Genomic DNA, 53,760 nt, shown 5'->3' with positions numbered 1-53,760 from the left:
ATCTGCTTTGCTCCCAGCTCATAGACTATTTGTTGAAAAATTTTTGACATAAAATTACTACCTTGATCAGATTGGATTTCTTTTGGCAAACCAAACAAGGTAAAAAATTTTACAAGAGCCTTTGACACCGTCTTGGCCTTAATATTTCTAAGGGGTATTGCCTCTGGAAATCTAGAAGTGGCACACATGATGGTTAACAAATACTGATTTCCAGTCTTAGACTTTGGTAAGGGGCCAACACAGTCCACAATCACCTTCGAAAAGGGTTCACCAAAAGCAGGAATTGGTTTCAAAGGAGCCACAGGGGGTTTTTGATTTGGTTTACCTACCATCTGACATGTGTGGCAGGTTCGACAAAACATCACCACATCTTTTCTCAAACCAGGCCAATAGAATTGTTTCAAGATCTTCCCTACAGTTTTATTCACACCAAAATGACCACCCAAAGGCATACTATGGGCCAGGTTTAAAATCTCATCCCGATAAACTTTTGGAACAACAACCTGATGAATAACTTCCCATTCCTCAGTAACAGGAACATGAGGAGGTCTCCATTTCCTCATTAACACTCCATTTTTGACATAGTATCCAGTTGGCACCTTTTCAATCTCCTCACATGAGAGTGCTTTTTCTTTCAATTCTGTCAACTCAGGGTCCTTTGTCTGTTCCACCATAAAATCCTTCCTCGACAAAGACAAATCTTTAAATTCAGGCTCACTGTAAGGATGTTGATCCTCCAGTGAAGACAGAAAAGTCTCAGATAAGGCATCAAAATTTTCTTCCTGTTTAGGACTGTCACAAGGAACTACATCAGACTGCACCGGACTGTCTTTCTTGGCTAATTCTTTAGCTCTAGCTCGAGTCACCGCACATGATGGGTAAACATCTGAATCATCCTCAGACTCATCAATCCTTGGTTTGGTTGTTAACCGTACCACAGGATCACTTTCTCCATTTGCAAGGTCATTTCCCAATAACAAAGAAACTCCTTCCACTGGCAACCTAGGTCTTATCCCTATCTCGACTGGTCCTTCTACGAACTTTGACTTTAAAATCACCCTGTGTAAAGGGACAGACATGGTCTCACCTGTAACGCCTCGTATTAGATTTACCTCACCAGTGTCACTTTCTTCACCAAAATTTAAAACACTGTCCAGCAAGAGAGATTGACTAGCCCCAGTATCTCTAAGAATTTTCACTGGCACCTGGGGTGACTCATCATTCAGTGAAACAAAACCCTCTGATACATACGAACGGAATTCTTTTCTCACCTCCTCCAACTTTTCCGCTTTTCCCTCTTGCAAGGACTGATCTTTAACAGCATCTCCTAAACCTTTTTGATTTTTAATTGCCTGAAAGCAAGCATTGGGCCCAGCTTCCTTCTTTTTCTTCAAAAGGGCACAATTAGATATCACGTGGCCAGGTTTCCTACAGTAATAACAAGTACGCTCAACAGGTTTCTCCAGCCCTGGCTTCTTTTCATCTTTTCCTTTTTGATTACCTCCCAATTTAATCTCCGGTTTACCTGGATTGTCTTTGTAACTCTTTTGAAAGGTTTTAGGTTGTCCCCATTTGGATTTATGGGTTAAAGCATAATCATCTGCCAACCTAGCAGTTTCTTGTAAAGTTTCCACTGCCTTTTCATTTAAATATGTTGTTAATTCAGCTGGAACACATCTTTTAAAGTCTTCCACTAGTATCAATTCTGTCAATTTATCATAATCCCCATCTACATTTTTAGCCAGGCACCATCGTTCAAAACATATTCTCTTTCCATTGGCAAATTCCATATAAGTCTGATCTGCAGATTTCCTCAAGTCTCTGAATTTTTGTCTATAAGCCTCAGGGACCAATTCATAGGCCTTCAATATAGCTTGTTTTACCTTGGTATAATCAGCTGCATCCTCAACAGACAAAGCAGAATAAGCTTTTTGAGCTTTACCTTTAATCACACTCTGTACCATAAGAGCCCATCCTTTCCTTGGCCAGTTTGAACTCACAGCAACCTTTTCAAAATGTTGGAAATACTGATCAACCTGATCTTCTTCAAAAGGAGGGACTAATCGAACCTCCCTGCTGGCTGAAAAACCATCATCAGAATCAGATTCCGAACTCCTACGCTTCATTTGTAACTCATGCTGCCTCTTTTTCTCCTCGTTATCCAGCTCCATCTGCTTCATTGCTAGATCAGCCTCTATCTTCATCTGAGTTAGCTTTTGTTCGGCCTCTAATTTCTTTTGTTCGGCCTCTAATTTCTTTTGTTCTCGTTCAGCTTCTATCTTTAACTGGGTTTGCTCTCGTTCAGCTTCTATCTTTGCCAGCTGCACCTGTGCCTCAGAAATTGCTATTTCACTGCCAGGAAACTGTTTTAACACTTCCTTCTCAAACACCTTCTTTTCCACATAATGGCCAGCTATCAGTCTCTGAATATCTGCCTTTCTCATAGACTGCTTTACTTCTGTAAGGTTTAGCCTTGTAGCAATCTTTATCAAATCATCCTTTTTCGCCACCTCCAATCCCTTTTGGGTTGGTGACTCCAAAAATGCCTTAATATCCATTGCTGCTGGTTTCCACACACACAAGCCAATTAAAAAGAATTTATCAGACCTTCCTCAAAAATCTTTGGATTGAATCCCGAACAAATCTCGTCAATCTGGGGTACAATCCCAGACGACACTCGTTAACCTTGGGAACTATCCCGGACGAGCCCCCAATTTTGTCACAAACCAGCAACAAAAGAAACACACTGAGCATGATTCAGTGTTAAAAACTATTTTATTAATCACTACTTATGATAATACGTAAAATAAAAGTAAAAATGTTAGTATGTTAGAATTCAAAAATGTTAAACCTCGAACGTTAACCCCAAAACTAAACTCTTCGTGTGTGTGTGTGACAAAGTCCAAAACTCCCAGTTCCTGAATGGTTCTTAAAGTTCAGTTCCGCAAGCCATAAGGTGAAACATGAGCAAGGGCTTCTTCAACAACCACCGTTGTCTGAAGATAAGATGTAGATGTAGAAAAACATAGAGAGAGTACATACGAAATCCAAATGTTCCACGATGGAACCCAAACGACACTTCAGTGTTTACTCGGTAGTGACTTCCTCACCCCGAAAAGCATCCGAACTGTGGTCGTCCACATACAAATACCTGTTTCTTTCTACAGGTCAGCAACAAAGTGAACTCCACCGGATTACTTCCAACTTCCATACATGGATTTCAGTGGCAAACACAGTTATTGTTTCTCATCCATCGATAGAGAAAACAAGCAGGCTGGTGTCTCTCTCCCTTCTCTCTCTCTCTTTCTTCTTCTTCTTCTTCTTCAACGTCATTACGTCCTTTATCTTCTATTGACGTAAGCACGCCCCACACACACATACACACACACTCTCTATCTTAAAGGGACTTTCACTGAGTCCATAACAGTTCATATTCCATAATTATAACATCATCCCCTTTCATACCCCTTCTCACTCTCACCTGCCAGCTTGTGCTTCTCACCCTCCCCCCACTTTTTTATTTTGGATTCTGCCCTCTTCTTTTTTAGTACTGACGAAGAGTCTCAACCCGAAACATCCACTGTTTATTTCCCTCCATAGACACTGCCTGACCTGCTGAGTTCCTCCAGCATTTTGTGTGTGTTGCTCCAGATTCCAGCATTTGTAGAATCTCATGTGTCTAGTAAGCATTTGAGGTGTGTAATTAATTAGCCAAATGCACAATCCAGAATAGTTGCTCACCTTTTACCACATTCAGAGTAATGGTCACACTCAGAACTACACACAATATATTCTTAAAAGGAAATGTACTAAAATAGCTTAAGAATAACAACTATACACTTACTATTCTCTTTCAGATGAAGAACCAGTGTTCCTCTATGTTGAGCAGCATTTGGAAGAAGCACTGAGAAAAGCAAGAATAACCTCTGGTTGGAATACTGCAATATCTCCCACTAAGGGCATTATTTCATCTGACTTTACCTAATAACTGCTTCATTGCCTTCAGCCCTTTTCCTGGTCCAGATGCAGAAATACCAATTGATTTTTAAAGAAAATTACCTGGAAAGATTGAGATGAGGATTCGACTCTCTGCCAAAATAAAAGACAGTTGAGGGGAGGGTGGTGGTATTTCCATTTGCAGGGAAGCACAAAACTAGGGGGCATAAATATGATTAAATATGTAAATAAATGCAGTAGGGAATTAGAAAGACTAACTTGCCCTGGGACTGTGGAACTAAATACTACAACCATTGAATGAAATAATGTTCATACCTCCAAGGGAAAGTAAAATAAACACAAGGGAGAAAAAAACAGAAGGATATACTGACAGGGTTAATGAAGGGTTGGGGGAGGCTTGTACATAACAATAACTTTAGTAGAGACCAGTTGGGCCAAATAGTTAATTAGTCTGCTGTACCTTCTATGTAGTTATTTATAATTGTTGCAGCATTGGAGTAGTTGGTTTTCTCCTGTCTGACAATTTGCATTGTTGTTAGAAGACTCAACTTATTACCAGAGCAATGCAGTAAACAATTCTAGACACTTAAATAAAAGAATTACGAGAGAAACCAATAATTTTCACCCAAGCAGGGTGAGAAAAGCATTTATTTTCATCTTCAGAGAAAGAGAAAACCAATAATTTTCACCAATGTAAGGAAAAAGACTTTTTTTAAACTGATAAAAGGGAAAGAAAAGCAATAGTTTTCAAATAACAGTTTTCACCCAGATAGAGAGGACCAACAATTTATCTACAAATAAAGAGCGAATGGGTCAGCAATTTTCACGTACATAGATGGAAATGAAACAATTTTTAGGAGAAAGGAGTAACAATCTTTAACCAGGAGGGATTGAAAAACATTTTTTCTAAAGAGAAAGAACAGGGCGTCAATTTTCATCAACGTCAAGAAATTATTTTTTGTTAAATCTAGAGAGACGAGAAAGCAACATTTTCCCTTCACAGGAGAGAGATTGAACATTTTTTCTTCTGCAGAAGCAACAGCTTTCATCCAGAGAGGGAAATACAACAACTTATCTACAGAGAAAGTAAAGCAATAATTTTCATGCAGAGAGCGCGAAATCCAACATTTTCTCTGCAGAAAGAGAGTGTGGTGCACCAACAATTTTCAGGTGAAGAGGAGGGATGGCCCACTGCGCCGGAAGGTGGGGCGCTAGGAGGCGGCGCCTGTGGTAGAGGGAGGGGGCGCTGCTCTGATCCTTGGCCTAGGCCTGTTCCAGTGTGTGTCCGGCGCCGGCCTCAGCTCCCAGGTAACCCCGTCTCAGGCCGCCGCTCCTATGCAGTACGTGCCGCCACAGAGTGCGCTCCCCCACCCCACTCAGTTCATCCCCCCTCACTTCGGCTACGTGATCCTGGTGTTCATTTACAGCTGGGTCATGCTGGCTTACCTGGGAGCCAAAGTAGGCATCGCCAGGAAGAAATACAACGTCAAGGTAAGGAGGATTTGACCCCCTTCTTAGTGTGGTGACTGCAGGGTTAGTTCCATCCCCACAGGCAGAGTTTGGTTTTACTTCTTTCTCTGCCCAGGGTTTTCAGCTAACTCTTTTTGTTGCTGTTGTTTATCCATCCGCTCTTTATTCCACCAGATTAAACTGTAAAGATCCTGTGGATTTACCCATAGATTTTAGTTTCTGAAATGAGGTGGAGGCTTCCTCTGTGGGACAGGGCCCATTTCCTCAAAGGGCAGTCTTTTTCACAACCATAAAGGATCATGAAAATATACATGAGGCATCTGGCTGATTATCTCAAAAGCCTTGAAATAAACGTGTGGTGTTTAAACTTCTTTAGCTAAAGTAAACAAAGAGAAATAATCAGGATTTTAGTCATACATTTGGCATTAATTGTATGACTCACAAAATCCTAATTATTCCTGGCTATATCTTAAAGTGCAAAGGCCTTGTACTGAAATCCATTTCAAATAGATGTATTCTGTGGATCTATTTTATTTTTGGTTTGCTTTAATCTGCTCTAGAATCCTAACTGCTATTTTGTGGCCTAATTGCATTTATATTTGCACATTTTTTTCATCAAGTATTTTAATTTATTATCTGATTTAACATATTTGTTTTATACATAAGTTACCTTGAGTTTTGAATATTCGCAGCAATATTGGATGCATCCTATATTCATGTTGAAAATTTAACCAAAGGAGGCAATTTTCATTTTTACTTCAATCTCATATATGCAAACTGTTCTACAGTTTCTTTGCTGTCCTATTATTTTCTCTACTTCACTCTGAAATTAAACCAATTTTGTTACCTTTCTTTTCTCTTCTGCCATTTCAGCAATATTTATAGTTACTTGGGGGTACTGCTTGAATTTTTCAGTTTTATTTTTGGTTCACTTTTGAGGAGTTTTATCCATTCGTATCATTATTTTGCAAAATCAGGTCTTTATGGTTAATATCATTAAGGAAATATAACTACTCCTGATTTCTAAAATAAATTGCAACTAGTTTGAGAATAATAATACCTGTCTCACAACGTCAAGAAATCATTTTTTGTTAAATCTAGAGAGACGAGAAAGCAACATTTTCCCTTAATAATAATACCAGGTAATAATAATACCAGGTAAATAATACCTGTCTCACTGCTCCAGCATAAAATAAAAATAGAAAATGCTGGAAATACTCAGCTGGTCAGGCTGCATCTGTGGGAAGAGGAAAGCTAATATTTCAAGTCAAAGACCCCTTTTCAAGCTTTGTTTCTCTGCTCACATATGTGGCCTAACCTGCTGAGTATTTCTGGCATCTTCTGTTCTTTTTGTTATTTTAGATTTTCAACGTCTGTATATATATTTTCTGATTTTCACAGCTTCAGCAACCTGGGTTCGATCCTGACCTCTGTGCAGACTCACAAGATCACAAGATAAGGGAGCAGAAGCAGGCCATTCGGCCCATCGAGTCTGCTCCAAGGAAAAGGGAAAAAGAAATGGGGTGGGAAAAAAAGAGAGAGAAAAAAAAACTATTCTAATCCCATTTGCCAGCCTTATCCCCATATCCCTTGATACCCTGACTATTTAGATATCTGTCTATCTCCTCCTTGAATACCCCCACTGATCTGGCCTCCACTGCTGTGCGTGGCAAGGAGTTCCACAATTTCACCACCCTCTGGGTAAAGAAACTTCTCCTCATCTCTGTCTTGAAACTGTACCCTCTAATTCTAAGATTGTGCCCTCTGGTCCTGGACACGCCCACCAAGGGAAACAGCCTAGCCACATCTACTCTATCCTTACCTGTCAACATTTTAAATGTCGCTACGAGGTCCCCTCTCATCCTTCTGTACTCCAGCGAGTACAGTCCAAGAGCCGACAAACGCTCATCATACTTAAGCCCTTTCATTCCTGGAATCATTCTCGTAAATCTCCTCTGAACCCTCTCCAACGTCAGCACATCCTTCCTAAGATGCGGGGCCCAAAACTGCGCACAGTATTCCAAATGAGGCCTCACTAGCGCCCCGTAGAGCCTCATCAACACTTCCTTACTTTTATACACTATACCTCTCGAGATGAATGCCAACATAGCATTCGCTTTCTTAACCACCGATCCAACCTGGTGGTTAACTTTTAAGGTATCTTGTATGAGTACCCCCAAGTCCCTTTGTACTACCGCACTATCAATCTTCTCTCCTTCTAGATAATAATCTACCCGCTTATTTCTACTTCCAAAGTGTACAACTGCACATTTCTCAACATTGAATCTCATCTGCCATTTCCTTGCCCATTCTCCTAAACTGTCTAGGTCCCTCTGCATTCTTTCTATTTCCTCTATGCTCCCTACTCCTCCACTTATCTTGGTGTCATCCGCAAACTTAGCCACACAACCATTTATTCCATCATCCAAATCATTGATGTACAAGGTAAAAAGGAGAGGCCCCAACACCGACCCTTGTGGCTCCACAGACAGCCACAGGAGAACCGGGGTTTTAATAGGTATATGAATATAAGGAAAGTATAGATTACAAAGAAATAAATGGGGGAATGGCATTGTTGAGAGCAGGTTGCTGAAGTTGTAAGGTAACAGCACCAACTTCTGCATCAGTGTGCTGATAATTCTAAGTGTACACTACAGTGAATGCAACTGAGCATCAAGAACAGTATGGTAATATCAGTTAAATAGTGACAGCCAGTTCTGCTGGGAAGACTATGAATTTAAAAAACAGAAACAGTAGTTATTATATCCTTGATAAATAAACATATATAGTCAGTTCTGGCAGATAAAAGAGGAGAAATGTGAAGATGGTTGAATTAGAGGATAAATATCCATAAAGAAATTATTCTTTTCCCTCTCTTCAAGCATTGCAATTTCACATTTCGTGAAACAATATGAACTTAAGGAAGAGAGAATTTAAGTATAAATGTCTCTACATTACTCGTGTCTTTTTAGGGAAAATTGTTGTTTCGGTGTACTCGGTACAAAAAGATGGTAACTATTCAGAAAGCTCCATTAAGAGACAAAGAAACAAGACATACAATGAAAAATACATGTATTGAAATTGATTCAGTTATGATTTGAAATATTATGCCAAATGTCTCCATACATGAACTGAAGATAATATAAAGGTAGTAGGTTCCACACCATTTTGATCAGTCCTCAAGCACACACATTTTGGACAGTTTTTAAAGTGTGTAATGTAACATTACCTCGATTTATCTTTTACGTGTAAGCCATAAATTAAAGGGAAGTCAGCTCTTGGAAATGATGCTATGATTTATGGTGACTTGGACTTCCTCTGTGGCAACAACTGGTTCCTTTTCGAGATTTGCTAATTTTTTTAAGGTCCTTGCGGTCCACTGAACTGATTGACAGATTAATCAAAGTTTAATAAAACGCTTTTTAAGACATTGTCATCATTGATCTTTTGGAAACCAATCAAAACACTATATTCCTAATATTTGTTGTCTTTAAGTTTCATAGTTTACAATGAAGACCACAGTGTTAGCAGCTAGCTTCACTATTGTTTTGGCAGTGGATATTGCACAACATCTAATGAATGAGTTACTCCAGTTTTCATAAGAATTTTTGTTTTTTATGATTGTGGGAAAGAATGTTAGTTAAAAGTATTGCCCAGGATGTTGCAGTCAGCAGGGAAGCAATTTAGCCAGTTACCTTGAAGAAAGCCACCTCATTTTCCCTAATATTAACTTCATTGTGCTCTCAATAGACTCTGACACCCTGACCAAAATCTGATGGGACACGATTCCATGTGTGATGTCATAGGGACATAAGAACATTAGAATTAGGAAGAGGAGTAGATCATTGGGCCCTTCAAGCCTGCTCTGTTATTCATCAAAATCATGGTTGATCTTATATCTCTTGCCACTTTCCAGCACTATCCCCATATTCCTTGATCACTTAACACCCCGAAATCTATTAATCTCTGTTTTCAATTAACTCAAAGGCTGAGCTACCTCAGCCATCCTGGTTAGAGAATTCCAAAGGTTTACTGCTCTCTGAATGAAGAAATCTCACCTCATCTCAGTCACAAACAGACTATGCCTTTTTCTCAAACTGTGCTTCCTGGTTCTACTTAGTCAGGGAAACATCCTCTCTGCATCTCACTTGTTAACACTTTTAATAATTGCATAAATTTCAAGATATCTCTCCTTATTTATTTAAACTTTATAAAACACAATCCCAGTCTATTCAATCTCTCCTCATATGACATCCCATGGAACCAGTCTAGTGAATCTTCAGTGTACCCTCTGAGGCAAGTACATCCTTACATCCTGCAGGGCACGTAATGTATTGATTGATTGATTTATTAATTCATTTGATTTAATTAATTTGCTTAATCCTTTAAATATGTAGCTACATTGTTATCATTACCTTACCAAACCCCTTACTCAACAAAATCCACACTCGGTTTGCATGTTATTCTGCATTGTAATACAAAGCATTCACTAAAAACTAGGATCTGTTTATTTGAAATGGAACTTATATGAATTAATTTTCCATTGGCCGATGTTGAAGATGGAATTTTGAAGCTGAAACATTCACAGAAGTTTTGGAACCGGATTATTAACTAGTTTTGTGATAATACCTTCCAATTTCCTTCCAGTATCCAAACATGTACAGTGATAAAGATCTGATATTCAACTGCATCCAACGAGCACATCAAAACACATTGGAGATATATCCTCAATGGCTGATCTTCCAACTGATAGCTGGAGCTGTCTATCCGGTAAGGAAATGGTAATGTAGTTCATGGAAATATTTTGCCTTAAGTAATCTGTGAGTCCTGCTTCATCCTGCTCTCCAGTCACTCAGGTGATTGGTTCCACAGTATTGAAAGCAGAATGATTCTTTCAGCTTTTATCTAAAGGTCTGCAAGGTTTAAATATTCCTAACTAACACAGTCTTGCTTCTGAAAAGAGAAGTGACATTTTAAAAATGCATACCCTTAAAAACTTTACAGTCCAGAATCCTTGGGGAATGGGGGGGGGGGGTGCTTGAGAGTCAAGAGTTAAATATGTTTTCACATAATCAATAATACTAAAGGTTGTAAAATAAAGCAATTGAAATACAGTATTCTGTAGTACTTGCCAATAAGTATTACTCAGTAGGCAAGAGAAAAACATATAAGCGATGCATAACGACAACTTGGATATCCAAGTGTTGCCCTCATATTGAACCAGGTGCTCCCTCAGTGCTGCCCCATGTCGATCCAAGTGTTCCCTCAGTTCTGCTCCCATGTCAACCCAAGTGTTCCCTCAGTTCTGCTCCCATGTCGATCCAGGTGCTCCCTTAGTGCTGCTCCCATTTCATCGCAGATGGTCCCTCAGTGCTGCCCCTATCTCTCCTGGTTGTTCCCTCAGTGCTACTCCCATGTCGACTCGGTTGCTTTCTCAATGCTGTGTCCTTGTAGTCCAGGTTGCTCCCTTGGTGCTGCCCCCATTTGTCTTCGGTACTCCCTCAGTACTGCCCCGATATTGGCCAGAGAACTCACTTGGCAGTACCCCAGTTTTACATTCTGAAGTGCCAGTTAGTGAAGTGCTGGATAACTGAACTTTTATTATCATTAGAATTTCAGGGTGGATTGAGGTAAAATGTAGATTCTTATTACCCGGTTGACATTTCAGGTTGTTGAAAATGCATTTCAGTGTATGAATTCTTGAATACTTAACTCTGTCCATCTCAGTTTCATAGAGAGGATACTCCTGCATTAGTAACATAATTTTCCTTGTTTAAGAGTAAAATAAACATTTTTTTTAATCTTAACTGTCCCCATAGACCATATACTTGTTTAATTGTGCCTTGTTTTATTGTCAGGAAACAGGTAAGGTAAAATTGGGCAGATAGCATGCCAGCTTATAATCTTGCTACTCTTTGGGTAAAGAGGCTTCTCTTGAAATCCCCATTGTGACTGATATTTATGAAAAAATACATACATCTTAATTAATTAGAAACATTGCAAAGTGTCACACTTTAAAATGCAGCAATTCTTGCTAAATACTGAGTAGCCACTTTCAGTACAAGAACAAAAGCTGTTAATTTTAGTTAAGTAAACAGTATTTACTGAGGTTATGCTACTGAATATGCTAAGTCTTTTTTGATGTTTCTCACACTGAACATCGGGATAAAATAGTTTATGTAATATTTCACAGATCACTGCTTCTGTGCTTGGTGTCATTTGGGTAACCAGTCGATTTACTTATGCATGGGGATATTACACAGGGGGTAGGTATTACTTAAATTATGTTTTTGTACAAATATCTTACTAGAAAAAATATCCAACAGATAAATGAATGTGTTTGATAGTACTAAAGTACAATAACATAATTCCACCAGGAAAGAAAAATGTACATTTTGGCTCACAGGACTCAAACATATCAAAGCATTTTGTTGTTAGAATACAATGCAAATTCAGCAAATATTTCCACAATCAACAATGAAAAATTTTGGCTATATCATTTGAGGGAAGAATTTGGATAATACAAAAGGATTGTTATTACCTATAAAAACTAATGGAACATGTTGACTGTATCTCAATATAGTATCTCTCAGAAAGGGTAACACCTTCCAATAGTGCAGCAATAAAAGCCAAAATCCTGGAAGGGAGTTGGAGTTCACCTCTGGATCCACGGCAGGCATTACCAACTAGTGAATACTGTCATGTGTTGTCAGTGTTAACAAGAAATGAAGCAGTAAGAAGTGTTTCTGCATCCAAAATAATTATACTGTAGGTTTAAGACATAATGGTGATGTAGTTTGGTGTCGGTCATAACAATGATGTAAAAGAGGTCTGTAGTTTCAGAAAACCTAACACAAGAAAAACACATTTAATATGAGCTTTATGGCATATAAAACTAATTATATCCATCTCTGTAAAACTACTCATCTCTACCCAGACCTCAAATCATTGCTGCTGGAACACTCATCCAGGCTTTTATTAAAAAAAACTTTTGGTCTTAAGTTGCCCAGAAGAACAATGGTTATCATCCTCCATAAGCTTATCCAAAACACTAATATGTCTTATTCTGAATTAAATACTAAGTAACCATCACCCTTGTTTTTACTGATCTGAGTTGACTCTCTGTGCCCCAACATCTTGAATTTAAAGTTCTTCTGGAAACAGAAATGGACATTCAGTTGATCAAGTCTGTTCTGCCATTCAATCCAGCCATAACTGATCTGAATTTTATTCGCATTCCCTGAATGGGTTTTGCAGCCCCTAGTATCATTGCTTGACAAAGAAGTATCAGTTTTGCACAGAATAGTCTTTGGGAGAGATACTTCCCAATTTTCACTACCCTTTGGGTGAATTAGTGCATTATGGCATCACCTCTGAGTGGCAGAGCAATTCTCCTATGTTCTGGACTCTTGCAGCAAGGGCAGTTGTTTCTCCGTCCACCCTAAAGAAAACATCTAATCATCCCAAATACCAATTAGATCAACCTTTGATCTCCAGATATGAAGTGAATACAAGCCTTGTGTACGCTATTTGTTTTCAAAATGTACTGTAACTCCTTTAGCTCCAGTATCATGCTAGTGAGTCGCTGCTACTACCTGTCCAGGGCCAATATAGTACGAAATGTGGACCACAGAACTTGAGTCTAACCAGAGCTAAGTACAGCTGTGATATAACATCCACCCCTAGTGATTTATGTATTAGGTCATTTTCATTTGTGTAGTTTCTAGCTTCTTGCCATTTAGAAAATACTTCTATTTTTTACAGGTCCAGTCTAGATCATCTTGTACTTTCTCACACTGAACTCCATCTATTATAATCAATCAGCTTAATTCTCTCATCCACGCCACTGGGACACCCAGTATGCTTTACAACTCTCCGTTCTTTTGTGAATAACGTGAATAAATGTAATGAAAAGCTGTTATTCAGTACCTATCCCTGGAGATCATCATTGGTCACACTTTACATCGAGCCAAACCAAGCACATATAGATTATCCATATGCTCTTTTCCCTGCTTATTTATTTCTTGTTTCAGCCACTGGGTTGCTCCAATTTCATAAGCTCTCATTTTCATTGTTTCCCTAAACCAATACCACTACCTCCACCTTCTCATATTACATTTGCACAGTCCCATCTCTGTATCATTGACATGGGTAATTTGATATCAAATTCAAGTTTTATTAATCACTTTGAGAGTATTAAGTATTTCTCTTCAGGAGATACACTTGTCGATTTTCCCTTTTCTAATACCCAAATGTCTATTTATTGGTCTTTTTTTATGTTGTTTACAAATAACTTTACAAATGCTGACTATCTGCCTGTGTATTTTCAGCATTTTACTTTTGTGGCTGTTTATTTTTTTATCTGCCCAGTTATCATTGCTTTTCCTCTCCTTGTCTACTTGCTTAATATTTGTCATTGTAGTTCCTGCTTGTTTTGCAAAACATTCACCAAACCTTTGTTGCCTTTGATTCCTTCCACACTCATTGGTCAGCATGTAGCTTCCAAAGAGTGATCTATAGACTTCACTGGTCCACAAGTCATGAAGATCCTATTTTCACACAAAACAAAAATTATTCAGTATTTATCCTTTAAATATGATACACCATTATAACACTGCAATTTATATTTTAAAAATAATAGCCATCTCCAATAATGAAACCGTATTTAGTATTATAGATGATGGTTCAGCTGTTATCTGCTTTTCTTCACAGTGCCAGAGAAAAGAAAGACTGGGTCCTACGGATACATTGGCCTTCTGGGAGTTATTTTCCTCTCCATAGTCATTGCTTTTAAAACCCTCGTTTCATAGTGATAAACCTTCTCCACTACAATGGGTTGAGGAAAATTTTTAAAAAAACTGGTTGTCCAGTGGTACTTGTCAGCTATTGTACATATCCAGCCATTTTGAGATGAACACCATCTTAGAACTTCCTGCTACTTGTTTATCAACACATTTAAGTATTACCAACCTGTGGTAGAGTTTTCTTCCAGATATGTTAAGCATTACAGTTTGAATAGGTTTGTAGTACAAGCCTATTTTTTCTATTATATTTAATAAAATGGCACACTGGGAAACAAGATTAAATTCCAAATTTAATTTTTATAAATTGTTAAGCAGAAGAAGCAACAGTCATTTGCCTAAACTTGAATTCCTTTTTACTTTAGCTAAAGGCTATGTAATTCCTGTTAAAGTGAATATGTAATATTGAACTAAGTTTAGCATTTTTCATCTTTCAAGATGGTCACTAACTCAAGTTATTTCAAAATTTTAATCCAAGAGCCTCAGTTTATATTATGGTTTAAACATAAATCATCTGGAAGATCACAAGTAAAAAATGATAAAGTGTACAGAACATATGAAAGAAAGCCAGGTTATACTTCAGCTGATTAAAAAAAGTATAGAGCATTGAAAGAGAAAGCTAGAAACACTACGTGTTTGCGTTTTATTTAAGGAAATAAATTTTCAGCACCATTAAAAGTTATCCATTTTAAACTTTATTCAGATCAAATAATGAAATGGCTTGAAATATAATTTTGTCTTAAACTGTGTGTACCTTGTTGTAACCATTTATCAGGATCCAACTATAGTCAATGATTTCCTCAAAAGTGCATTTTTTCATGTACAAATCTTGATGTGGCTGTTTCACATTTAATTTCTAAATAAATGTAAATTTTAAAACCAATGATAGTTTGAGTTTTTAAAAAAAAATTGGTAAAAACAATAACAAAGCTACTTATATAATCTACAAATGGACAGCAACAAGCCATCCAATTCACATTGCAGAATGATGCAGAAATAACAAATGGGTACAACCTTCATAGATTGCAGTGAGACATCAGGTAAAATTCTTCACACCAATTATTCTAAACAACAATAACCAACTCCATGTCCAAGAGTCAAAAAACAAAATGATGCCGATCAGCAGCGATGGTTTTAAATGTGTGCTCCATCTTTAAATCATTTAAAAAATATTTTTTTTTCTTCGGTGGTGCTGCTTTATACTCATGACTTCTTCATTTTAGTTTGTATCTTCATCGTGCAAGCCACAAAAGTCATGACCCAATCTCCTGTTTATAATATGCAACAGCAATGATACAAATTTCCTAAAATAATTGAAAATAGAATCCCTTTCACATTTACTAACCAATGGTGGAAATATTTGTGCAGACAGCAACTCACAAGATCCAGCTTGGCTCCACATGGACAAATAGTCCAACACTTGGCCCCACACCCAAAGCATTTGAGAGGAGAAAATGTACTTTGCTACAGGTGATGATGTTCATTCCTTTATGAATCCTATTTGCAAAAAAACCTTTTGTGCCAAAGAGGAGATTTTTTGCCAGCACAAAAATATTAATCCCCCTTTGCCAATTACTGCCCCCTTTGTAATTCTTGCAGTTTGGGAAACAAGAACAGCAAAATTAAAAGGGCATTTTTCAATTACAGTACTTTTTTCTATTGCAAAAAAGGTTCAATTTATATACCCGCTCAACTCTCCATTTACATGTATGGACTATCAGCACTACACACCAAACTACTGGTTAATCATTAAATACTTGATTAAATGAAAGGGTAAATTCAACTGTCATTAGGCACCAAATCACAAGTGCAATCACTGGGGTTAGGCTTTGATGGAAGATTAAATAATTTTGATCTCCTCAGCCTTTGTCAGGTGGTCAGTTGAAATGAATTGTACATAAAGGGCAAACAGTGAACAATACCTTTCCCAAACAATGTTTGCACCTTGTTAACTATCTCAATGGAGTCGTCATAAGAAAGAACAATTTATTGATGATTTGATAGGGAAGTTCATTATGAATAGTTCAGTTAATATTAATTTGTTTCATTACCGAGAAAGGACTACAGCTTTCATGAGAAGTGCTTAGATATGATATGGAGCATGCAATGTCCACAGATAAATTCAGTACATTTTATTTTTAAGTTTCATTTTGTTCAAAGTGTTATCCTATTTCATTAAATGTATTAAGATCATTTTTAAACCATTTCCACCTTAAGGGACTGGCTACCTGGATGCTCCAAAACAAACTAGACTTAAATCCATACTGAGAGGTCCCAGAGAACTGACTCAATATGCAGACTTGCCAACCAAAAGCCTGGTTTCCAAAGGAATGGTAGCTTGTATTTCCACTAACCCAATGACATTGCTTCAGCAAGGATGGAAGAACAAAAAAATGTGATAGAATGCTTTTTCCTCCTAAATCTATGACCAAGGTCAACATTTTCTATTGAATTTCAAAGTAATTTGAACAACAGTGACCAAGAACACCAACCTTTTGGCCTCCATTACATCAAATAAGCATTAAATATCATTATTTAAATATAGGGCTAGATTTCATTCTGAAACAGAAGTCAGATTTGAACTATGATGCCCTGTAGATTGAGGGGGATTTTATTATTGAACCAAATATGGGCATCTTGTGTATTGGAGACAACAGATAATGGCACTGAAAATATAACATGGTACACAAATTGGAATGTTCTATAAGAAATAATATTAGCTGGAAACACACTCCTCTATATCCCTTAATTTTGATGGCAGGGTTGAATTTTTATGCTGATTCTAAATCACATTATTAGCAGAACAAATGCTATGCCTTCTTTATATACAAATGCTAGAAAATAGAATACAATTAATTTACTAGGGGAATTCTCATGGACAGACATATGGATGTGAATTCACAGCTCCAGTACAACCATATCACTAATTCATTCAGTAAATTTGCTCAGAATTGATTAATGTTGCACAAGATTCCTTCAAAAGTGAAACATTATTTACAAATTATTTTGTATAACCAATTCACCGATTTGAGTATTTGGGAAGCAATTAATTGTTAACTTACAACTCAACTTCCATGTCATTTTTAATGTAGCAATTCACAGAAATGTTATCAATTATACCAGGTTACACTGAGTAATAGGGTGCAAGTCCATGACACTTTGTCTACCTGCACTGCCTCTGTCACTGTTATACTTTATTCTGCGTTCTGTATTATTTTACCTTGTACTACCTTGATGCATTGTGTAATGAATTGATCTGTATGAACGGTATGCAAGACAAGTTTTTCAATGTACCAAGGAACAAGTGACAATAATTAACCAATACAAAGTCTAATGAAGTACAGTGAAGCACATTACAGGAAGCAAAAGAAAACTGGCTTTAGGAGGGAATTTCAAAACTTCAGTTGCCTCATCGAGGGCTATCTCAAAGAGAAATGAAGATGACAGATGCTGGGGAATAATAATGGGAAATCAGTAATGATAAATCTCTGGCTATGATTGAATAAACAATCACTGTTCTAACCAGCTGACCAAGAAGTGCTTGAAGATTGCGAGTTCAACCGCAAAACATAGATTGCCATCGTCAGTCACATCAGATGTCATTAGTGACTGTATTCAGAGCTGTTTTTGTAGCAGAAATTTGACTAAAGACATTAACCAAAGTATCAAGCTGCCAAAGAAAATTAGGTCAACCAAAGGATGTTTATTAAAAACTAAAAAATTATCAATATTCCCAATATTAAAGATAGCAAAACAAAGTATAACCAATTGTCATAACAGTGCACTTTCAAGTAAAGTTTTTCAGTGAGTTGATTCATCTGCTTAAAAGGCAAATTCAAACAAAAACAAGATATGCATGTTAATATTTTGACTAATCACCTTTACACAGTTGGGTCAACCACTTTCAGTGGATTTTGGAATCTTCAATTCTGTGTAACAAACTTCAGACCCCACAAAAGTACAAGAATTTTCAACCATACATCTTTATTTTTCGGCCAAAAAAAGACGTGGCACAGGATGTGGCAAAAAATGGACAATTAGAATCTGTCTTTTAAACTGTCTAATACACCGGAGAAAAAAAACAATTGTACAGCCAGAAAAGTAACACGCAAGCCAGCCGTTTCCTGCTAACTGAGTCAGATTCAGTAAATCTCTGAACTGGACAGTACATGTTAAACGATTATTCAGATTTGCAAATTGGAAATCCGCTCACATTGGCTGCACTTTGGTTGTTTAATAAAGATGGCGATAGGTATGGGACCTGCTCAGACTCATAACAAAAAAGTGTTATAAAACTGATCTTGAACTGGCGGCGCTGCCGTCCGACTGTCTTTGATTCGGTGGTATGAAACGCTGCACTGGGTAACGTCCTGCTTCCAGCCTTTACTTATCTGGTTGACCGTATTAATCCAGGTCTGGAAGGCACCATCATGGGCCGGTGAGGCCCCATCATCGGGCCCGGCATCATGGGCACGGGGCCGCCGATGGGCGGTCTCATTCCCGGGCCCACCAACATCATCCCAGGAGGCGCGGGGCCCATCATCGGCATCATCGGCGGCCCTCCCATCGGCGGCCCGGGTAGGATGGCGGGCCGCGGCGGCGGCACGCCCACGTTGCCAGGAGGCGGCGGGATGGCGGCCCCGGCTGGAGGCGGCCCGGCCGGCGCCGGGAAAGGAGCGGTGGGCGGGATCTTGCCCTGGCGGAAGGCGGCCGTGGTCTTATCGATGAGGCTCTGGGCCTGCTCCTCCATCCATTTCTGATAGTAGTCCTTGACGTTCTCCTTGTGCTTGCGGCCCTCGCAGTGCGTTTTGCGGACGGACGGGGAGTCGTGGGTGAGGTAGGTGTCGCAGTAATCGCAGTAATACTTCGGCATCTTGTCTCCTCGCTGGGCCTCGGCTGTGCGTCTCCAACGGCGCGCCGCGTCACCACTCACGTGATGGCCCAGAGACAGCCATGCGCAGTACCTTAGACCTCAACGATATGGGAGCCCGCGCCGCACACACGCCTCTGGTCACGTGACGATGCCGCAATTAAAACAAAAGTTGCTGGGGATAATATTGCAGATGCTGAAAATACGAGCTACAAACGTTAAACGCTGGAACACGCAGCAGGTCAAGTAACCTCTGCGGAAAGAGAAATGGAGTTAATATTTGAGCGTCTTCGACCCGAAACGTTAACATTTTCTCTCTACAAATGCTGCCTGATTTGCTGTGTTTACAGTATTTCAGAAGTTGCTGGAAATGTGTCTTTTCATTGGAAATATCGCCCTTATAAACACGTATGTTGCTCCTATTCATTGCAACAAACAATCTGCTGGAGGAGACATAAGATGCTGGAATCTGGAGCCATAACCAAGTTGTTGGAAGGGTCTCGACGTCGACTGTCCACTTTCCTCCATAGCTGCAGCCTGACCCACTTTCGTGGTGCTCCAGCGCCTTTGTGTGTCGCTCCAGATTTCAGCATCTGCTGTCTCTTGTGTCTCCATTTTATCGGAGGAACTTAGCGGGTCGAGCAGCAATCGTGCAGGGAAGAAAAAATTATAGATATTACAGATTGTTAATTTACATTGGAACTGTGACTTCTTGCTTGGAGAGACAATGATTCCCTTCGCTATAAAGGGATTGCGTCACCTAAAGGCGGGGGGGGGGCTTTCACTACTGCGCATGCGCACCGCTGCTTGGACGGGTAATGACTTGGCAATTTATACAAAAGGATTACGTCATTGAGCCAACGCCATCGATCACGTGACGATTAGTCGTCTAATGGGCATGCGCACTGCTCTCTCGCTCGGACTGGATTGTCTATTGTTTGTGGCAGGATTTGTGGGTGGTCGAGTAAGTACGGGTTGTGTTTTTGTAAAACTAAAGTTTTATTTAATAGTTTGATTGTTTAGTTCGTTCTCTTCGTTTTCGGAACGCGAATTGCACATCACACCCGTGGATGCGGTTGTAAATTGGGGTTTTATGCCTGGGCCAATGCTGAATTGTTAAAGGTCCCTGGGAATTGTACACAAAGTTTGGGTGTGGGACTGGCATTCAGCTGTTGTAGGGAAAATTGTCTGTTTTATGAGAAAACTGACTTGTAGCTGTAGAAAACTGAGTGGCAGACACCCAGGAGTGTACATTCAAGGCCATCGCTTGGCCTATTCATGCACATTTCAGTAGTTTTTTTCCCCACTATGTTCCTAAACCTTTCTAACCGATATTCATTTGAGTTCTGATACGGGAGGAATTTCCTCAGGGGGGTGCAGCCAGAACCAAGACCATGGGTGGTTTGTCTGCACAGGGAAGGAGGTGAAAGGTCAAGAGAGCAAGAGTTTAAAAGGGATTCTATAGGTAGGAGGGCAGATAAGTGTTTTAGTGGTTGCAGATGTGATTGTGATGTAGTATGTTGCATTTGTTGATTTGTAGATGTTGGGGTTAAGGATATCACTGAGTAACTGTAGAAAATTCAGGAAGATTGAACAGCTGGTAGTTGTACCCCACATTGGAACCAACAATGTACCTAGAAGAGGAAAGCAGGTTCTCTTGGCAGATTTTATGGAGATAGAGGTAAAGAAGCAGGAATTCAGAATGGTAACATCTGGATTATTCCCTGTGTCACATGCCAATGAGAATAGAAATAAAACATTCTGAATAAATATGTGGTCAGAGAAAGTACAAAGTGAAGTGCTTTAGATGCCTGGGTATTGGGACCAATTATCAAGGATGTAGTGTATTTTGACTTACAAAGGGGCTTTAAAAAGGTGCCATATGAGGTTATTAAATGAAATTAAGGTCCACAGTATTGGGGGTAGTAAATTGACAGATTGACGGTTGCTTAATGTGCAGAAGGCAGATTGTTGGAATAAGTGGTTTATTTTCAGGTTAGCAGGCTGTGACTAATAGGATATTGAGGAGAAATGTTATGGCAAAATTGCAAAGATGTGCATAAGCCATAGAATAGAGACAATGGGAGACTTAAGCTGGGATAGCAATAACTTGAAAGTTAGAGGTGGAGGAGTTTCTTAGGTGTGTTTTTAAAAAAAAAAGCCTTGATCAATATGTTTCCAGCCCAAGAGGAACTTGACCTTGCTTGACTTGGGTATGGGAAATAAGCGGAGAAATTATCAGTTGTGGACTGTCTAGAAATCAATGATCAGGAGTTTGAATAGCAATGGAAAAGTATACAGGTTACACCAACATAAAAACACTCAATTGGAAAAGGACAAGTTTCAATGGGATAAGAACAGATCTGGCTTGAATAAACTGGAATCAAAGCTGTAATTGAAAAATGGGATACTTTTTAGTTGGGAGGTATTTCATCTGTAAGTTTAGGTACATGCCCATAAGAAAGGAACTTCATAGTTGAGCAAAATGATAGAGGTCAAAATAGAGAAGTAGGATAACAGCTGAAAGATTGTTAATGCAAGTGAGAAACAGGCTGACTCCAAGATCTTCAGAAGAGAAGCAAAAAAAAATGAGGCGACGAGAAATCCTGAACTTTTAAAACACTCATTTGGCCACAATGTGTGTAATGTGTCCAATTGTGATTGCCACGTTTTAGGAGAGATGTGAAGGTGTAGGAGAAATGCAGTAAAGATGTGCAAACATATTTCCAAGGAAGACTTTGGTTTGCATAGATTGGAGAAGCTGGGATAAAAGTAATAAAATCACAAAGGGTAAAGACAAAAGGAAGAAACTGTTCCCATTGGCAGAGGGCTCAAGAAGAAGGGGACATTGAATAAAGGCAGCTGGTAAAAAACAAAATTGACATGGTTGGGTTGTGGAATGCACTGCCAGGTATAGTACTGAAGACACATTCAACTGTGGTGTTAAAAAGGAAGCTGAAATAACTTGCTGGACTATAGTGGGAGGATGGGGAGTGGGACTTTAAAAATGTGTTCATTTTTTAGGATCTGGATGTGGCTGGCAAACCCAGCATTTAGAGTCCACCCCTATTTGTCCTTAAAGGTAGTGGTATGATATATTTCTAAATCAATATGATGTGTGAGTTGGAAGGGAATCTATCGGTGGAGGCCAAGGGTTTGAGAGGTGCTGTCATAGTAACCTGGGTGTGAAACTGCAGTACTTTTATAGATGGTACATGCTGCTGTGCCTTTGTGCCAGTGGTGGAGAGAATGAATATTTAAAGTGGTTGATAGAGTTTCAGTCAAGTTAGTGGGTTTGTCCTAGATGGTATTGAGCTTCTTGAGAGTTGACAGAGCTGTTCTCATTTGTTCTTTATGAATGGAGCTGACAATGGTCTCAACAGATGAATGGCTTTTTGTGCTATGAACATCCTGTGATTAATTTATCCAAGATCATTCTTTAATGTGAAGGACGAAAGAGTATAGATAGTAATTTAAATGATGAGCATTCTTTGAATGTTTTGCCATGGGTTATTTGGTCAACTTGGAATTGTGAGTATTTTATGTTCAGGAATATTTTAAAGTGGAAAAGATATTGATTTATATTGAGCACTGTAAGTGTTCTTTAAAAATCACTGACATAAATTATGATTCCACCCCCAAACCATGGAGCAATACCTTGTTTAATCATTGTAAACACTAATGCACTAATTCTTTCCCTTTTATTTTTAATATAGTCTGAACTTGTTACTTATATGATTGAGCAGAATTAATTAGAGAATATAATAATTGATGTCTTTGCACGACCACTTCATCCCTGGTCATTGTCTCTCATTGAACAGAATTAATTAGAGAATATAATAATTGATGTCTTTGCACGACCACTTCATCCCTGGTCATTGTCTCTCATTGAACATGGTCGTAGTTGTATCCTATTCATCCTTGAACTGAGCATCTTGTATTCTCCAAGATGAACTTCCCACCTCTGCCTTGGCCTTACTGTCAGAAAAAGTCTTTCATACATTTGTCACTAAAGGATGCCTTTCCAATATCCTGGTTTTATTGATCCGTGAACTTCTGCAATATGTTCACATCCATCCTGCATATGCTTTCCTTGCTTACCAACATCAGGTCCCCATCTTCCAATACTTAAAGTTTGTGAATAGTCATTTGCCTTGCACTATTATTTTCATTTAATCTATCCCGCCTTCTGCTCTCCCCCCCCCCCACCCGCCCCTGCAGCTTAAAGCTTGTTCCCTCTCAACTTTCCCAGCTCTAGACTGAAAATATTAACTTTGTCCCTCCTCAGCTGTTGCCTGATGTGCCAAATATTTGCAATATTTTCTGTTTTTATTTTAGAATTCCAACACTTAAGAACACAAAATTAGATAGTCAGATATAGCTGAGCATAAAAAGATAGATGGGAAAGCAAGCTGTGTAAAGGACCCAGAGTATGTAAGAGGATGTGGGATGGATGAATGGGTAAAAATATGGCCATGAGCTTGCTCTATCATTGAATAAGATCATGAGTGATGGAATCTCATCCTCTAATTTCCTAACTGATACCCATCAACCTTAATTTGCTTGTCCAAATATTTACCTACTTCAGCCTTGTGTTCAATAAAATCACCTTGTCTAAATTCCAATAAATCTAGGCCCAACCTGCTCAATTATTCTTCATGAGGTAACCCTTCATCCTAGGAATCAACCTAGCAAACTTTCTCTGAACTGTCTACAATGCACATAAATTCTTAAATAAGGAAACCAAAATTGTATGCCTACTCCAGGTACAGTCTTGCCAATACTCTGTATAATTTTAGAAAGATCTGCTTACTTTTGCAATCCATATTTCATACATGTGGACAGCTAGAACCCACTCTCCCCCCACCCACTTTGCCCCTAAACAGCAGCATTCTGTACACGAGAGAATAGGAGCAGGAGTAAGCCACCTGACTCCTTGAGAATCTGGTACTCATTTTAACCATCGCTGATTTGGCCCAGCTTCAACTCCTGTGCCAGATCAGCATAGCCCTCAAATTCCCAATCTTTCAACAGTTTGCCTACCTTTTTAAATGCTCCAGTATTGTAGCCTCCATAACCCTCTGGAGTAGAGAGTTCCAGAGGTTCATCTACCTCTGCCAGAAGAAATTCCTATACAGTTTGGCTTTTAAATGTCTGCTTCCCCCTTTATCTTGTAGCTTTGTCCCCTTGTTCAAGGCTCACTTAGTGGAAACATCTTAATATCTACCCTTGGGATCCTGTATATTTCAACATGCTCATCTCTCATTCTTCTAAATCCAAAGTATATGAATCCAACATTTTTAGCCATCCCCATCCCAGGAATTAGCCTAGTGAATTGCTTCTGGATTATCTCCAATGCTATTATATCCTTGCTTAAAATTTCAAGGGGACCAAACTTCTACACAATATTCCAGATGCTTCCACACCAATATCCTGTACAATTGTAACAGTGCTCTATTTCTAAACTCTAATCTCCTTTCAATAAAGGTCAATATGCCATTTACCTTCCTAACTACTTGCTTGGTGTTTAATGCACAAAAACACTTGGATCTCTCTGTACGCCACTAATTTGCACTTTGTGTTTAGATAATAGTTTGCCTTTTGATTCTTCCTACCTTGCATTTTCTAAACTCCCTTTTCCAAGCTTTCACCCAATCATTCAACCTTTAGCCATATTCACTTCGCAGCATGCCCTCCTGCCTTTTTTTGTCTTCAGCAAACTAGGATACCTTGCACTCTGCTTCTTCCTTCAGGTCATTAATATAGATAATAAATAATGGAAGCTCTTCTGGATACCAAAATACACAGGTTCTCTTCTGCTTGTTACATCCTCAAAGAACTCTAGTAAATTTGTCAAATGTCATTTTTTTTCCCTTTCACAAATTGACTTAGTTTGATTGCATTAAAGCTTCTGTTAATGATTATCCATCCTAGAACATAGAACAATTACAGCACAATTCAGGCCCGTCGGCCCACAAAGCTGTGCCGAACATGTCCCTACCCTAGAAATTACTAGGCTTACTCATAGCCCTCTATTTTATTCAGCTCCATATACCTATCTAACAGTCTCTTGAAAGACCCTATCATATCAGCCTCCACCACCGTTTCCAGCAACGTTCACCGTTTCCTGTTTCATTTGATTTCTACTTTTGTTTCAAATCATAAGTTTTTTTCAGCTTAATGCCTTTTGCTTCCTATGGTGGCCTTAGTTAATTAATGACAGGATTGAACTCTTTAACATTAAGGGTTTATATGGTTTTGTATCTCTCAAAGTAATTCAAACAATTTTCTATTTGTTTAATTTATCCTTTAGCAGTTCAGGCCCAGTTACAGGAGTCAGATTGTATCAATTCTTGAAAATTTTCCTTACTTGGAACACAAACTATGTTTTCAAATTTAAATTTACCCCCTCAAACTTGACACATTTATTTTTCAAAAGGTCATAAAATTAATGCCAAAAACTTGCTGTGTATAATGATAATGGCATAGTTTGCATAGGCTAAACATGTTTTGAAATTTTCTTCAGTTGCAGCACTTTGATTCTAATCAATTTTTTTATGCAGAAGGATAAATTTTGGAAGCTATCTACCCAGATAGTTAAAGGGGAAAAGGTTTATATTTATTTGAATAGACGAGAAGCTTCCTATTCTACTTTGAGCAGAGAAGGCTAAGAGAAGATTTGGCATGGGATTAAAATCATGAGGAGTTTAATAAAGTAAATGAGAAGCTGTATCTGGTGGGGAGAGGTCACTGTTGAGAGCACAGATTTAAAAACAAAGCCGGAAGTTATGACAAGGATTTCCATATGGAAAAGGAAGGGAATAGTATGTTTTCGTGATTTATTCATTGATAACTGTTTTTCATCTTTTGAACAATTGTCTAACAAATACAATTTGCCTAGATCACACTTTTTTCGATATTTGCAAGTTAGAAATTTTTTAAAAGCTACTATGCCCTCTTTTCTCACACCCTACAAAACTGAAATTACGGAAAAAATTCTTGGTTTTAATCCTTGTCAGAAGGGCTTGATAGCAATAATTTATGATTTAATTATGAAAATTCATTCAGAACCACTGGACAAAATTAAGAATGAATGGGAAAGTGAATTCCAGACACCTATACCTACAGAGACTTTGAAGAAAATTCTTCATTTAGTTAATACATCTTCAATGTGTGCCAGACATTCTTTGATACAGTTTAAGGTAGTTCACAGGACCCATATGTTAAAAGATAAGCTAGCTCGTTTTTGTCAACATATAAATCCTATATGTGACAGATGTAAATCGAGTGTGGCTTCTTTGACACATGTTTTGGTCCTGTCCTCTTTTGGAAAAATATTGGAAAGATATTTTTAACATTATTTCAAATGTATTGAAGATTGATTTACAACCTCATCCTATCACTGCAATTTTCGGTTTACCAAGGATAGAATCTGGCCATCTATCTGCCTCCGCTAACCGTATGATTGCCTTTGTTACATTAATGGCCAAACGATCCATTTTGCTTAAATGGAAGGATCCAATACCCCCTACTACTTTTCAATGGTGTTCTCAAACTATATCATGTCTAAACTTGGAAAAAAAAAATTAGGAGTGGTACTGTTGATCCTTTGCTTAAATTTGAGGAAGTTTGGAGTCCATTTATTCAATATTTTCACATGATATAGATCCCCTTATAATAACCTTTCAATTTAGAGGAACGGAGTTGACGACATAAGATTGCTCTGTTTCTATTGAGAAATTTTAGTCCAGTTTTTTTTAAAATTTTTTTTCTTTCGCTTAGTTTAGTTTGATATACTGTTTATAATTTTTCTTATTGTTTTGGGGTTTTTTTTCTTTCTTTTATATTTTATAAATCTTTTTCTTTTATATTATATTCATTCACTAACAGATTGTTGGATCTACAGATTTTTTTATACTTTATTGTTCTTTATGATTATCCATGTCATGATTGTTCTCCTGATCTCTTTGTATTACATGTATAAACATTGATATATTAATCTGTATTAATTTGAAAACTAATAAAAAGATTGAAAAAGAAAGAAGTTATGACAAGGAAAACAACCTACCTTAAGGTAATAAAAGTGTGGAATGTAGAATGCTGACTATATTCTGGCAGTTGCCCCCAAGAACAAATTGAGTAAATGCTTGAAGGAACATTAAGTATTCAAAGCATATAAGGAAAGAGCAGAACAATATTGTTTGGCAAAGCCAGTACAGACATTGAGCTGCTACTTACTTCTGATTCTATAATTTGTGAAACAAGATCTGCAATCTAAATTAAAATCATAAATATTACATTTTTGATCTTGCAGGATGTCAGGATTTTTAGATAACATCAGATGTCCAGAATGTGAATGTATTGATTGGAGTGAGAAACGAAATGCCATTGCATCCATAGCTGCTGGTGTGTTGGTACGTATCTCGTGGAAATGTGACTTTTTGTTTTGATAAGATGATTGTAGTAGTATTTTGAAAAAGATTAGATTTATAAAAAATGGTGCAACTGAAGAAATAATGATAATGGCACTATAACAAAGTAGTGTATCTTGGATTTCAGAATTTTCCTGCTTAATCCAAATAGCACTGATTCTGATGAAAGATCATGAACCTGAAATATTAATTGATTCTATCTTCACAGATACTGTGTGAGCTGTTAAGTATTTCTAATATATTCTGTTTTTGCTTGAGGTTTCTACCATATGCAGATTTTTGCTTTTAAACACCTCTTAAAATTATTTTTCTGCACTAAATAGTACCTCTATCAATCAAGTAATGTTATGGGTTCCACAAGAAGAGCACCGTGTAAAGCATGAGCTAGTTGCTGAATTAGTTCAGAGTCCAGCATACTGAACATAAACTATTTATATGTGTTGTGACTGTGAACTGAGTCACTGGAGAGATACTGAAACTGGTTGATATAAGAAGTCTTTATTCATCACAGCAAGCAGGCATTCTCTTGGAGACCCTCTCAGTGGAGTCTCCCAAACTCAAAGTACATCAAGTTTTTATGCTCAAAAACAATAACAGCAGGTGATTCAATACAATTTCAATAGCTACGATGACATTGTTTACTTCAATGTATTGTATCTGACAAAAGGGTTTCATTGATGTACATATTTACAGTGGGAGCATATAGTAACTGACAAGACGCCTATGAAGGTTCAAATACCTTTGGAGCAAAGTAATTCATATGGGTGGTCTAAAAGGTTCTGCGGACGGAGAACCCAGACACCCAAAATTACTGTTGTAGGGCTGACTCTCTCAGTACGCAAATATCCCAGTTATTGATGGAGCAAGTATGCCTGTGACCCTGTTTGTGCTAAGTGACAAAATCAATCTGGTCTGGAAGCTTCCTTAATCTCAGTCATAGTAGTGCAAGATAATTTAGCCAGTGTTGCCTGGTTTGATGTAGGCTAATTAACATACCCCATTGTCTTGCATTTGGCTGATGCATACAAGAACGTCTCATGGTTGCACCACTTTGCAAATCATATCTCTTGAGCAGCCAGTCCCCAGTTGTGGGCCAGTAGCCTGTTCTCTGTAGATGGTACTGTTTGTTTACAAAGCTGCCCTTTTAATTTCAAACTGATTACTGCTTGCAATTTGTATTAAGAACTAAAGACTGGTTCTTTTTTGGATTAATGCTGGCTATATTTGCATAATTCCATAACTCCTGAAGCCCTAACAACATGTAAATAAATGTACCTTTTTATTCCCATCTTTGCTCTCCAAGCAAGCACAGTAATGCAACAGGTACTGCATTTGTCTTGTTACTCCAGCAACCCAAGGTCATTCCTGACTTCTGGTGCTGTCCATGTGGAGTTTGCACATTCTCCTTGTGATTGCATAGGTTTCTCTGGGCGCTCTGGTATCTTCCCACACCCCAAAAATATGCTGGCTGTTAACTACTGTAAACTGCTAGTGTAGATGGATGGTAGGAAAATGGGATAGGGAGGGGTGGTTGTGTCACCTGAGAGAATTGATTACAGAGAAACAAGAGAATGGGATTGTTCTGAGAGCCAGCATGAACTCATTCCCACCCCCCACTCACACCCCCTCTTTAGTTCAAAGCATTAGATTTTTTACAATTGGATTATGGGGTCTTCTAGTCCTTCATTCAAGCTGATAAGACAGTTTGAATTTGGGGTGTTAATAGCCAAGCCTAATCTCATCCTTGCACGCCATTAGATGAAGTATGTATCTGATCGGGAATCTAGGCTGATTATCCCAACCTTGGACTGAGGCAAATTAGTGTTATTACTGCCTTGTCTTTGAGCATTTAGTGTCACGGAGGAGAGACTGAATTAGGGAGCAACTCAGTTGGTAGTGCTTTGTCTTGCTGACTTTGGGGGAATTTTTTTTTGTGCCTTTTTATTCTGATATTTTTACAATTATTTTGTATCCTTGAACTGTCAGACATGTGAATTAGAGAAAATGAATTCTAAATTTACTAACACAATTTTAAAGGATTTGGTGCCTTTTAGTTTTTCACAGGCTGGTGGATTATCATTGATGCTGCTGTGAAGTACCCTGATATGGACAGATTCAACCATTCTTACCATACCTGCGGTGTTATAGCAACACTTGCATTTCTCATGTAAGTAGAGATGAATTTTAGCAATGTGATTTGTATTTGCTTACTGGGCTTTGAATATGTCAATGACTCCCATATCGATATTTGTGTCCCCTGTAACTTAGTTTGAACCCCATCCATGACTGCTCTCCTGCCCTAAACCAGATTTCTTGAAACCTCATTGACCAGTTTTTAGAAATTCTCTGATGTCACTTTCTGTATGATTGTGGGATTTTTTTCTGGTGTAAATAAAAAGAACATGGTTTAGTCTGACTGTCGCGATGATGCTCAGATGTTTTACTTATTGTTATAGCTGGGTTCATCTGATCCAACTGAATGAAGCAGCATTTTCACTGTAAATTTGTAATTCATTAGAGATGTCTTGTTTTTTTTTGAGCACGAGCCAACCCATTATACAAATACACCCTATTTGCCAACCTCATCCTTTTGAAACTATAAATCCTTGTTTCTCGTGCAACTTGGACCTCTGATCAATTTCAAGTCTTTTCTCTAAACTGCCTCTGACTTTTAAACTTTTCTTGAGTCTCAATGAGCTGATCAGAGCATTATGTCGTTTATGAATTATTTCACAAGCCATTACTCACTACTGTGTTTTTTCTTTTATGTTGAAGTTTCCTTTCAGACAGCACAGTTCCTGGGATTGCAGAAACCTTAGCTATCTGCTTTGTTCACACAACATGGATATTGAATTGTTTTCTTATCTGCCTAAGGGAAATAGTAACAAATTGGAAATAAAAACAGAAAATGCCAGAAACATTCAACGGGTCAGGCAGCATGTGTTTTTCTCTCCACATGTGCTCCCTGACCTGCTGTGTGTTTCAGGCACTTACTGCTTTTGTTTCAGATTTTTTTTGTTTTAGTTACAATTACAACAATAAATAAAGAACTTGTTTCAATCCCATTCTGATTTTGTTGAATTGGTGCCTTTTTAGGATAAATGCTGTTTCAAATGGACAAGTCCGTGGAGATGGCTACAGTGAAGGCTGTATGGGTCAGACAGGTATCTCATTTAATTGGATTAATGTGAAGATATTCTGTTAACTGCTTGTTTCCGGTTAACTCTAGTTCTTCTGGACCTTTTGGTCATTTTGTTTTTATTCTGATTGGATGTTATAATTCCCTTCTAAACAAGATTTGCTTTAACGGAATCAATTTTTGTATATAAAAAGACGTATTTTATATAATGACTTTTCTCAATTACACAGCAGCAAAATGGCACAACAAAAACACTAATAGTACCTTCTGTGATTATAACAAAGGTAATCCATCTCTTCTCATCTTCCTTAAACCACTTGCAGCTTTTGACAGAGTTGCCTAAACAATCCACTTTCAGCTCCTCTCCATGCTCATCTCTCTGGCAGGACCACCCTTGCCTGGTTCCATTCTTGACAACCTAGTTATAGCTAGAGAATCACATGCCAGCATTTCTCTTCCTTGCAACATTGCCTCTGTGCCTGCCAAGTATCTCTTTTGACATCCCCACCCCAGTTCTTATCTGCATGCTGCCCTCATCTGAAAACCATGTAAAGATCCACATATGTGTAGATGATATCTAGCACCAGAAGAGGAGAGATCACCAGTAGCAAATATTTGGAAGACCAGAGCCACCGTCTTCCAATGAATGAACTGCTGGCCTTCAGCCAAACCCCGAACCCCTCAAATCCCTTCACGGAATCCCTCCTACAAGCTTTTGGTTGTCTTTGCTCCATTAAATGTGCTATTAAGAGGGTGGATTTGAAATTTGTTGCTATTCCATCATGCAGCAGCCATTATGTACATGGAAAACTCCCAGAAACAGCAATGTGATAATGCCCAAACTATTTCAGTGATGTTAATTGACCCATACCCAGGGATAATCATACTTGGTGATGTGGGATATTTATGATTGAGGCTCTTTTTTGATTTCTCATTTGAAAGATAGCACCTCCAATGGTGGAGCACTCTGTCAATACTCCACAGGAGTAGTGGTGTCAAGAGGGACTGAGCCCAAAAGCTGATTGGGAGGACAATCTCCTAACCAGCTCAAGAACATAATTACATCTATAACCTGCACACCAGTTTTGTTTTTTCCATGATTTACCTTTTGATATAATTAAAACAACATATTCAAATACTATTGATCAAATAATTTCTCTCAACATTACGTAACACTCATTACTTATGACTTCACTAGTAGAGAATCATTAAAATAATATCAATCTTATGTACTACTTGGAACATTACTGAAGATGACATTTTTAAGAAGTTATTATCATTTATTTTAATCAAACATGGATAATTTTGTTGTAAATATTATGCTACCATACCCTCACAAGTAGTAATTTGATTTTCAGGTGCTCGAATCTGGTTGTTCATTGGATTTATGTTGGCATTTGGATCTCTTATTGCATCTATGTGGATTCTTTTTGGAGGTTATGTAGTCCCACGTAAGTTCATGAAAGTAATTCTTATTCTGCTTTATGAAAACTGGTCCCACGCAGACTAAAACTGAAACAGAAGTAATTGGCTATGATTAATTGCTTCCTGTGTCCATGCCTTCTAAAGATTAAAAAAATTAAGAAAAACATATATTGCCAAGAAATGCTTACTGTTTAATTTTTGGATTAAACTTGGATTAGATTTTCGAGGTTGGAGCTTGTATTGGGTTATTTGTTTAATGTGGTCATAGCTGATCTTTTGGCACCACTTTTCTGTATGAATCTATATCCCTTGATTTCCCCTAACACTTTATTAGTTTTGAATATTTCAGTGAACAAACCTCCATAAACTCAAATACATTTATGCAGTTGAAAGAGTTATTCTTGAGTACATGTCATCTTTGCTGATATTTAGCATCTGTTGTGAGAGACAGTCAGGTTTGTTCACTGGTTTGTTTGAGCACATGCAAGGAAGTCACTGAGATACGGAGTTCAGGATAACTGTCCTATCATAACTCATGGTGACCATTGTACCCTAGGCTTAATTGCACATGACCTGCATTATTAAATTCTAAGGACACATATCTAAGATGAACCTTTTCTTGACCAGTTAACTGTTACTTTTGGCTAACCAGAGATAAAATTCCCGCTCAGAATGTTCATCGTAAGAAAACATCCATTTGATCCAGCCGATCAATCAGTGTCACATATCTTCAAAGGTCACTTTTAACAAGCTGCATATTATTAGTAGACACATTTCCTATGGTGACCAGATGTTCCTAAAGCCATCATCTACATTCCTAGAGTTCGATTGCTTTAGAAGTTCCTTATGTTTTAGAAAACATTTAGTGTGGAGCCAGCAGGTCAATTAAGTTCTTATCATTTGTTCTTGAGTACAATTACAAAAGTGGGGTCTGATAGGGCCCTGAGAAACTTCCTGCAGTGATAATCAGTTGGGATCTAGGATAACTTCCAACCACCACAACCATCTTCCTTTGTGTGAGTTATGACTCCAGCCATGGGAGTGTTCTCCCCTCAGTGCCCATTGACTTCAATTTTGCCGGAGATCTTTGATGTTCTACTCTGTCAATTGCTGTCTCTGTCAAAGGCAGTTACTTCTACCTTGCCTGGAATTTGGTCCATGTTTGACTGGAGCTAAATGGTCCTGGCAAAATCCAAAGTGGATATCAGTGAGCAGCTTATTACTGGGTAATTGCAGCTTCATAGCTTTGCCAGTGACATCTACCATCATTTTGATGAGTCATAGCTTGCAAAAGGGAATTTGACAAATATTTAAAGGTTTTAAAAAAAAAACTGCAGTGCCTTTTGAGGGGTAAAGGTGGATGGAATGGGACTGACAATTGCTGTGCAAAGTTGCTATTGACTGAATGGGCCAAATTCCCAACCTCCTAGTACTAATGACTAGAATATAGACAATGCTAGTATTCAATTGAGGAACTATATAAATAGGTGTTCTGTTTTATTTTTGTCTGTTTTTGATACATTCAATTAATTTGCATTTTTATTATACAAAAGAAATTATTTATTTTTCTCTTTTTAGAAAAGGCTGATGTTTACCCTGGTATAGCTGTCTTCTTCCAAAATGCATTTATCTTCTTTGGGTAAGTAGAAGAGGAGACTAGAAGTCTGCATGAGACCTGTTCCCAAAGCTTCTATGAACTATACATTAATCCCAAGTGATTGAAATACAGAATTGCCTTTCAGTTATTACACTGAAATTCTAACTTTTCATGATTTCCTTTTGTTTGCAGGGGTCTAGTCTTCAAGTTTGGGCGCACAGAGGATCTGTGGCAGTAAATATCCAAGAAATGCAGTGTATTTGAACACTTTCATTATCCTGTAGCTGTCTTCCTATATTTGTTTGAATTTCCTTTCTCACTGAGTTTACATACCATAACTCTACAACTTACCCTTAAATTTGTCACATATTTGACTTTGTAATAGAAATATAGCTTGCTTTTAAAGGTGCATTATCAGGATGGATGATATAACTGAAAGATGAAGTTGGAACAGAATTCAAAATTATTGCAGATTGAAGCATAGCATGAACCTTTAAAGATGGATGGGAATTTCCTGGCAAGCTTAGTTGGTAAGTTGCACCACAGTTTCACTGGTTTTCATATTAATCCTCCTGCTGCAATCTTTCATATTTTCCTCAGAAATTGTTCTTCCTAATACTCTCACAGAAGTTGGTAGAGGTGTGACCAAGGATATGTCACAAAGCTGCTTAACAATTGGGAATGCCTTGTGGAACTGCTTTGCAATTTTGAATAGATTGAGTGGAGACCAGGAGCCTGAGTCAGTAAAATGGAGATAAGCAGAAGAAAACAGTGAGCCAAGGTGGGAATAAGTTCTTGATTGGGGAAACCAAGTTATGAATAGTCTTGCCTGGCTAAGAGTCATGCAAGTCATGAAGGAGGCTGTTGTGATTGACATCAGGCCCACTAGCACTGGGATTTCTTGACTTAACCAGGTATCACAAGAAAACCATCATGAAGCTAGGTAGTTTGTACTTCCAATTGTTTCAAATTGGAGAGAGTTTCAACTCTTCAAAAGGTGTGAACTGGTTATGCCACATAATATTTTCCTCCTGATTTTTGGACTGAAAAACCACATTATGACATAAATAGATCATATTTGTTATGATGGAGACTTGCAGGAAATTCCCATCCAATGTATGTTAAATGTAGAAGACTTCTGTATATAAAAGAATAATTTGTACTGCACCTTGCATGATGTTTTAGTGCTTTGCAATTAAGTATTTTTGCAATCCAGTCACCATTGCTGTATGTTTATCTATTAACCAAGGTTCCATAAATAATGAGTGAAGATTTTGCATTTTTCAACTTGAAACTGTGGTGATGTGCTGATCATCTACACCATCTTTGATATTGCAAAGATGTCATAAGTTGTAGAGAGTCCTGATAAAGGCCTCATTGACTTTAGTTCTATCTCGCTCTCCCCCATTTTCCAGTTGCTTAAGTCCATTTATGAATTCAGTATAAAGCAAATAGCAACAGAATTTCATTAAGTAACAGAACAAATGAGTTGAATGGAGATGTAGTTGGTTTTGTATTACAATACTGTACATTATTATTAAGTGACTGTGTCTAAATAGGTATTTGTTGAAGACACCACTGGGGATTGAATAAGCAGTGTTGACATCCTTCAAATTGCAGCCACTTAAGCAAGACTTGCAAATAAACAAAGTTGGCAGTCTTGTCCACTATTAGCCATGATGAAAAAAAATAAAATTCTGGAAGTGGTCAGCAGGTTGAGCAACATCAGTGGGGACAGGAAAAGAGCCACATTCAAGCCCAGGGCCCCTGTCTTTGTTTCCAATTTCCAGCATCTGCACTTTTTTTTAATGCTCCATTTAGCCATGATCCTGATTATTGCGCAGTGAGTAGGTAGTTAGTCACTTTGCTATCCTGTTCCATTTCTCATTTTTAAAAACTAGTGCAAAAGGTTAGCAATGCTGCTTTTTTGTATATTCCTCTTTTGTACATAATTTAGTTTTGCACAGAAATGCAATGCAAACTTAAGTTTAATGCAATTATCAATGACCTTTCTCTTGGCAAGTTATCATGAAGCTGAATTATGTATTTTAATGACTTGCTATTTTGTGTAATTGATATTTAATTTGTGTTGATGTATACATGCTGTGTAACAGTTACTGAGTATTGTTAAAAATCAGTTCGATTAAAGCCAAATTTCAAAGCTCTTGTGACAGTGAATGTGACTTAATACTTGAAATTAATGAGTTTCTGCTTTTCCAGTAACTTGTATAATATGCTCAAGTGGAAGGATAAGCTAAGGGTTGGCATTCCCAGCTCATTGCATTGTGAGTACTTTTAACCACAACTCTGATGCCCACAACGTCATTATCTGCCAATTTCTAAATGCGCTATGAGCTCATTTACCTTATTTCGTATACTGCCGGCATTGAAATATAACTCCTTCAGTTCTGTACTCGCCACTCCTTCTCAAATTTGTTTCCATGTTGCCTGAAGTTAAATTCTTATCCCTTTCTAAACTTTGTCTTATTCTTTATTCTGGAGACCTTGGTAACCTCTCCTGCACTCTCCTTCCCTTTTACTTTATCCTTACTTTTCCAATCTGTTGAACCTACCCTCATATTATTTAGTTTGCATCTGCAGTATTTGTTGCAAGTTAAGTTATGGAATGGGATCTCGCCATGTTAGAAGAGAATGTGAAATGTTTTCGCTTTTGTGACATTTATAACCAAATGTTTTGGATCTTCACAAGGAGAAGCAGGTGGTTGCCACCTTAGTGAAATTATGTTTCGTATATTTGTTAATGGTAAAGTAGTAAATCTCGGTATTAATCAGTATTTTTCTGGTGGTTTTTCCAAAGGGATATTGCCGTTTGCTGCCAATTTTTTTTCTTGCTCTTTGATCTTGCCTGCTAACTATCATTTCCCAAAGCTATCTTACCCCTATTTCTTTCAAAAATGCCCTTGTCTTCACTTCTGCCCTTGATGAGCTGTTCCCCATCATCCCTACTCACTCTTGCAAACTGAGCTACTCTTTCAATATTGTCTTTACAATAATTGCCAAGAATTCTATGACAAACGTCACTTCAGCCACATGTCCCTTTGGGCACTGCAACCCCTCCTCTGTTCCCTCCAGCCCTTTAATTGGTGTTCCGGCCCTATTTGCTTCAAGCACCATTCTTCATTAGTATATTCCTGGTAGATTTAATGCAGCTGGTATGCCTCAAAGACCAGTCCCACAATCTTTAACCAATGTTAAAGATTTCAAGTCAAAATACAAACACTGGTTCAATACACCAATCAAACAACAAACAACTAAGTAATGCATAAGTTATAGTATTCTGACAAAGGACCCATTTGACCTGGCAGGTGTCCAAAATTCAGATTATCTTTTTAAATAACTGAAATTAGTTGCAACCTTTGGAGGAAAAATTTAATGTATAGTCTGTGCTCTTTGTCTGAATTTTAAAATGTTAATAAACTTCAGATGATGGTTGCTAGGTATGGGGACAAGTGAATTGAATCAGCACTCCTATTAATGTCAGTCCCACTTTTGGCAGATAAGTGCCCTGAGAAAATCTAGACAATCCAAATTTATCAGGAAAGGGGGGGGAAAAAAACTAGATTGGGAATGGCTGGCACAGCAATTTACTCCTCTTCTAGTCATGCCTGTCCTTTTGTGTTAATTGAAACAGCATCCATTAATGGATCTTGAAGAGTAACCAGTGCTAATGTGAAATTGTATTCCAATTTAGATTAAAACTGGATCCAATTAGTTGAAAGGTTTGGAGCTGGAACTTCCATGTATCACAATTCGTGAGCTATGAGAGAGAATTTAATCTTGTGTATAAATTATGCAGTTTTGAAAATGTTCCAATTCTGTGTATGATATGTTTGGAGGTTGCCAGCTTGTGTGGTGATGACAAACAGCGTGCAGCAGATGCGTTGATGTCATTTGCACAAAATCAAGATTTGCAACTGAAGCCCATGAATGGTAATGGACATTTGCACCAATGCAGATCTTAGCTGGAGAATTGGGGCCTGCTTTAGCACTTGAGTAATAAGGATCATGTTTGCTTGGTCAATGTGTTAATCTTCGAATAGGTAAGTGCTCTAAGAAATGTGCTTGCTGTTCACTTCCACCCCAGCTCACTCTTCCCCAATGAAGAGTTGCATTTGTTCCAGTATGTAATGATCTGTATATAGATAATAGATTAATTCATTTGATTGCAGAGTTTTCATAGCAGAATCTTAACAAAACAATTAAATTCTATTTTGCCTTTCAACTCTGCTCTTGTAATTCACTTCTCTTTTTGGGCTACAATGAGAATTCCAGTATCATTTTGCATCAATTCCACTCATGACTTGCACAACTTTTGAACTAAAAATAAGTCTGTTTTTTTGGAAGCCCATATATGGTAAATGAGCTGCACAAAATATTTGATGTTTTGTTTGTGGTGGTTTGATTCCTCAAATATTTCTATCCACTTAGGCAATCTATCACAATGAACAATATCGCCCTTGTAACTCTGCAACAACAGTGTTGCTGTTGTCATGTTCTAGTAGGCAATTTCCATGGCACTTTGCTTGACATTTGACAATGCAGTATACATTCACTATTGTCTCTATATAATTTATTTCACCCAGGTCATCTCGGATAGCTCTATCATTGGACACAAGCCAAGGTGTTTATCATGCAAATCCCTTAACAGATTTGTATTGCTCAGGAATCACTAATCCATCTCCCTCTGACACGCTGTGGACTAGCAACTCATACTTTGAAACAAAATGAGTGAATTTCTGCATTGGAATCTGAATTGGTGGCAGTATAGTTTGGCAAAAACAATCTCATTTGATGGCCCTAACAATATTAATGACAGTGATAGGTGACTCACCCAAATACAAGCAAGATACCACTTATTTGGAGTAACCTGCACAGGAATTGGCAGCACTGCTATGATTTGCTGATTGTACCGAATGCCTTTACTGTAAGCAAAATTAGGGCCCACATTTGCATTCGTAGTGAAGCTACTATGGGAACATAGAACAGTACAGTACAGGAACAGGCCCTTTGGCTCACAATGTTGTGCCGAACTAATTAAACTAGTAATTAAATGCCTAACTAAACTAATCCTTTATGCTTACACGATGTCCATATCCCTCCATTCTCTGCACATTCATGTGCCCTATCAAAGAGCCTCTGAAATGCCTCTATCATATTTGTCTCCAGTACCACCCCTGGCAGTGCATTCTAGACACCCACCACTGTTTTTTAAAAAAAAACTTGCCCCGCACATCTCCTTTGAATTTACCCCCTCTCACCTTAAATACCTGCCCTCTAGTAATAGACATTTTGACTCTGGGGGGAGGAAGACACCAGCTGTCTGTCCATGTCTCTCATAATCTTAAACTTATTTCAGGTCTCCCCTCAGCCTCTGCCAGTCCAGAGAAAACAACCCAAGTTTGTTCAACCTCTCCTTGTAGCACATCTAGTAAACCTCTTCTGCACACTCACCATAGCCTCCACATCCTTCCTATAACGGGGTGACCAAAATTGAAATGCAATACTCCAGATGGAACTCATAATCTTTTAATTCAGAATAGCTGCAGGAGAGTTATAATAGACCAATGGTCATACAGGTACTTATGGGACTTTATAACCTCAAGTACTAGAGACACTTCCACCTGAGCACAGTTTGGTTCAGCAGCAGTATGCTGGATGCGAATGCTTTGGTTATCTTCCCTTGTGAATAGCATAACAGTGATATTTTTACAATAGTGGGTAGATGTTTCATATTTGATTATGGAAGGAAATGGAGTACATGCCAAAACATACACATGAGAAGTCTTAGCCTATAGAATACTTGGGTCACGGAGTAGACAAGGACAATCTACATCCTACACTCCCCAAAAACATTCCAGGCATAGATAGGTGGAGGATTTTGTAAATTACTACAGTAAATTCATTTCAAATTTGGCAACCCTGTTGTATCCATCAAATTAAGCATGTTGGGGTGGCACAATTGCACGGCAAGTAAAGCTGCTGTCTCCTCAGGTCCAGTGACCCTGGATTTAATCCTGGCCCCTCATGCTGCCGGTGCGGAGATGGTATATTCCCCCTGACTGGGTGGGCATGGTTTGGGTGCTTCTGTTTCTTCCTACATCCCAAAGACATGAGGGCTGATAGGTTAATTGGCCACTGTAAATTGCCCCTAGTGTGTTGGTGAGTGATAGAATCTGGGGGGAGTTGACAATAAAGTGGGGAGAATAAAAATAACGATTTGGTGTAAATGTTTCTGTGCTGTATGACTCTACCCATTCTGACAGGTGGACAGATTTTCAGATATTAATGGAATTGAGGGATATGGAGTTAGTGCAGGAAAGTGATGCAGAGGTAAAAGATTAACCTTAACCTTATTGAATGGCAGAGCAGAAATGAGAAGCTAAAGCTGCTACTTCTTGCACGTGTTGACATCTATGATTTCTGAATTTTTGCTAACACTGCTTTGGTAGCAGTATCTGTGAAGTTTGGTTGGATGTCCTTGTGCTCTGGAAAATGTGAATTGTAAGCAAATCCACCATTTGCTGATGTTCTTCAGTGTGCAGTGACTGGTGATTCCACCTCCCAACGTTTCCCATGCTGCTGCTTTTGCAGCATGCCTTAGCAGGATGACCAGTCTTAAATGTGTAGCATTCTTCCTTAAACGGGGAACAATTTTGGATCAAGTGCTGTACAAAGTATCTTTGCCAGGGGTTCAATTAGCCTCCAATACTGCCAGCATTACCACTATATTTACCATGATCACCTCTGGTTTCCTGGAAACCATGACCACTTGGGGCTGGGTGCCTTCTTAACTGCAGTATATTCAGTGTTACAGATGTTTGTTCTGGGCAAGACAGTCATGTGTATCTCATCAACCATATTCAAGGACAATGCTGTTGATATGGCAAATCGAATGTCAAGTCGGGAATTGTTGACTATTTACTACAAATAAATTAATTCATCAGCCTTCACTGCAAGCAGTCCCACAATGTTCTCTCCTAGGAATTTCCAAAATGGCAGCATATTGGAGAGCCTTGTGAGTGCCACAATACATTGCCATGTTATCAGTTTTCAAGTTGATTCCCCATCCTAGGATAACTTCTAGCCGATCTCTAATTGCTCAGGATTATAATGTTGTTCCAACTTCCGTCAAAATGTTTTTCGCTGACATTTTGAGGTTTTATGAACCCTAGGTCCTGCTTTAGTTCAGGAGATTGTCCATTTTCTCCCTGATACGAATTACTGGGAAACTTCCATAATGCTGTTTACAATGAAAGAACTCTCCAATCACTTCATGGAATCCATAGTTCTACCCCTAAGAGCGATATCTTTTCAGGGGCTCATATTACACACATAATTGCTGCCAAATTCAATCTGCTCTGAGCAGTAGTTTATCCCTCTAGCCATATGATGGCACCATTTTACTAATTTCCACAGCAGAGCCAGGACAAGCAAGACCCTTGTGCGACTACTCAGGCTGATTCTATAGGCCTTGTGCACAACAAAATTTTGTTAATGGACCACCTGCCACAAAACAGGTGTGTGCTGCCTCTTCAGCACCAGGTTTACTGGGGAAATAGACGGAAAAGAAATAAAAATGGAAGTAGAAACAAAGAAAAAGTAATGAAGGAGGAGAGAGATCAAATTCAATGAAAAGAAACTGGACAGGAAGCTGCTAATGCACTTCACTGTTTTCATGCTTTGCACTTCTGTTGAAGGTGAGCATTACTTCTATTTTTGGAAAAATCACACTCAGGATCCTTAGACACAGCAGCTAGAAGATTTTTGGTTATTCCAAAGAGAGACACTGAATTAGAATATTGTAGAGATTTTGTGTTTAGAATTACTGTGCAAAAATATTTTTGACTGATATTTAACCTAACACAATTCATTTGAGTATTATCAAGTATTACTCACTTCCCCATCCCATAAAATTCCTAACCCCACCCCATCCTCCACCACGATTGAGGAGTGTAAAATAAGGTAACTCACCAGGAGCAGGGAGAGGCAATCACATTGGACTGCCTCCAGGTCTGGCTCAAGAGAACGCAGCTGGATGCTGAGAAGCAAGTATCTTATTGACTGGATGATGCACATCTTATTTCTGACAATGGGAGCAGTAAAAAAGGGAGAAATAGGAAGTTAATCAAACAGTAGAAATCTTTCAAAAGATATTGGTATTCAGATAGAAGAGCCTAAAAGCAATAGAAATTTCAGCCAAAGCAGTGGTGGTGTATATTAATATGAAGATATTCACAAAATAATAAACTCCTTTCACTGACAATATGAAGGTGGACAAAATATTATTTGGTATAATTAACTCAAGGACAGTAGCAGCCAGCTTGATCATGGGCACAACCCTCCCCACCATCGAGGACATCTTCAAGAGGCAGTGCTTCAAAAAGGTGACATCCATCACTAAGGACCCTCACCATCTGGGACATGACCCCTCCTTGTTACTACCATTAGGGAGGAGGTACAGGAACCTGAAGATCCACACACAACGTTTCGGAAACAGCATCTTCCCCTCTGCCATCAGATTTCTGAATGGTCCATGAACCCATAAACACTATCTCTATTTCTTTTTCATGCACTATTTACTCATTTTGTAATTTATAGTAATTACATGTCTTTGCACTACTGTGCCGCTAAACAACAAATTTCATATCATAAGACTGATAATAAATCTGATTCTGAAACTCCAAAAGGAATTGGGGAACACTCATTTGTATGGGTTCTATTTGTACATGTGATGTTTCTCTTTGCCTCCCAATAGAATCTTGCGAATATTTAATCTCTGTAGCTACAATATTTTTTTTACTACATTCGGCTTCCATTCTCAGACTTGAGAATCTAAACCAAACTCCAAATGAAAAACTGCATTATCACAGGTGCTGTCACTTGGATAAGCTGAGAAGTTTACTTGACTGTTCATTTCCCTCCATAGATGCTGCCTGACCTGCTAAGTTCCTCCAGCATTTTGTGTGTGTTGTTCCAGATTTCCAGCATTTGCAGAATCTATTGTATCTCTGTTTACTCTTTTTCTCCTCTTGTAGCAGATGTGCACAATTTCAGACAGAACAGAAAGCCACTTACTCATGTTCATGGCAATGCTATTCCCTCAACCTAAATTAATGTTAGCAGACAGGCTGATCAGTTGATTGCTGTGTGCAGGGACATTGTGAAAAATGGTTAACACATTTTCTATGTTAAAAGCAATGATACGAGACTTTTCTGAGAAACCTGATAAAACATTATGTAATTCATTTGAAATTCTTATTTTCCCCCATGAAAATTAATCCTGTGAACAATGTAATTGCTTTCAGTTTTGTATATCTGCAGCATGGTATCATTGAGCTGGGTTTCAAAAATGGGGTCTTTTTAAACAATTACAAACAAAATGAAGGACTTGATTATTTGAGACCAATTGGTTGCTTTTTTATATATTGGAAGACTAATTTGTGAATTGTCAACTTCGTACATATTTTTGAAATAACAAATTTATTCTAACAAGTGTTTCTCTGTGCCACATGCTTTTTGGGAAAGAAGTTAATGCTGAGAAACAAAAGCCTGATGTTGAGATTCATCTGCAGATGATCCAAAACCACAAGACTTTCATTTGAACCTTTCACAAACTTTGTCCTTCTAAAATATGAAGAAATGCCAAGTTTACTATCAAGGAAAAGATTTATTTTAAATATACTTAAAATCTAATTGTTTATCTTGGAATGTGGAAAGTATTGTCAAGGCTGTATTTATTGCCCTATCCCCAGTTGCCCTAGCAGAGGCCCATTGATAAAGTAGTTGGTGGGCAGGAACACCTGCCGTGATATCGAGGTGCTGTGATGGCAACCACATCAATTCAGTCACGGATGACTCCAGCTATTTGAGTGGATTTGATTTGCATTGATTTAACTTTTGTTCAGGTCTCTTGCTGCATTATTTAATCAAATGCAGCTTTGGTTGTAGAGGACAGCCTTATACACCTCATGTCATTTTGGCAATGTCTAGATCAAGGTTATACTGAAACAGACATTGAAAAACAGGAGCAGGAGTAGGTCATTGAGCCTCTCACCATTCAATATGACTATGGCCGATGCTGTAGCTCATTACCATTCATCCCACAATCCGTGATTTCTCTTCTAGAGATCCATCTATATCCTCCATCACCATATTCAACAATTTAGCCTCCACAACTTTCTGGGCAAAGAATTCCACAAATTCACCATGCTCTATGGAAGTTCAACTGGGAAGAGAAGCAACTGATTTTTCTTTGCAGGATTTCTGTGCTACAGTATGATTACAGACTGTGCTCGCGGTACTTGCTCGATCCCATTGATTTAACTGGTACTTAATGTGGCATGGATTGAATTGACAGCCATACACATGTATCTATGATAGTAGGGACGTTAGGGCGAGATCAGGTGAGGTCACCATCCACTCTGTACTTCTGGCTGAAGATACTTGTTAACTCTTTAGACTAGTATCTTGTGCTCTTGATGGGCTGTATAATGGTTGAGGATGATGGTGTTCTACATACTTTCAGGTGGAGAATCTTTCATTTGTCTTTTTATTATTTGTGTAAACTTTAGCCTTATCCATTGAATTACTCTTAGATCTGTACCCTCCCCTCCTGTCACAGTCTGTTTATTATCTCCCATACTACAGATATGTTTGCTCTGTATCACACCCGTGTCCAGCAGCTCTCACATGCTGCAGCCATGACACATTACTTGTCCTGCCATCACTAATCTAGTCTTGTCTCGACTCTGCTCTGCCACATCTTTACAACTTTGATCCTTTGCCTCCAGCATTTAATTTAAAATCCCAGTTAGGTGGGTCATCAGTCTAGTCCCAGACAATTCAGAGGCAGACTGACCCTCCCAGCGCAGCTGCCCACTTCGCCCAGTACTGGTACTGATAACCATGTACTGGAATACACCCCTACTGCGCCAGTCTTTGAGCCAGGCATTTAATTTTCTGATCTTATCTATCCCATACCAATTTGCACATGGCCTAGGTAGCACTCCAGAGAATTTAACCTTTGAGCTTCTCTTCATTAATTTGGTGCTTGGCTTCTCATATTGACCATCAAAAACCTCTTTCTTTATCCTGCTGACGTCATTGATTCCAACACATACAATGAAAACTGGATCCTGCCCCTCCTGCTCTAAGCTCCTCTCCAGCCCTGGCTCCAGGCAGGCAATTCAGCCGTCTGGACTCAGTGCTCTGTGCAGCTCCCTGCAGCTCCCATTCTCCTTCAAACAGTCTGAAAGAACCTCACACCCGTTAGACATTTGCAGAGGCTGAGGCTCCTGCCCTCTGAGACACCTTATCTGCCTCACTGGCAGTCACACTCCCCCATCACTAATCTCTGATTAAATCAGAAGATCCTATCTTAAGAGGAGTACAAAGCATCCAGGCAACTTTCCCTAGTGTTTCCCCAGGTCAGTGACTCTGAGCCAAAACTCTTCAAGCTGCAAGTGCTCACTGCAGATGTGTTTATTCTGGAAATCACTGGTGCCCAGGAGGTCCTACATGCTATAGCAGTGACACATCACCTGTCCTAACATCACTAATATCCATTAACCAATTTTTTTATGCAATAAAGCATTCTGCTGAGATTCTACCATCATGGAAGCTGGTCTTCAACCAATTCAATTCACTTCATGTGACATCGAGAGAGCAAAGATTATGGGACCAGACAACATTGTAGCTGTAGCACTGAAGACCTGCACTGTAGAACTAACAGTTCCCCTAGCCAAGCTGTTCTAATGTATGTACAACACAGATGATCAAGATAAAAACACTCCAGTGGTTGGAGTCATAACTCCCACAAAGGAAGATGGTTGTGGTTGTTAGAGGTCAGTCGTTCCAGTCCCAGGATATCACTGAAGAAGTTCCTCATGGCTACTTGACAGCACTTACCAAATCCATGACCCCGACCACAAGAAAGTTGAGGACACCATGTGTATGGGAGTACTGCCACCTGCAGATTCCCCTCCAGCTTTCCACCATCCTGACCTGGAAATATAGTGTCATTCCTTCGGTGGGTATAAATCCTGAAACTCCTGGCTAACAGCACAGAGGGAGTCCCTTCACCAGAAGGAAAACAGAAGCTTAAGAGCTTCTCAAGAGCATCAAAGATGAACAATAATTGCTAACCTTGCTAGTGACACCCAGATTCTGAAAAATGAATAAATAAAACATTTAAATTAATACATTTTCCTCTTTACAAATTTTTGTTAACTTACTAGCAGTCCTGGACTACCTTAAATCTTAGACGTAGACTAGATCTTTGCCACCTACCCAACTTCTATCTCCAACTCCCAGCACTCTGTTAAAAGCTGTACTCACCTTTACTGACGGCTTTTAAAGTTGAAGTTTGTCAGAAAATACTCACCAATCAGCCACTGGTCTTGCACCAATGTCACACCTTTTGAACCGGTACCAATGTTGATTTGCTCCAACTACCCTACCTCACTGAAGCCCCCTTACTCACTTTTACACACCCACTGCTGAATCATCTGACCAATTGACTGACAATGGGCTTCCAAATTACCAAATTCCCTTGGGATTACTGTCACCATCCAATTTCTACTCTCCATTATTCCTAAGGTAAAGTTTACCTTCCCAAATATAAGTGTAAACTATGTATCTAAACTCTTCTGTTGGTGATAAATTTCTTACCTTTATTGACCATCCAGTTCTTAGCACATCTTTAAAGATGTCACCATTGTCTGTGAGAACACCACTATAATTTACAAAATTGTTCCTATTCTTCTTAATCTAGTCCTGCAGAATATAAAACTGAATGCAGGGGATGGATTGGCATCATGGTCAGCACAGACATTGTGGGCCAAAGGTCCTGTTCCTGTGCTGTACTGTTCCATGCTCTATGAATGTAACATGATTCCTTTCCTTATGGTGAGATCCCTCACAGTAGAGAACTGTATTCCCCTACCCAGATTCTAATTGAAAGTTGGCAGTGATGTTTTTTTGAGGTTCACTGTATAACTGGCAACTGATGAAGGAGGGTGAGAATTTCACAAGGTGGAAGACAGCATAGTTTTTTAAGTTCCTGACATCATTCAGAAACAATAAAGTCATTTTCTAATGCACAGATGTTGCACCATCACTCTATAAATGCCAGCTGCATTACTGAAATTCTAACTGTACAAGAAACTTCACACTTTTGGCTATGATTAATCCTGTTAGAATCCTCATTGTTGTGGTAATGAAAAAAGCTGCCAGTATATAGAGCACAATCTCCTGAAAGCAAAAAAAAATCCATGGGGCTTAAAATGATTCCAAGTAGGAAACAGTGGTATACTTTCTGCAAGTCTGCGTTGTCAGTTGGAAGTCTTACCAACCGTGAGCAGAAATTGTGCCCCAGAATCAATTCTTTAAAAAAATATTGTGAGTGGTGTAGGCCTGACTTGCCTGACTTTCCAATTTCAGTGGACTTGAAAAATTTACACCCTCAATTAGAAGTTGCAAACCACAGGAAAGATGACAAGCACAAAGCTGCTTTTAGGATTAAAAAAAAACAAAAATTATCAAAATGAAAATGCAGCTTTTAGAGATTAGGATACCTTTCCAACTTTAGTACCAATGTATATATAAAGCTGGATCCCTTGAATTCTGCAACACCTCAGAGCAAATCTCTAGAGCAATTAAACCAATTTCTACATCACAGAATAAAATCAGAGAATATTGCAGAACAGGAGGAGGCCATTTGGCCCAAGTGCTCATATTGAATCTTTGAGCAAGCTCTCCAATTCAGCAAGGCAAAGTAAACTCTATAGCAAAGTACCAAGTGAATTGTATAACTGCATCTTGAGAAACGTGTAACAGCAGGAATCATTTTAGATTCAACTTATTGTCTCTGAGGATGAGAAGGTGCAATGCAGAATGGTGCGTGCATGGAAGCAAAGACTAGTGGCGGCAGCAAAACATGTTAAGGTAGCCTTAACTCATCTATCAATTGCTGGTCAGTCAATTGCATGCTCCCCACCAGCTTATAGTCAATTAATCAATTGGGGGTCAACTGGCCATCCTGAAACCAAAAGGAGCATTGGAGGTCCTGGTATCTGGGGGATTCAGGAGCTTCTGCATAACTTTCTGTTGTGTTATGGCTCTTGTTCTTTTTCACAACAGCAGAGAAAATTTTCAAAGCTTATAAAGGAAATCCTACCACACCTTAAATCCAAATGTATATTTGAACTTGATGATTAGCAAACCTGCAATTGCTGCAGCTGAGACCTTTGATGCAGACATCACTAAAGGCAACCAGCTGTACACCTGAAGGTGTAGTCACTTGTCAAATGCCTTTGTACTTATTAACTTGCTGAACACAACTTGTTCAGAGTGAAACAAGTTACAAATGCTCTTTTATTTTTCTGAAAAGCTACAAATTCTCTGAGAACAGAAATCCAAGTGCCCTGGGATCACAGTTAACCCTGCCGTGCTCATGTTTATAAGGAACACGGCAAAACTAATAAAGTTGAGAAAAGATCATTAAAAGTATTCTAATCACTATCAAGGGGCTGGCATACTTGCTTGGTTCAGATTAGGGGCAGCATTACTACAAATTGCCTGTTGTGAGAATGCTTTTTTCCGACACTTCCAAAAATTGGAACTACGTGATTTCCCAACAAAGTCACATGGAAAGAAAGGAACTGAAAAAGATTTGGAAGAACTTTCTACTTACAGACAATATAACAATAATTGGAAAAAATATAACTGGGGAAGGAGTTAACAGGACTTTTAACAAACTGAACTAATATTTCATTTATAAAGCAGCACAAAATACTCACCTAGAAATACTGTATATTAGATGCTCATTATTAATTAATGCATCTATTTTACAAATCCCTGGTTAAGATGTTGAATAAGTTAATTTTGTACCAATGTATTACAGGTTTGAATAATGTTATTATAGAGCAAGAGGACTCTGGCTGTTTTGGCTATTCTTGCCAAACATATCTTTACTAATTTTACTTACAGAAGTCACTGAGAAGTTACTGAAGAAACTGAGTGCATAAACCAATGACAATAATAAACCAATACCAATACTGAGAGTATGCTGAGTCTCTAATAACTCCAGTTAAACTTTGGGTGTAGAAAACACACCAGCATCATGCACACCCAAATCCAATTCAAATGCTAAAAAAAAGTTCTCTCTTAAATGTGTTGATTCACATTGGTTTACAGTTTCACACATGCCTGCAGTCAGCTTTCTGTTATATGAGCCAACTGCCCTTTCTTCACGTGTAAGTTTTGGCAGTGCATATCAGCAGGTAGCTGAGCTGTGGATGTTTAGCAGAGCCAAGAAGACTTCTGCTCTCTATTCTTACACACTCCATTATACATACCACTGGACTAGGAAACCTAGCTGGGATTTTATTTTCAATCTTGTTAAGACCATGTATTTAAGGGCAACAAAATAACTCAGCACAAGCCAGAGATCAAACCTGGGACCTTGCAGTCTGCATGCACGAATGCTTTCTTACATTAGCATATGCCTGCTACATTTGGATTACTTAGCTGGAGAGCTTCTCAAACAGACTCTCCACAATCTGCTTCTGATAGCCATCTGTGTATAAACAGCGATGTGCCATGAAATGCAGCAAATTGGTTGCTTGCTCTTAAAGACAAATTTGCAAATTTACATGGAGCAGCCTATTAATGTGACTTCTTTCTTCACAAGGATTGGAATTTATAGAGTCAATGATTTCTGCAAGCTCTTGGTCTTCCTGCCCCATAATTCTCTATTCTTAATTTTAGCCTTGATGCTTATATTTCAGTAGATCTTGGTGGGTACAATTCCCTTTTGGCAGACAAAAAGACAGCAAACAAAATAAATATCTATATTTTCATGTTTTAATAATACCTTCAGGCACAACCCCCAGGGTGGAAATCAACCACCACCCCCCCCCCCCAACACCATTGTTATGAGGGCTGCTGTTTGATGTCAGAGGAACAGAACATCCAATAGCAACTCCTGTCATCGTGACGTTGTGGGCATTCACTGGCTGCCTCTCCACTCCCCTCCAACCTCCTCATTTGATGGTTGTTTGCGACCCAGTGCAGGTGAAGACCTCTGTATCTGGAACCCCTAAATTCCGCTCGAGAAGGGAATGGGAGTCACTGTGATCTTATTTTCCCTCAACAATGTCCTCATTAGCTGCTTCCTGTTATGTAATTCCACAAACATCACTTGTTCTCTGGCATCTTACTGAAAGAATCTCTGTACTGTGTGATAACAACCTGCCTGGACACAGGAGGTATGGCACCAACCTTCAATCTTGTCCTCTCATAGTATCCTGAGCCACCATTGGGTTAGACCAGAGAGCAGTCAGGAGCATCAAGCATCCCAGTGCAAAAATGCCAGAACTGTTTCTAGGATCTCTAGTGGTACAGATAACTCAACACAGATTGAGAACTGAAACCTTGACCATGCATGATCTGTTTGGGTCAGCTAATCAGTATCTAAACCTGCTCTTCCATTTGAGGAATTACATCTTAAAGAGAAAGTACCAGTTTACAAATAAGGTTGAGGTGCATAACACAGTTTTGTGTTCAATTCCATGCATAAAAATGAGTTTCTTGTTTGGACTTGCAATTGGTTTCCTGGACTTTTAATTAGTTTCTTGGTTAGTCTTTAAATAAAGTTTATGAAAAATTATAAATACAGGAAGAATAACAGCCACCAATGTACATTTAAAACAAATACAGAATCTAAAGGGTGGATTAAACATTCATCAGAATGGAATACCCCAGGCGATAATGTATCTATCTTTCAGGAGCTTTCTGATTCACTTTATTCTTGCATTGTTTGTTTTTGCAAAATGGGATTGTATAGGAAAACAATCTCCACTGGGGTTGTCTTTAGACAGCCATTTGATAAATTATGTACATCACATTACTGTGAAAAGGGAAAGTGTTGCAGCCCCGGGGGATTATCCCTAATCTAAATTTTTAAACCAGTTTTATTTTCCCCCTCCCTGTGACAAGATTATCCCACTTTGGTCATACTTAAGCACAGGTTTAACAAGTAACAAAACAAAAATGTAGCATCTTGGCACAGTAATAATATACTTTTTAGCAAGTGCATTACTCTTATTGTTCAGTTTGATGGAAGAATGAATTGCGTACTTAGCTTTCAAGTTAAAAAAAAGCTATTATTTAAGCGCTGTGCTTTAATGGTATATATTTTTCATTTTGAGTGAATAATTAAGCAATGTGATCCCGCTCAAGGTCATTGTTTACAACTCAGAATAATAACCTGGCAACAGTAGTACAGTAATTATAAGGAGGAAGCAGGGTAACTGTCACTGCTGGAATTTTGATAAACACAGTTAGTCAAAGTAGATGAAAGTATTCTGTTACCATGTCTAATTTTTCTTTTATTACAGATATGACTGGCAATTTCAAAGGTTACAACAATACATGCAGCCCAGGCTTTAAGGGTGTGAGAACTGCTTTCCTCTACACAGACCAAGAAGTGCTGAATTAGAAGTGGCTGGAGCAGCAACAGAGAGATAATGCTTGTGAATAAGAGGAGGAGTTCTAGACACTGAGTTTGGAACTGGAACATATCTAACAAGAGGCTTACTTTCATGTCAAACTAACAATGTAAACAATACTGGAAAGTTACCTACTTCCAAGAATGTTCATAATGTATTAACATAAATGGAACACCGTATACTTCTTCAAGGATTTCCTGGAAAGTATTTGAATCATTATCCTCATTCAATATTTTTCTGATTTATGTAATTTTCTTCTTGCTTATTCTGAAAAAGAACACCATGTCAACAAAAAAAAACCTGTTTGTGGTTTTTCATGGGTAAGACTATCTTATTGCAGCAGAAACAAATCTATCAGCCAAGTAGATGCAAATGACCTACAGAAGAAATGCTACCCTGAGGTTCCATCTGCCTGTTCCAGTGGTTCAAAGGAAATGTTAAACATCTTTACCACAAGTCAAAGATTGGAGAGTTTTCTAGGACGGTACCCCAACTATTGATGCTGCCAAAAGGGGCAATGCTTTTAATAATAACACATATGGAAAAAGGTTGGCTGTTTTTTCATACTTCAAATTCAATTCTCATGAAGCATTAAGATATCCCTGGTGTTATATAAGACCACTGTTTATAAAATATAAAAAATAAACAATTATTTTTATTTATTTAAGTGATGTACTGCCGAGACCAGTAGTTACTGTACATCTCTAATTGCCATTGAGTAGGCTGGTTTCTTGAATAAGAGCAGAGTTCCTGGTGAAGATACCCCCACAGTGCTAGTGGAGCGGGAGGTCCAGTGACAACAAAGGAACTGCAATATATTTACATGACAGGATGGTGGGCAGTCTGGGGACACTAAAGGTGGATGTGTTTCCATCTGCCTCCAGCCCTTATTGTTCTTGGTGGTAGACATTACAAGTTTAGGAGGTGGAATCAAAATAGCTTTACCAAGAGAGGTCAACGAGTGTGGCATCAAGGTGGTAAAACTGAAGACAATGGAGATCAAAGGGAAAACATGAGTGTGGTTAGAGTCATACCTCACACAAAGGAAAATGATTTACAAATTAGGAGGCTATTGGGCCCATCAAATCTATGCTGGTTCCCATTCAATCCCATCAATCCTGTTCCCCTGCTTACTTCCCTGTAACTTTTCTTTGACAGATGCCCATCAATTCCCCTCTGAATCTCCCACCCTCCACATACACTAGATGGTCATTTACAGTAGCCAACTAACCTACTTGAATCTCCAAGGCACACAAGGTTACAGACCTAATGCCAGTAAATGGAATTAATGTTGTTAGGTACAACAGGCAGCATGAACATTGTGGGCTGAATGGCCTGCTTCTGTGCTGTATGACTCTATAACCTTTTATGAAGAATTAACAGTGGGAGGTTTAGGCACTACTTAGCCAACTTCCCATTTTAATAAATCAGAAAAAAATTGAATGAGAATAATGATTCAAATACTTTCCAGGAAATCCTTAAGCATACAGTGCTACCCTCCGCAGCCCGCAGTGGGGAGGGCAGCAATGGCATGCTGTGGTCCACCCTTGTAATAGTGTGATTTTGGATCAGTATGGCTTCAAGCAGCAAGCTGTATCTGGAAAAGTTAAGTTCAAACTTTACCATGCAGGTCAGCATCAAACATTGATGGCTGTTGGCTGGACAGTGAGTTCTGGCTGGACAGTGATCCGGCCAAGGTATTTGCAAAAAGGAAAACAAAGTGCACTGTGCAGTGTTTATGTGGAAGGAGTTTGGAGGGTTGGGGAACATTGGTGGTAACTGGAACTGAACAGAACATCCACTTCACAGTAGGTAATTGAATAGGCATCAGAATTCTAGAACTGGTGTAGTTTGCTCTTTAATGAGCCTCCTGTCAGAGTTAGGTTGGAGAGTGGAGCAGAAAAGAAGTGGTCAGCCTTTTGCTTCCATTTTAACTACCTAACATTGACTTTCCATCAGCAACAGGGAGTTAAAATCTCCTCTAGAAATCCCAGTGGTAAAATATAGTGCAAGGTTGAATAGCAAAGTTGCCAACCCAAACTGGAAAATTACACAGGAACAGAAATATATATTCAACCTCGCAAGCCCATTTCACCATTCAATGAAACCATGGCTGATTGATATCTCAACTTTATTTGCCAACCTTACGTCATGACACTTGATGTCCTTACCAATCAAGACTCCATCTCAGAACTGATGAGTTCAGTGACTCTTGCCTTTTGAGTTCAATGACAATAGCCTTTTATGAGCAAGAGTTCCATATTTCCCAATTTCACTCCTATCTTGCCTAAACTTAAGATTATGTGTCCTTTTTATGGATTACTGCACCAGTGGAATAATTTATTCTTATCTACTCTTATAAGATCCCTTATTATTCTAAGCACCGTGATTAAATGATCGTTCAGGAAGAGGCAGCTTTCTGTAGTTATTACATTGAGTTCTGAGATCCGACAATGGAGACAAGGACCTTAGGCCTCCAATTTCTATGACTCTAAAACTTAACAGACATGTGCACCAACACCACAAAGATTATCAGGA

At 38.6% G+C, this 53,760-nt stretch overlaps 3 protein-coding genes across 4 annotated transcripts; 2 read left to right on the top strand and 1 right to left on the bottom strand.

The window, feature by feature from the left end:
* Nucleotides 1-5,204: 5,204 nt before the first annotated feature.
* Nucleotides 5,205-15,111, top strand: mgst3b (microsomal glutathione S-transferase 3b). Its single transcript, XM_052036079.1, has 4 exons — nucleotides 5,205-5,448; nucleotides 10,075-10,197; nucleotides 11,621-11,693; nucleotides 14,140-15,111. The coding sequence occupies exons 1-4, from the start codon at nucleotides 5,293-5,295 to the stop codon at nucleotides 14,235-14,237; spliced, it is 450 nt and encodes a 149-aa protein (XP_051892039.1). The 5' UTR covers nucleotides 5,205-5,292; the 3' UTR covers nucleotides 14,238-15,111.
* A 2,800-nt stretch (nucleotides 15,112-17,911) lies between these two features.
* On the bottom strand, nucleotides 17,912-19,752 carry snrpc (small nuclear ribonucleoprotein polypeptide C). Its single transcript, XM_052036076.1, has one exon. The coding sequence runs from the start codon at nucleotides 19,099-19,101 to the stop codon at nucleotides 18,616-18,618; it is 486 nt and encodes a 161-aa protein (XP_051892036.1). The 5' UTR covers nucleotides 19,102-19,752; the 3' UTR covers nucleotides 17,912-18,615.
* tmem50a (transmembrane protein 50A) lies at nucleotides 18,942-35,852 on the top strand. Of its 2 annotated transcripts, none has more exons than XM_052036078.1 (7): nucleotides 18,942-19,065; nucleotides 27,413-27,512; nucleotides 29,585-29,697; nucleotides 30,627-30,694; nucleotides 32,028-32,120; nucleotides 33,673-33,733; nucleotides 33,884-35,852. In XM_052036078.1, exons 2-7 carry the CDS (start codon nucleotides 27,414-27,416, stop codon nucleotides 33,927-33,929), a joined length of 480 nt encoding a protein of 159 aa, XP_051892038.1. In that variant the 5' UTR covers nucleotides 18,942-19,065; nucleotide 27,413; the 3' UTR covers nucleotides 33,930-35,852. The 2 variants fall into 2 exon arrangements, with proteins under 2 accessions (XP_051892038.1, XP_051892037.1); XM_052036077.1 differs by lacking the exon at nucleotides 18,942-19,065 and adding an exon at nucleotides 19,975-20,062.
* Nucleotides 35,853-53,760: the final 17,908 nt, after the last annotated feature.

This window comes from Pristis pectinata, chromosome 22, assembly GCF_009764475.1.
Source record: "Pristis pectinata isolate sPriPec2 chromosome 22, sPriPec2.1.pri, whole genome shotgun sequence".
Classification (NCBI taxonomy): Eukaryota; Metazoa; Chordata; class Chondrichthyes; order Rhinopristiformes; family Pristidae; genus Pristis; species Pristis pectinata.
This window is presented reverse-complemented; position numbering and strand designations above follow the sequence as displayed.

Coding starts and splice junctions, on each gene's coding strand:
- mgst3b (XM_052036079.1), top strand. CDS start 5,293: ATGCAGTACGTGCCGCCACAGAGTGCGCTCCCCCACCCCACTCAGTTC. Junction 5,449..10,074: donor GGAAGAAATACAACGTCAAG/GTAAGGAGGATT, acceptor ATTTCCTTCCAG/TATCCAAACATGTACAGTGA. Junction 11,694..14,139: donor ATGGGGATATTACACAGGGG/GTAGGTATTACT, acceptor TTTTCTTCACAG/TGCCAGAGAAAAGAAAGACT.
- tmem50a (XM_052036078.1), top strand. CDS start 27,414: ATGTCAGGATTTTTAGATAACATCAGATGTCCAGAATGTGAATGTATT. Junction 30,695..32,027: donor AGGCTGTATGGGTCAGACAG/GTATCTCATTTA, acceptor TTTGATTTTCAG/GTGCTCGAATCTGGTTGTTC. Junction 32,121..33,672: donor TGGAGGTTATGTAGTCCCAC/GTAAGTTCATGA, acceptor TTCTCTTTTTAG/AAAAGGCTGATGTTTACCCT.
- snrpc (XM_052036076.1), bottom strand. CDS start 19,101: ATGCCGAAGTATTACTGCGATTACTGCGACACCTACCTCACCCACGAC.